Source organism: Leiobunum rupestre, chromosome 6 (genome assembly GCF_980474605.1).
Source record: "Leiobunum rupestre chromosome 6, qqLeiRupe1.1.hap1, whole genome shotgun sequence".
In the NCBI taxonomy this organism is placed as follows: Eukaryota; Metazoa; Arthropoda; class Arachnida; order Opiliones; family Sclerosomatidae; genus Leiobunum; species Leiobunum rupestre.
Window position 1 is genome coordinate 12271438 of NC_143389.1, and position 72089 is coordinate 12343526.

Genomic DNA, 72089 nt, shown 5'->3' on the forward strand with positions numbered 1-72089 from the left:
GCAAAAGCTGCTACGTAAGAATTTTGTTTCGTCCGTTTAATCCTATTTACATCTTCTTCATAGGAAATACTTCTTCTTCGAGACACAGAAATGCTGGGAGTACTCGTTGACTGAACAGTAAATCAAAAATGTCATTAACAAGGTTACGCGGTTGTGTAAAAACTTTCAAAAGATTACCTGGCAACTTTCATAAACTGATATATCATCAATGGAAACATCCTGTGTCGAAAGGTTATTTCCGGAATTGCTTTCCAAGTTAAAATCATTTTCGTTGTTCACATTTGAGTCTGGATTACGCAGCTCTTTGTTAAGGTCTCCGCGATCACTATATTGAACTATCTAGAAGGAAACCATTAATTTAGATGTGAAAATGTAAAAAAAAATAATAACATACAGCACTTACTTTTTCATTTGAGCTGTCATTTGAACTCAGAGTAAGCTTCACGCAGTCATTAGAAATTGTTGTCTAGAAATGAAAGCCAAAATAAAAATATAATGTAAGTGCACATTTTAAAATCGGAATATCATACTTGCCTTTTCATTAAATTGCTTTGGATTTAATTTCGACGGCCCTTTCTCGACAAAATGTGTTGAGCAAATGTAGCGGGGAGTTTTTAAATAAGAAAATTTTTCTGATGAAGCCAAGTCCCACCCACTAGCTTTTAACCATTGCTCAAATTTAATAGGTTGTTTTTGAGGGTTTGGTTACCGATAGAATTTAATTTCCAAAGAATTATTACCGTTGAGTTTTCTACTGTTATTTTTACAATCACTGTAATAGCACCTATTCAGTCCCATGATCAGAGCCGTCTTAAGGATTTTGTAGGCCCTGGGCACAACGGGAAAATGGGGCCCCTTTTTAGTAGGCAGAATAATATTATTTGGTCATATTATTTTTTTTAATTTTATTGCAATCGAAATACTACAAAATGTTAAAAATCAATTTACAAACATCTTTTTCATGTTTTGCTCTCCGCAAACTCGTTAATAAATTAAATTTTTTGGAGCACATCTGATTCAATCTGGACTGTTACATGCATGCGCGATATTCATTTTTTATAAACTTCAATTTAGAAAATGAGCGTTCAACTTCGAACAGATCCTTATAGTAGTTTGAGCAAAGATTTCTACATTTCTGCGAAATCTCTTCCGAATTCATTTCGTTGAGTTTCACAAAGAAGCCAAACCGGTAATTAATATCTTCGTATGCCATGCCACGTGTTGTTAATCCTTCTATTAATGAGTCAATTATAGGCAGGTATGTTTCTACTTTAAACTTATGACTTCCAACAAGAACTGTTACACGTGTATTGCTGTCACTGTATAGTCCACCTCGGAAGCTCTCGACCTTGTCAGCCTTTCATATTCCTCGAATTTTTCTCTTAGATCTTGAACATAAGACTTTAAAGACTTGATGAGATTTGCCACAACAGACAAGTTTATGTCTACTAAAGTTCTGTTCAGTTTTGCTTGTTTCATTAAATCGGTGAAGAATGTCGTGCCAAAGCATAGACAGAAATACGGTCTCTAATTTGTAAATTTTTTGGCTAAGTAATTGAGCATCGTGTCTGGTATCTTTTGATTGATTGTCGTCATGGGCCAAATCATCAAGAGCAGCTTGAATTTTTTCATACCCTTCACACAGTGCCCTGGTTGCATCAGCGTAAGCTGACCATCGTGTGTCACTAAATCGCTTAACGACCTTCTGCTTTGGTCCTAAAGAAGAAACCAATACGTTCAATCGATGGGTAGACAGCGCAAAGAACACGTACAAACGTTGTACAAAGTCAAAATGCGAGACGACTTACCAGTAGCACTAAACAGCTTTAACATCAACAAGATTCAAAGAATGTCCTGCACAAGGAACGTAGACAGAATTGGTGTAATCACAGACCTGATTTTGGCAGTTGAAAGACCTTAACTAATCCAGTGAGAACGCAACTCATTGTCAATGGGTCCCCAAAGAGCCGGATCCGTTGAAAAGAACGATGTTACGGTCAAAGATGTTGGTGGAATGGTATTTTCAGCTGGTATATTTAAAATATTTTCTCACTATCAGTCAGGACACCAGCTGCAACCAATTAAGTCGTGTTCATTTGAATTATTTCTTCTAAATTTGGCGTCGGGGAAGGCGGAGAAAAACAGCAAGATATCTCACCTGACGTTTTTGGAACGGATTCGTTAGACAATACAGTGAAAAAAAAACACACTTTCGGTAACTTCAAGTGTTTATTCTTATCTTTAGCTGCTTTCTTCCTCTTCTCGCGAAGGCACTTTTCATTTGATAATTTTTATTAATAGAAATAAATATATTACTTGAGAAACGTATTAATTTTAAATGAAAAATATGAACTCACTATAAAATTTTAAACTATTCTATCACTAGAGACTGACTATAAAGCTACGGTAGCGTGGTCCGCGGGGAAGGCTACTAGGCTATTATACTAAATAATTTAGGTTTTTTTATTTGGTCGTAAAACTAGCTACTCGAAGTAGCATTGTAACCCGGCCACCTGAATTAAAGGCTTTAAAAGTCGCTCGATGACTTAGGCCTAAGGTGGTGCCTTGGGTATTAGCCTAGCTGATTATTATTATATTCAAAATATACAATAAGACAATACTATTGTAGAAATGGTGAAAAGCTTAAAATTTCTTATTTGGAAAATCTTTAGGGGCCTCTGCGAGGCCCTCTTTGGGTCTGAGGCCCTGGGCACGTGCCCCTCATGCCCATACCTTAAGACGGCTCTGCCCATGATCAAAAAACAGTTGATAAAAACTATAAACCCAGGAACGTCGCGATAATATCCACCATTTTATTTTACCCAGATTTTGAACTCCAGTGAATGACGTGTGGTGACGTTTCAATCGAATAGCGCGAGAGTTAAAAGATAGATCTCCTATGGGAACTTAGCATAACATTGCCAGTCCTGTAGTTATTTGTCGATGGTTTTCCTCAGTTTCAATGAAAATAATTATTATATATGTGGGGATAGGATACATACAAGCAACCAGGACATAAGTAATTTTTTTTTATTATTTAGAGTTTATTATCATTTTTAAGGTTTTTTTTAATTTTTTTAATAAATATATTTTTTAACACTTTTCAGTTAAATATACTCAAAAATCCACAACAAATATAACATCTAACAACGATTACAAAACATACGTAATGTCTTTAAAAAAAGTGTCCCAGATGCCGTTATAATAGTGTCCCAGAGATTTATTTAGCGTGGTAGTTTTAACAATATGTTTCTTAATCTCAATGGCCCTCTAACTTCTCTTTTTATGCCATTGGAGGGTTGAGCTAATAAATTAACATTGTTCCAATCTATTTGGTGTTTAGACCCATAAACATGTTTAGAAATGGCCGAATTTTCACAGTTAGTGCTAGTTTTAGAGTTACGTTTATGATCGATAATTCTGATTTTTAAATTCCTCTTTGTTTGGCCGATATAACTATATTAGTATTTTTCACTGAAAAGTGTTAAAAAATATATATACTAAAAAAACCTAAAAATGTTAAATTACACTAAATAAAAAAGCAAAAAAACAAACAAAAAAATACTTATGTCCTGGTTGTTTGTATGTATCCTATCCCCACATTGATAATAATTATTTTAATTGTTCTGTATGTTTGTTAAACCTCGGGCCAAAACTTAATCATGTATTAGTTTTTTATTTTTTGAAACCTTTTAACTTTGTACAATTTTTTATAACCTATGGAATTTGAACTGTGTTTCTTTATTGATGATCGACCTTTCCTTTGATGTAACTTTGAGGCTCTTTCCATGAGCGCACCCAGATCGACCTTTCTGTGTCGACGCATCTGAACGGTCATGGAAACGGGTTAGTGCGATAAAAGTGGTCGAACTTCTTGGCACGACAAAAGAGGTGTTCCGGGGAGAAAATATCGCTCCTTTTTGTTTCTTGGAAACGGTCATCGCATCGTTCTCACTACATTTTGGGTGTTTCTCTCCTTATTCTTTCTATACTCGGTGTGCCTCTTAGCCAATTTCCGAATTAAAAACAACTGGTAAATCTAGTGCTTCTAATTTATATCTGAACATATCAACCCGTTATGTTTTTCTCACATGATCAGGTACAATCTGAATTATATATCCAAACTGCTTCACTAATTTCACCGTCAAATTTACATTTATATGAACGTATAAATTTGGGGCGTAAGCGTTAGTTAAATTAGTTTGGGTGAAAGTCGAGTTTGACTTAATCCACCGCATTGGACAAGAAAGAAGATATTAGGATAAATGCTTCAAAGTGCCAATTAGTAGCACTACAAATGGAGCGATCTACTCATCAGTGGGGATTCGATTCTACAATGGAAACAGGCGGCGATATCGCGTCGCGTAATTTTCATGACCGTTCAGACGTGTCGACACCGAAAGGTCGCTCTGGGTGCGCTCATGGAAAGAGCCTATTTGTTATGGTTTAAAGTTTCCTTGTCTCTGAAGGTGATCTGCAAAGCAGATTGAAACTGAGTAACACTAAGGTTTAGGTCTTTTTGATAAAATCAACCTCATATATGCAAATTTAACGAAGTTTTTATCCTTTTCTCTAAATTTTAATGTAATGAACACCTTGTTGTGCTGGTCACCGATGAAAGGGTATATAAAACATGCGAGCGGCAATATAAGGGCGGTCGGTATAAGCAGTAGCAAGGGTCAGATATTTGCTTGGTGGCTAAGGTATTGTTATTGCGATCACGGGGGTGACACTTTACTTCTCCTGACTTGCATGAGTAAATAACCGTTCATTTGGTTTAACTAAGCTACGTATCTTTGATTATTAAGCATAGGCCAACTGCAAGCGTGTTTCAATGAAAATAATATTCCAATTAATGATTTAAAAACAGTGGTTACCTCATACAAGCAGAAAACTTAACCAAATATATTACAATTATAACTTTAACTTCACTACTTTAAAAGGAAAACTGCGGTAAAAGACTCATTAGTGCCTTTCAATCAGAAGTTATCATATACAACACCATCAGACTATCAAAGCCCCCCTAAGTTTGAATTGGCCATGAGAGCCCATGTATTCAGCACTAGACAAGCGCCTAAGAAAGCCTACACTACCTGGCGGAGAAAAAAGCAAATCCTCTCTACCACCCATCACCGCTACCGCCTCTCTCTACGAAGCAATTTTCGGTAGCATGCATTGGGGGATTTGTGTTTAACTTTCAGTTTTTTAACTCCAGGTGGATTTGGGTATTCAGTTTGGACAGTCATTTGCCTAACGTTAAAATACACATCATTTCAAACTTAGGGGACCCTGGATAGTCTTATGACAAAACATATTACCCAAGTTTTATATAACGGCAACAAACTATTTCAAAGTTTGGTTTTATCGCCATTGTTATATTGCTCATCCTCTTTACGTGGAATAGAAAATTAGCCCTCTGGCGTATAGCCAATTTGGAAACTAACCCAAGTTAAAATCGCTTAACTTATATTTGAATTTTGACCTATCTGTAATATATAAAAAATCTAACGAAATTAGAATCTATCCAATAGAAATTTGTATAATTACTCAGATGCGCATTTAAACCAATTGTACCTAAAATTTATTGCAAAGCTCGTGATTACATATTGTACAATTTCTTTTGGGGTGGAAAAGATTTCTATATCTTACAAGAATTATGACTAACTTTAATAAGTTTGTTAAATCTGTGGACTTTTTCAATATTAACAAACTTTTATCTAGAATCATAAAAATGTATAACTATTCCTAGTATTTGAATTAGTAGGCGCAGAGACACTGTCAAAAAGAGTCTTGTACCTGTTGTGGGCAGAATAAAAAAACCTTCATTTTATTTCAGTTCAAGGATTTACAACATATGTTAATGCAAGTAGTTTTAAACGCCACCTGAAAAATAACTTAGTTCTTGAGAATGAACATTTTTTGCGTGCATAATACAATTAATAGATAATGGTAATATTTAAAAATTTGTGTTTATTGGTGACATTGTTGTTGCACCTTTAGTCAGAAGTAAAAGTAAAGTCGCTGTTATCTCAGTTGAAACTCCATTCATCCAGTTAGCCTTGACAGCACATATATAGAGAATCAATTACAGTGCCAGCCTAGCACTTTCACTCACGTGAGTCACGTCGTCAGTGGGGAGGAAGAGGTACTGTCAGTAGGATGGAAAGTTAAATTAGGGGTTCCATAATACTTTTTGTTTTTCTGCTATAATCTTGATTTGAAAGGAGCTGCTCTTTTTTGTATAGATACTTATAAATCATTATTTATTGCTAAATAAATTGTCTTTGATATTTCATTTCCTTCATTGTTTAGCAATTTTTAAGCAACTATTAGTTGAGCTACTTTCTGTCAATTTAGAAGCAACTATTGGTTGAGCTACTTTTGAGCAATTTATGAAAAACGTTCTGACAATTTTAAGCCTATTATTAAGCAACTACTTTATTTGATTTAATAACAATTTTTACACAACTTAAAGTGACTCAACCTTTGAGCTTTTATTGAAGAACAGTTGCTCAACCATTGTTCCATATTATCATTACTTTCTAGCCACCTCCACATACAACGTTTAAGCAATTTACTGCCCATTGCATAGAGCAATTTTCTGACAATTTTTAAGCCTTCGATTTTCAGTAAGGGGTTGCTGAAACGTAACTATACATATTTATTTATTAGTTTTCTAATTTACTGGCTTATAAACTCGAAGTTGCAAAAGTGCAAGGAATCCAGCCTTGCAGTAATGGTGGCCATTTCTTTTGGCTAGTAGATTATAATATAGAGCAGAAGAAGCCAAAGGTATTTTTGATTAACTGCTTTCATAAATTACCTTTAAAATTTTTATTCTAAGAATTTTTTTTTTTACTGAAGCCAGGAAAATAACATTCGTAGATGGAGAAAAAATAATTTTTTGTTGCACTTCTTGTGATAAATTGTTGTTCAGTTTATCGGATTCAATTCAAGAAACTTACCGAGGTAATCTCTCATTTTATAATCTAGCTTTGATTATAAGACCAATATAGTATAAGTGTACAAATACTAAAGTTTAAACACTATATTAAGAGTCCTACCAGAAATACATTATAAATAACTTATCGTAGATAAAAGTATCCTTTTGTTATTTGCTGGAAACTGTCTGCATTTTTGAGATTGCTTATGCTTTTTCAAAGTCACTTGATCATTTGGTTTTGGTAAAACAAAATGTGCAGGGGAAGAATAATAAAGGAAGGATAATAGAAGTGACTTTCTATAACTATTAATTAAGTCAGGAAAACATGATTTAAAAATGAAGATTTGAATAAATACCACTGGGAATGTTTATGTACTTCTTGCAAATCCTTGATCCTGATTACTAAAAAAATGCAAATCTTCCTCATTCATCTATTTGAAATTAATTGGGATTTTTCCAAAATTTGCAAATTGTTTAACAGAAATGAAATAACTCTGAAAGTTGCATTTGCTAATTTTTAAAAGGTACACCATAGTCTATAATTAGTTTGTCCTTAGTTAATATTATGACTTTCATGGAGTCATTTTATATAAGAATTTATGATAAAGTCTTAGGGCTTTTTAATAGTATAACGTGTTAATGTCTATCAAAAGTTAATATTATATTTTCACAATATAAACATGCTAAATGGATTTTAAATTAACATTATTGAAATAATTTGCGTCATGATGTTTTTTACTGTTAGACCGTTTTAATTTAGAAATTTAAATAGGATTATAATAATTAAAGGTCCACCAGCGAGTAGCTCCTCCGTTTCTGTAACTCATGATAGCAGATACAGTCAATATGTTGCGATTTTACACATCTATCTCTGGAGCTCATGCGTTAAAAGTAGTAAATTGAAACCTGTTGTTTTCTGTGTTTAAGTAAAAACGAATTATAGATATTTCCGCTCGCATTTACAAAGAATATAAGTTATGCATATCTAAAGGTTTCTCAAGTCATGGAGCAGCCACAGTAAGGTTTCTAGAAGACAAACACTTTGGTTATTGATTGCTAATTCAAGTACATTTTTAAATTAATTTTTATTATAAGGATTAAATAATTTACAGAGTTTATCGGGAAGTTTTCTATATGTATTCACTCACACTGTGCAAAGTTGTTCTTAGATTATTTTTTTACACAAAAAATTATGGAAGGTTGGCATTGTTTCAATTTAAAATGAGAACAAATTTGTGTTCATTAATTTCATTAGGTGTCAGTCAAAAAATGCACCTCTCGCATGAAGGTCATATATTAGTAAATATTCGGTAATTACAATGCAAATAAATTGTAAAGACAGAAAAGGGTCACTGATATAGTGAATAAATATTAAACCACCAATAGAAACTTGAAATATATGAGTTAATATTGAGTAAATAATTGAAAAGGGTCTTCATTACACCAAATAAATAATGAAAAACCTAAATTTACCAACTATAAGAAAGTAAATATTTGGCTAATTTTAAAAATCTAAATGGATCAGTTTCTTACAAAAAAGTACTAAAGGGATATTGTTATCCTACTGTATATTAACTTCCTTGAGTTACACACAAATGATCAAAATATTTGCATCAGTTACATTTTTTGTCCGAATTTAAGAACTTAATTGTTTCCTAAATGTTACCATTTGTGGTAAATAATGGTCAGTCATATTTACATATTTTATAGTGCTCAAACATCTTTGCCCACTAATGAACTAAAAGTCATCAAAATATTTATGTACAATAATGTGTAAATAGATTTTTGAAGATTAAATCATAATACAACCTAATTGGTCTGATGAATTTGGATTTGTTATGCATTAGCCAAACAATTGGAAGTAGCAGACAAAATTATAATTATTAATAGTTAGCTAGGCTAATACCCAGGACCACGTTTCCATCTAGGCAATATCGGCAATTGCATAGGGCCCGCACGTAACGAAGGCCCAAGTCAGTTTTCGACTTTTAAAGTCTCATTTACCAGTAACCGGGTTACAAGGCGTAGGGGGGTGGTAGCAAACCCTTCATACCACGTGAGTAAGCCGACAGCTCTATACACTAACTATTACCGTTAACCTCGGCAAGTTATTATGGAAAGGGATAACAATATATCGGGGGTAAAACCCTTTAACCAGTGTGGTGAGAACTTGCAAAGTGGTTTTGGATTTTCACCCAGTGCCAAAAGCTGGGATCGAACCCGGCTCCTCTAGCTACGAGGCAAAGCAGACTACAATTCAGAATTATTGGAAGGTACACCTTACTATTTACAAGCTGGGGTAAGAAGTGAAACAGAATGTCCCAAATGCACCTAAACTCTATGAGTAGTTTACCGTCTAGTGTAGTTAATGTAAAACGAGGAAACCAATAATTTTCAAAATTATAATTACACTTATTACCCTGGTGTAAGCGGATAAATTTCGCCAATTTTGATGCCTTTTAGGGCAATTGTGGGTAATTATTCTAAACACTGTGTGTTCTCTAGCAAAGTGAAAGTCAGTCGAAAACATTAAATATTGGTTGTAATATGCCATTATTTTAAGGTAAATAGCTATGGGGGAAAGAGGGATGACACGAGACTTCCACTACAGCGATGATGACGTCACGAGAGTAAACCATATAAGTTTAAGTAATATCATGAATCTATTTAACCCTTTAATATTGTACTTGAATATCCCGTAGAATTTGTGTACAATTTTCTGGTTTGGAGTTTGAAAGCAAAGAGCACTTAAATCGGATTTTTAATACACACACTTATATATCTTACTGAAATATACTGTTGTAAATAGTAAATGTTTACTCATTTAAAGTCTTTTCATATTTTATACAGAATTTATTCAAAGGGAATTAGAACCTATTTCTGTAAGTGTAGCAGTTATAAATTTTATGTACTAGTGTCCCTATTAAATTTGAAATCACTCTCACGCAAATTTAAAATTTACTATAAATATTAAAACTTGTAGCCATTGTTAAAGCAAAATTGGTTAAAAAACGCTACTTTTTGGCCATGAACTTTTATTTATAATCAAAGCTAATACTACTACACTAATACCATAAGTTTATAATTATGTTTCATAAGTGTGTCAGTTAGTCGAAATAATTACTGATAGTTGTGTGGAGTGACGTAGAATTGACGTCATACCTGAAAAGATAAGCGCCTCTAGCGAGCAAAAATACAGTGTTATTTTTTATAACCCTAAAATTGCGGACTGTCCTGTTTCTTCGACCCACGACAAAACATTGGTCCGTCGAACCGGATACTACGCCTGTCACGTATCTTGCTACCTGAACATCCTATTCTCGTGAGAAGCATCGAAGAACAGTTCAACGCCGTATCCTGAGTCAATCATTGAGTCAATCAACACCGCATCCTGAGTCAATCACTGAGACAGTCAACACTGTATTCTCAAAGCCATCATACTGTCCAGACAACAACTTTACCTCACCATGGCCGCATTGATGAATAAACGTGGATCTATTAAAGGCCGAATTACAAGAATCGAGGGCAACACACTCCAACAAACGATTCCACAAACGCTACTGCTTTTATCCGACACGGACATAACCTTGTATCTGAACAAGGTAGACCAGTTGACTACTGAAATAAATACACTGCAAGAGCTTATCAACAACAAATGTAAAGCGGAAGACTTCGAGACGCACAACACGTAATTCCTTAGCATTGGCTCGAGACTGGAAATCCTTGAACGCCTCCTACTCAATGCGAGATCTCACCGACACGCAGCCGCAGCAAGTCTTGTACCAGCCACGAAACCAACAGCAGACATTCGACTACCACCTATCGATCTTCCTAAATTCGGGGGCAACTATATAGAATGGTTTCCTTTTCATGACCTGTTCCTGGCAACCGTCCACAACAATTCGCTTTTATCTGGGGCACAGAAGCTTCACTCTCTTAAAAATTCCACTTATGGAGACGCAGCTCTACTCATTCATTCCCTACAACTTACCGATGGAAGCTATTCTGAAGCCTGGGATATTTTGAAAAATTGTTTTCATAACACCAGGGAGATCGTTGATGCCCATGTTAAACGACTGTTCGCGCAACAGTCCGTAAAAGAAGAATCATCTACGGAACTTCGTCGATTAATCGACACATCATCCGAATGCATTAGATCCCTTAAGGTATTACAAGAGCCAGTAGAACACTGGGACGCCGTACTCATTCATATTGTAAAAGAAAAACTAGATGCGGAATCACGTCGACAGTGGGAACTTTCACTTACCGGAACAAATCGCCCAAAGTATGAAGAACTTTCGACGTTTTTGGAACAACGAGCTAGAGCTATGGCAGCCTCTCAACCAGCTTCAAGTTCCTCAAGAGCAAAGGAGTCTTTTCAAGCAGGTAGATTCACGACGTCATATCATGGATCAGTCAAGGGAAAGTGCGTAGTATGCACTGAAGACCATCCAGTTTACCGATGTCCTACCTTCCTCAAGGCGACAGCAGAGGATAAATGGATCACTATCAGGAAAAACCCACTATGTTTCAATTGCCTTAGCTCAGAGCATCAGAGTAATGATTGCAAACGGGAACTATGTAAGGTATGTAACACCAAGCACCATACCTTACTTCACAGATCTTCTCAAGAATCAGGAAACGAAACGCTGATGTCATCGCCCACGTATCACGGGAGATACTGTCAACGCCAATGAAGAATCCTGAACAATCTCAAGTTCTATTACCTACAGCAAAAATCAAGGTCAAGGAAATCACTGGTCAATATCAGAACCTCAGAGCGCTACTGGATTCCGCGTCTCAGGCAACATTAATCACGGAGCAAGGTATGAAGAGGCTCAAACTTAAACGCTCCCGCTGCAATCTCTCCATTGGCGGGATCGGCACAACAGGCATTGGGACGGCACGTGGCAGTGTGCAACTGGACATAATGACTGAAGAAAACAACAATTTATCCGTCAAGGCTCTTATCCTGAACCAAGTTACGGAAAATTTACCAAGTTCATCGTTCAATCCTTGCCGTTGGTCTCATATTAAGGGGCTCAAGCTCGCTGACTCCACTTTCCACATTTCCGGACCGGTAGACTTATTACTGGGCGGTGACCTCTTCTTCCACGTCCTTCAAGAAGGCAAACGCCAGGGAAGACGGAAATTACCGGTAGCGTTTAAAACGATCTTCGGCTGGGCACTTGGCGGATCGTTATCCCATGAAGAAACTAACTCAACCATTCCTATCCAAGTACATGCTTGTACCTTAGACGAACAGCTAACGAAATTCTGGGAATTGGAAGAAGTAGCGACGAAGAAGCTATTTACGTCCGACGAAATGCAATGCGAATTGGAGTTTAAGGAAACGCAATCACGATCGAGAGCTGGAAGATACATTGTCCGATTGCCATTCAAGAGCGACCCGGAAGAACTTGGCGACTCCAGGAAATTGGCACTTAGGAGATTTCTCTACAATGAACGTCGACTCCAAGCCGACCCTGATAAACATCAACAATATTGTGACTTCATGGAAGACTACATCAAATTGAACCATATGGAACGTATCCACGAAAGCGTGAAATCAACAAGCGGATATTATCTACCACATCACGCTGCCATCAAAGAGGCTAGTACTACGACGAAACTACGTGTAGTATTCGACGCTTCGGCAAAGTCTGCAAAGGGCCAATCTCTCAATGACGTGCTTTTGGTAGGCCCAAAACTCCCAGATGACCTTATCAATCTTTTGATCAGATTCCGAAACTTCCCGATCGTGATGACAGCAGACATCGCGAAGATGTACCGTCAAATCCTCGTACACCCGAACGACACCAAATGGCAGAGAATCATCTCGTGAGAAGATCCGTCCAAACCACTCGAGGGATACAAACTCAATACAATCACCTACGGTATCTCAGCGGCGCCCTTCCTAGCAACAAGGGTTCTTCAGCAATTATCTGAAGATATTAAGGATCAGCTACCTCTGGCATCATCAGCACTAGCCAACGACTTTTATATGGATGATCTTATGACCGGCATGATGACTCGAGCGGAAGGTTTCCATCTCCAGAAAGAGAAAGCAACGACCGATGCTGGCTTTGAACTCAGAAAATGGACCTCCAACGATACCAAATTACTGGAGTCTCTACCACCAAGGCTAAGAGAGATCCAAGGCCCATTATGTATCGACAACGATGAAACTATCAAGACACTGGGACTTAATTGAACGCCAGCACCAGACCATTTCACCTTTGCGGTAACGTCACCTTCAGACCGATCGTCGATCACGAAGAGAACCATATTATCAGACACAGCGAAGGTATTCGACCCATTGGGCTTGCTTGCACCAGTTACAGTTGTGGCGAAACTCCTACTTCAAGACATGTGGCAAGTAAAAATTGGTTGGGACGAGCAATTACCACCCCAACTAATCAACAAATGGCGAACCTTCCGGGACGATTTACCACAGATCGAGAAGATGACAATAAGCCGTTACATGTCACAACCGGAGACGCTGGAACGTACCTTACGTGGATTCTGCGATGCATCAGAAAAAGCTGTCTCTGCAACCGTTTACCTACGAACGACGTCGACTACAGGCCAAATCAGCGTTCAACTCGTTGCAGCGAAAACGAAAGTCGCACCATTGAAAAAGACGACACTACCAAGGCTGGAACTGGTTGATAAAACTCATTTGAACATCAATTAACGAAGAATTCACAGATACCTATTGTTGGACAGATTCCACTCTCGTATTAGCCTGGATCCGGTCTCCACCACATCGCTGGAAGACGTTTGTGGCAAACAGAGTGTCTGAGGTTCAAGAAATGGTCCCGAAAGCTCATTGGAACCATGTTTCCGGCGAAACCAATCCAGCCGACTGCGCTTCGCGGGGAATTTCGCCAAGAGAGCTGCAAACTCACCCATTATGGTGGAAGGGCCCAGAATGGCTACAAACTTTCACGCCATCAAAAATCTTACCAATTACCGAAGAGGAAAAGGGCTGTTGTATCGAGGAGAAGATCGCTGTAACTCTAGTAGCGCATTGTCAAGTCGACAACTCCCTCCTAACAAAGTATTCATCACTACGAACCTTGATAAATGTAACGGCGTACATTCTTCGATATCGTCATAATTTACGAATATCCAAGGACCATAAGGAGTCAAGACAGACTGGGGTACTTACCACTGAAGAACGAGAGACAGCGCTTGTACACTGGGTCAAAAGAATCCAACAAAAACTCTTTCGTGAAGACTACGAACTTCTTCGTAAGAAGAAAAATCTTCCGACCAAAAGCAAGCTTGTACCATTGTGTCCGTTTCTAGATCAACGGGGAATTATTAGGGTTGGAGGTCGCCTGCATCACGCCAACCTGTCAACCGACAAGATCCACCCAATTTTGCTACCTCGAAGAATCAAGCTCACTGACCTGATAATAAATCATGAGCATATCAAGCATCTGCATTTAGGACCACAGCTATTGATAACTGTTCTCCAACGTAAGTTCTGGATTTTTGGTATACGGGTTGCCGTACGTTTCCATGTACGACGTTGCGTCCGATGCATCCGGCAGCAAGGGGCAACTGCGAAGCAACTCATGGGGAATCTCCAAGCAGTACGAGTATAAATCCAGGCCGAGCCTTCCTTAATTGTGGTGTGGATTACGCTGGTCCGTTCACACGTTCAAGGGATACGTAGCACTTTTTGCATGCTTCACGACCCGAGCCCTGCATTTGGAGTTGGTGAGTGACATGTCGACAGAAGCGTTCCTTGCCGCTCTTAAACGTTTTATCGCCCGACGAGGGAAATGCTCACACATATATAGCGACTGCGGCTCTAACTTCATAGGAGCAGCACCAGAATTAAAGGATTTCATGAAGTTCACATCTACAACGTCCAATAACGCTCCAATCAACACCTGGTCGGCCGAAGAAGGTATCCAGTGGCATGTAAACCCACCAGCAGCACCACATTTCGGAGGGCTCTGGGAAGCTGGAGTCAAGTCGTTAAAATTCCACCTGAAAAGGGTCATCGGTGCAACGGTATTAAACTTCGAGGAGTTTCAAACATTACTCGGCCAGATTGAAAGCTGTCTCAATTCACGACCTTTGACGTCTCTAAGCGCTGATCCGAGTGACCTGTCTGCCTTAACCCCTGGGCACTTTCTTATTGGTGGTCCATTGACCGCCGTTCCAGAACCAGACCTGACCTCTGAAAAACTGAACCGACTGTCGCGCTGGCAACTTGGGCAAAGACTACTGCAGAATTTCTGGCGGCGCTGGAGTCAAGAGTACTTGTCTCGACTACAGCAGCGACCAAAATGGGCATCTCCGACTCCAAACCTCAGGGTCGGTGATCTGGTATTACTCAAAGAGGAAAACATGCCAGCACAAAATGGAGAATGGGTCGAATCATCGAAGTACATTCCGGTTTAGACAACTGCACACGAGTCGTGACAGTAAAAACAGCGGAAAGCCAATTCAAACGACCAATTGTCAAGCTGTGTCCTCTACCTTTAGACTAGTGTTGAAAATTAAAATATACTTTTCAAGAGATGGGAGAATGTTAGGTTCCAAATATAAATAAAAAGATAGTCAAGTTTAAACCAATGTAAATATTATTGTTTTTAGAATTTGTATTTGTAACTGGGTTTTTTATGTATAACGTTGCTTAATTTAAATGAATTATGTGTTTTAATATTTGATATATAAGCTAATGTCAAAATAATTTATACATTGACTTTGTAAATCGACTTCAATATGATCCAGTTGTAATAAACATTTTTTATAACCCTAAAATTGCAGACTGTCCTGTTTCTTCGACCCACGACAAAACATACACAACTTAAAAAAGTTATATCGCGCCGGTTCTACGCTTAGCAAAGGCTCCCCTGCGCGTGCTCACCATGACTTCGACGCAAAAACCGCGCATTAGGCCTAAAACGTAGGTTTGAAGTCTAACAAAAATATATGGTCATTTTAGAAATGACTTAGTAAAAATTTAACACACGGAAGATAGGTAAGTGACACACTTATGTAAAGATTATTATAAACTTATGCTAATACTAATGGTGAATTTCTCATGTATCACCTTAATTTACCCTAACCTTCTTACCTTGACATGTCTTTATGCACAGTTTCATTTTGAAAAATAATGTTGCAATATGTGGAGAATAATTGTAATCAAAACTCCAACTTGCTTATTTAAATAAGTATTTTTATAGTGAAATAGTTTTAGTAGCACAAATGTTTTTTCCTCAATAAGCATTTCTACAAGTACTCTTTTCTCCTTGAACAATTTTTGAAATTATTTTAATAGAAAAAAAAATATTTTAAATTTCATTTTATCATCCTTCTCACAGTCCATAGGTGGTCTCTTCTAACTTAACTTATCGTATATACTATTCTCCACCACACTCCCCCCTTTTCGGCTTTCCGTCGATATAACAGTCGCCAGCCATATTTCCCGCACGGTACCGATGAGTTCCAAATAGAACGAAACCGGTCTACCGTTGGAATTTCTGGCTATTTTATTTAGTTTTTATGTAGTTTATTACTCGAAGATCTATTTGATCCGAGATTCGCTCGAAGACCTATCGGTACGAGTTATTAGTAAGTTTTTTAATTTCTTCAAATTTGTTTAGGATTTAGATATATTATCCCTTTTAATTATGGACTAATCTACTTTTTCGCGTATTTTATCATTTAACTTTTACAGTTTTTTAATCCTGTTTTAATTTTTCTTTTTAGCCTTACATTAGTTTTGTTGATTTGATCAAAGGGATATGCGTTTAGGGAGGTGAGTCGTATCGAATTTTAATTCCAAGCGAAACTAATCAGTCAGCAGAAGGTATTATGCTCATGTGTAGAACTTGCAAGTATAATACTAATGATTGTGCTCACGTTGGTGCAACAAGAGATTTAGGAAGAAGTTCTGAAGCTCAGGCAAACGGGATCTTACAAGAAATGAACTAATAAGGCATTTATCTGTTATAGGAGCCGATCGAGGTAGCGGTATGGAGTTACAAAAAGTCGCCTAAGTGTCCAACAAACAACTCGATTCGGCCCCACTTTACGCCCGTTTTTTTTGACGGCCTATCACAAACGACGTAAGTTGATGTTTTAATCGGTGTGAAAGTGTATAGCGCGCATCGATAATTTATCGGAGGTGATAAAAAACAACACTGCAGCCGATACGAAGTTATAAAGTGAAGAATAGCACTCAACGATCCACTCCGCAGGCAGAGCTCAGGCAAACCGGATTTTACAAGAAATGAACTAATAAGGCCTTTATCTGTTATAGGTTGGTACACTCTGTTAAATAAGTCTTCGGCCGTTGGGATTTTGGCCCTTATTTGCGATTATCTCAAAAACTATGAAAGATAGCAAGTTGAAACCAATTTTATTTTTAATATTTTACTAATATCTTTCATACCTTTGTCTTGATTCACGTGTAGCATTTCCATATCCGCCGGAAACGCCAAATATCGTTTTTGACAACATTTTTAAAAATGATGTTACGCCCCTGAAACCTGCATTTTTGGATTAACAAGGGTCGATTCATATTTAGAAAGTGTCATTGTTATCCGGCTACGTCGAACGGCTGCTAAGATATGGCCTATCGAACGTTCGGGTCTCATTCGGAAAATTCTAAAAAGCCTAATTAATCAATATTATTAATCCGGCATATAACCACACCGTTGCAACAACTCGTTAAATCAATATATATATGCTTATAGAGTATTGACACTACCCCTTAGCTCCGCCTCCGTTGCCATAGCAACGGAGCGGCGTCTGTTTCTAAACCCGAGATTTGAAATTTTGGAGGGCAAGCAGATTTTGGCAAACGTGAAATAGCATAAGAGTACCTATAAGTAACGTGTTTAAAGAGTTTATCTGTAATGTTTTAAAGAACCACTATCATGAGTGACTATTTTAAAGAATTGTTGAAGTCTAATAAAGACGCTGCCAATCGGTATAAAGAGAAAATTAAGATTATTAATGGCATCGATCCATATTTATTTAAGCCTAAGGAAAGTGTTGAGCTTAGGCTATGGCCAGAAATCTCGTATCCTGATGTATTTACTTATCTAATCCACAATATAAGTACCTACACTTTGGGCGAATTGAAGGCATATAAAAGCCTTGAGTCATATAAATTCTATATATCTGGTTTTGTTCGTCAACTAATTGTGAAAGAAGTTGACCAATATTTTGTATTCCTGGGAAAAGTAAGTGTTTCTTTTTTGCTAGAGCTTGAGTCTAAATTTAAATTGATGAAACAAACATTATTAGGTTAAGCATTCTCAATGTTTTGATGTTGCACCCACTCAACCGTGGATTATCTCAGACAGAATGGGCACTATTGTTTGTGGACATTGCACGTGTGTTGCAGGGCTAGGCGAAGTATGCTCGCATGTTGGAGCTATTTTGTTTTTCATTGAATATGCCATTAGACAACGTGAAGGGCCAATGACTTGCACTGAGCTGTTATGCCAGTGGAAAGCTCCAAGTGATCGCGAAGTAAAGTATGCCAGAGTTAGAGATATTGATCTTTCCTCTTCAAAGAGAAAATGCCAGGCTTTGGAAAATGGAGAAACTCCTAAAGAAGGAAAGAAGAGACGTAAGATACCTCTTCCATCTGAATCAGAGAAAGCAGATATCTACGCACTGTTAAATTCCTTAAATCCAAAACCAGTTGTGCTAGCCTCTACATCATCATACTCCAACCATTTTGTTCCAAAGCCTCTCCCGACTAATTGCCTCAAGGGTCTTTTCTCAGAAGATAATACTAAGCTAAATTATAATCAACTTGTTGAACTAAGTAACAATACAGCTCTCAGTATTACGGAAGAAGTTGCCTCTGAAATTGAAAAGAACACCAGAAATCAAGCAAAATCACAACTTTGGTTTGATTTCAGAGCTGGGAGGATAACTGCGTCCAAGTTTAAAGCAGCGTGCAATACAAAATCCGCTCTATCTAGTCCAAGCCTTATCAAGTCAATTTGCTATCCTGAAAAATGCAAATTTAAAAGTAAAGCTACTGAATGGGGGTGCAGCCACGAAAATGTAGCTTTAAAAGCATACAAGAAAAAAGTAAAGTGTGATCATGATTCTTGTGACCTTAAAATTTCACGGGCAGGTTTGGTAATCAACCCTAAATATCCGCATTTGGGGGCTTCCCCTGATGCATTAGTCAGTTGCAATTGTGATGGAGAAGGTTGCGTAGAGCTGAAATGCCCTTATTGCATCAAAGGAGAATCTGTGGCAGACCTAGCCATGAAAAAAAATTGCCTAGTCAAAAGTGGAGACGAGTTAGTACTAAATAAACAACACACATACTATTATCATTGCCAAGCTCAAATATTCATTTGCAGTAAACAATACTGTGATTTTGTTGTGTGGGCTGAAAACGGAGAAATATTTTTACAAAGAATTCATCCTGATCATGAGTTCTGGGAGAAAAATTTGGCCAAGGCAACTTGTTTCTTCAAGAATGCAGTCATGGTGGAATTATTGGCAAGGTATTTCACAAATGGCAATCACAAGAATACATCTTTGCCATCATCAGTAACTGAAGAGCCTGCAGCTAACAAAAACCCTTCACCCGCCGATGACCCAAATTCAAAAACTTGGTGCATTTGCCACGGTAAAGTTAGTAACGAAGAAAGAATGATTTTTTGCGAAGCTCCTGGCTGTGATATTATATGGTACCATACTAAATGCATTGGGCTAAAGAGAACACCAAAAGGATCCTGGGTCTGTAAAACCTGTCGCACAATATAAATGTTCCTATTTTCAACAAAAGCAATATTTTTAAGTACAAAATGTGGCGAGTTATTCCTATTTTCAAATAAAAATTTCTACGATTTTACAGTTTTAAAAGCGTTGAGTTTATTCATTAATAATTGATGGACACACATTAAATAATGCACAACAAACTTGGGCAATTTTGTCAATAGTAGCTAATTTTTCGTTATTATCAGAGACATCATTTAGCATTTCAATCGGGACAGGCCCTTCGAGAATAGTGTATTTTTGTCGTACACACCCAATTACCCTTTCCACATGAATTCTTACACTACATGTAGCTAATTTACGGGTGTCTTCATAAGGAGATAGCTGCTTTTTGTCTTTTTTAAATGCTGGTAGTTTGACTTCAGCACAATGAAATCCAACTGAATCAGCTACATTAAAGCCTCTATCAGCTAGTATCATGTCTCCGGGTAAAAGTTTATCTAATAATCCACAATTTTCTGTAATATGTTTATCCGATACTCTCCCACCCCAAGCCTCAGAAAGGAAAGAAACTGAACACTGCGGAGTTACACCGATTAAAAATTTCACTGTATGATGGTGTTTATATTGAGACCACAGCTGGCCTCTTGCTAATAGGTTAGAAGGTTTTTCAGTAAAAACCTCGAAGCAGTCGATAATCACAGTTACTTTCCTCCCAAAAACTTGTTCAAAAGATCTAGGCATAGTTTTATATAAATTGTCCCGAGAGGGCCACACAACTAAATGACCGAGTCTAGAAAAAAATACATCCAAGCATGAATAAAATACACGTGATGCTGTTCTGTTAGATACATTAAACCTGTAGCCTAAATCTAAAAATCTACATTAAGCCTTATTTTCATTAAAAACATTATCATTTGCTGAAACTTGGTGAGTGAAGAAAGCTGATTAACAACTAAAAAAGGTTTAACTATGTTAAATATAACCATTAATGATTCGAAAGAGTTTAAACCTGTGTAGTATTTTACTTTAGCATTATCTTCAAAGCTGTCCTCGCAAATGATACTAGATTTTAATTTATTCTGCATTTTTTTTAACTCTAAACGAGCTTGAACTAAATCACTTTCTAGTTCGCCTAATTTTTCACCCGTTAAATCAGTCTGGCACTCTTTTGTTTGAGTGCATACTGAAGTTTGAATACATTTGTGAGATGTAAAGGAGTAATTATAATGATTAAGAAGTGATCTTGCACGAGATAAGTCTTTTAACTCTTCATGACAGCGTATTGTTGAATTACTATTTTCAATTTCATTTCTACCTTCATTTAACTAATTTCCATCATCACTAATATTCGAATCAACTTCACCATCACTAATGTTTACATCGACTTCAGAATGTGAGGGAATCATCTTTAATGTAGGGAATTTGTTTTGAGCTCTTTTCAATGCACGTTCTTTTCTTTGAAGTGAAACTTTATCCTCTTTTAGCTTTTTCCCATAACCTAGGTTTAAACTAGGAACCCAATCTGGATTTCTATCATCTTTCAAAGAAGCTGGTTTTCCTGTAATAACATATACTTTAAAATCTACCCAAAAGCAATTACATATAATTATTATTAAAAGTTACTAATATCTCACCTGTAGTAAAATGTAAGGAGCATACTCTGGCATATTTAATCTTCTCCATCGTTAAATCTTTCCTATTTATTGCATTAATCCATTTTTTCCGCCTTAAATGTGCTAGGTTAACCAAGGCCCGGTTTTTACTATTTTCTTTCAGGCCAGGAAACCGATAAAATGATAAATTAGAACCGTCTCTGTTTGCCCGTTTTGAACATCCATAAACAGCACAAAAACTAACCATTTTGATTAAAAAACTTATTTAAAATCACTTAAAAAAGGTAGTGAAAATTACCAAACCCCTAGCCAAATTGCCTCCAAATTTTCTGTTTGCCCTCCAAAAACCGATTTTGAATTACGGATATGACGCGTTAAACGACGAAAGTGGTTTTTTTCCTCAACTATAAGATATTATTTCTCGGTCGCCTCGAGCATTTTAGAATTTTCCGAATGAGACCCGAATGTTCGATAGGCCATATCTAGCAGCCGTTCGACGTAGCCGGATAACAATGGCACTTTCTAAATATGAATCGACCCTTGTTAATCCAAAAATGCAGGTTTCATAGTTTTTCAGATAATCGCAAATAAGTGCCAAAATACCAACGGCCGAAGACTTATTTAACAGAGTGTACATTATCAATATTATTTTATGTTTCTTACTTGCCTCTGAGCTCTGTAAAAATGCCAAGCACGGATCTGGCTACAGTTCTTGATGTGATTACAAAAATAACATATAATGTTGTGCTTCGAGTTTGATGGCGTTCATAATTTTCCGTTCCCATTGGTAGATGGCTTGTTTGCTCATTCGAGAAAGAGGGTTGTGGCGGTATGTGGCGTCGTTTTTTCTGATACTCTCAAGTTGATTGAGGAGAGCAATGGGTGAACGTGAACAAGTACGGGAAATTTTGAGTGATACATGGAGTCGAATTAGCTGATGAGAGAGGAGTCGGAAAGTGGAGCGGAGGTTGAACAATTTTGAGCGGAGTCGGAATCGAGAAAATCAGTGAGGTCCGTATCAGAGACCACGCTGGAGTAGGAAGAAGCCGATTAATGGGAATGAGCTTTGGTTGAGGTTTCCGAGATGGTTTTCTTTTTGGGAGGTGAAGGATCTTGTGAGGCTGAGAATTGGTGTTTGGATTTTTGGAGAACTGTTAGGCCGGGAGGATGCTTCGAGATAGGAGTAGAATTTCGAGGCTTGGGAGGCTGGAACCAACTCACGCCGTCACTACAGTTGATAGTGATAGGGGTCATGTCCAAATTAAAGGGGTTTAAATCTGAGTCGGGTATTTCAGTTGGTGTCATTTCCACGTTGGTAAAAGTGGAAATCGTCTTCGGGATGGTGTTTACGGGTTCAGGAATTTCAACAACACTTTCAGGAATTTCAACAACACTTTCAGGAATTTCAACAACACTTTCAGGAATTTCAACAACACTTTCAGGAATTTCAACAACACTTTCAGGAATTTCAACATCAGGTTCATGATTTTCAATAACGGGTTCTTTTTTGTTTGGGCAGAAACCTCGGGTGTGGCCGGTGGTCGGTGGCGTGGCATTGGTGGCACTTGATGTCGGTTGAGACAAAGTTGTACGGAACGTCATCGAGTTTCACAATAATTCGCTCAGGCAGGCTCTCGTGAGCTAGGGTAGTTGGAAATTTTATCAAGACTTGTCGGTGGAAGCTTATTAAAGCTGGGAGATCGGGATCAGAAAAAGAGGATCGGATAGTCTTGATGGGACCGACGACGGTGCCGTAGGCTGACATCAGATCTCGCATATCAGAGTTTTCAAAATGAGACGGTACGTCTGAAACGACGACTCGGGTCGAGGGGGGGGGGCGATCGCGTGGAATTGTACCCAGGTAAGGTCTGGCATCGAGAGTCCGTCTGTCTTGAGTTGGGTAGCCCAGGATGTATTTTTAAAGAAAAGTTGGAAAGTAGACGGTCGGTTTTGTAGTTTTCGCCAAAAAGTAGATTATTCGGCTTTTTAGGCTTATCGTCTTTTGAAAGTTTTTATTTTCGCGCGCGCGCGGAAATATAGTTTCAATTCCCGCGGGATGACAGACCCGTCTCCTTATAAAACGGCTTTCTTCCGGAACCGTTTTGGTAATTCTGAATCGACCGTCTCAACCCGAGACAATTCTAATCCGATCCGACATCACCATACTCTATCGAGGAAAAATATTTTCCGATCCCAACTCGACGAAACCTCTTCCACTAACCCAACTTCCAAGATATAACAGCGTCTCACGGTATCCTGATTGACTCCACTATCTACTCCTATTCGAACAAATAACTTATAGACGCCATCAAAACCGCTACGAACAAACGGTCGTAAAACCGAAAATATCGGTTAGAACGGGGCAGAAAATACACCAATCGAGAACTGGGAAGTTCTAGAACCGTAAAAATATAATAATCAGGCCTGTACGGCACTTTAAACAGGAGAAAAACTCGAAATAACGGGAGCGTCTTATAGTGCGCACCACACTAAAGGAGCACGAGAGAGAGAGTATAAAAATTCTTTATTTAGCAGAATCAAATTAGATTAACAATTGTGAATTAATAAAAATGTACAATATATCGAATTTTGTATTTATACGTAAATGAAGAAAAACAGGTATCGAATCCAATTTAAAATTAAATTAAAACCTTAACCTAAAACAGTCAATTTTAAAAACAATGCGAGAAACAAATTACAAATATAAAAACGGTTACATTAAATCAATTAAAATAATTAATGACATGATTCAGATTCATTTTTCAAAGCTTGCATAATTTTGCGGTCCCATTGATAGATTGCTTGCTTCAATAGTCGATATAGTGGGCTTTTGCGGTAAGTAGCATCATGTTTTCGGATGTCTTCAAGTTGTTTTAGAAGAGTAACTGGTGAATTTGTGTGTTGTCGAATATGATCAAGGATGGGAATTTTAGAGCGAATCAAAAAGGCTTACAAGTGAAGAGGCAGAAAGAGGAGTGGTGCTTGAAGAATTTTGAGAAAAGTCCGAATCAAGAAAGTCAGCAAGGTCCGTGTCGGAGACCACGCTGGAGTACGAAGATGCCGATTTTTGCGAAAGAGCTTTGGGAGGGACTGGATGAGCGAATGATTGTTTCTTGTAAGGCATGGAATCTTGCGGAGCGGGAGATTGACGTTTTGCTTGGAGGCAGGAGTGGACGCCGGAGGCTTAAACCAACTAACGCCATCGGACTCGTTGCATTTGACTGTTATGAGAGTCATGTCAAGGTTTGGGTAGGGTATAGAAGCGTCTCATCATCAGTTAGTAGAATGCTTTGAAAATCTACGAGCTTTACCACGTTTTCGATTTCCTTGGGAATGGTGGAAGTATCACCTTCGTGGTTGTCATCAACGGAGTCTTTCTTCTTAGGACATAACTCACGGGTGTGGCCGATGTCATGGCCGAGATGGCATATGATGTCGGTTTAGACGAAACACGTGTAGGGCACATAGTCGAGTTCTACAACAATTGTTTCTGGAAGACTTTCGCGAGCTTTGGAGGTCGGGAATTTAATCATAACTTTTCGTCGAAGACTTTGCAATCCAGGGAGATCGGGATCCGTGGAGGATGCTCAGAGAGATTTGACGACGGAACCGTAGGACGCCATAATCTCCCGTAGGTCCGAGTTCTCAAAATGGGAGGGTACGTCAGATACAACCACCCGCGTTGGAGGAGTACCAATCGCATGGCATTGCAACAGAGTGAGGTCGGGCATCGGGAGACCATTGGTCTTGAGATCGCTCACCCCGGTCGGATTTTTGAAAAACAGTTGAAAGGTACCTTGAATACAGCCGAATGAATAGATTTGGAACGGGTTTGTAGAGGTCTTGATGGCGTCAATAAGATCTTTATTCTAAAATGTATAGATGGAAGAGTCGATCAGGATACCGTGAGCTGCGGTGATTTTCTTGTTGGACGACGAGTCATTGGGTCGGGATTGAAATATGATTTTCTTTGGTTGAATCGGGAGGTCTTGGTTCGGTTGAGTTTGGTTTTGGTTAGAGACGGTTGAGTTGGATTGGCCAAAGCCGTTTTGTATGGCGACGTGTCGTACATCCCGGTGTTAGGCATAGTAGCAATCGGTGCGAGATTTGAAATATTTATTTCAGCAAGTATCTTGTACCGATTCTTTTAATAGAATTAATTTTCGTAAGAGTACGGGAGGGTCAAAACAGCCCAAGCCACAGAAACAACCTAACGGAAGCAGCACCATAACCAAGTACTATCGTTGCAATTCAAAGGACCACAAAGCGGAGGACTGCAAATTCAAAAAGACTGAATGTTATTTTTGCAAGCAAACTGGTCACATCGCTGAAGCCTGCAAGAAAAAAGCGAGAAGTTTTCATTCGGACAAATCTTCGCAGTCCAGAACCAGCAATGTCCACAGTGTCGTTCCGGATCCAAGTTGCCAAGCGGAATACACGTTGTTCCATGTCAAGAGTGGAGAACGTGAAAGCACACAACCGATCTACGTTCATTGCACCATCAATGGAGAAGCAACAAGAATGGAACTAGATACTGGGTCGGCGTACTCGTTGATGCCAGTAACAACGTTCTCAAAGATCGGAAATGTCGACACTCTAAATTCATTCCAACAACGATTAACTTCGTTTTCGGGTCATGAAGTCAAGATATTAGGACAAGCGCAAGTAACCGTACAATTTAAAAATAATAAAGCTTAACCTCATGGAACAAGCTAATGATCGCTACACTTTGTCCATTGACCCGTTCCAACCGATAAATGAGTCACTGGAAGCCATCCTGGACAAGAATATGGAACTCTTCTCTTCGGGAATTGGATTACCGAAAAACGTCAAGGTCCACCTGGCTGTTAAGAAAGACGCCGTACCACGTTTTTGCAAAGCGAGACCTGTTCCATACTCATTTAAAAACAAGGTCAACCACGAACTAAAGCGACTGGAAGATGCTGGAATTATCACACGCATTCCATACTCTGATTACGCTGTACCCATCGTCACCGCCCTAAAACCAAATGGAGGTATAAGACTTTGTGGGGATTACTCAATCACGGCGAACTTGGCTATTGACGTTGAACAGTACCCTCTACCGAAAACAGAAGACATCTTCGCCAGCCTAGCAGGCTGCTGTTACTTTTCCAAAATTGATCTGAAGGAAGCATATGCGCAACTCGAGCTCGACGAAGAATCTAAAAAACTTGTAGTGATCAATACTCACAAGGGCCTTTACAAGCCGAACAGACTACCTTATGGAGTATCATCTGCATCCGCGATTTTCCAAAGGCACATCGAGATGGTCATACAGGGGATCGATTGCACAGCAGCGTTTCAGGACGATCTACTCATAGGAGGTAAAGATCAAATCGATCAAGCTGGACTGAATTTGGGTAAAGAAAAGTGTCAGTTCTTATACCGCCTAATGCAGAAGAAAACACCTTGGGAGTGGCAGGAAGAACAACGAAGGGCATTCCGTGAAGCCAAAATGTCATTAAAAAATTTGAACATGCTAGTTCACTATGATCAGAAAAAACCAGTGACCTTGGAGCGGTCCGGTCACATGAAAACAAGAACGGCAACGAGCAAACTATCTCATTCGTATCCAGAACTCTTACGAAGGCCGAGAAAAACTATCCACAGATAGAGCGCGAAGCCCTCGCCATCGTGTTTGGAGTCACCAAGTTCCGGAAGTATCTACTTGGGCGACAATTCATGCTGTTAACTGATCCCAAACCTTTAATAACACTGTTTTCAGAGAACAGATCCATTCCAGCCATGGCGGCTTCCAGAATTCAGAGATGGGCGTTAACACTATCATCTTACCAGTATAAAATCTGCTACAAGCAAGGCAAGCTTAATTGTAACGCCGACGCTCTAAGCAGGTTGCCTGTGAAAACTACAGAATTTATACCGCCAGAGCCTGAAGAACACGTCTTCAGTATCTCTTCGATGGAAACTTCGTTCAACGTCACTCTGCAAATGATCCAACAAGAAATTCAACTGGATTCTACTCTTTAGAAAGTCTTGACCTTTACAAAAGATGGATGGCCGACTACCGATGTTAAGAGATATTCCGCAAATACCATACCATACTTTAGACGAAAGCACGAAATTACCTCTTGCAAAGGAGTCTTGCTGTGGAACAATCGAATCATTGTTCCTGAGGAATTCCAAGAGCAGATCTTAAAGGAATTCCACAGCACACACCAAGGAATGAGTCAGATGAAGGCGTTGGCAAGATCGAAGGTCTGGTGGCCAAACCTGGACCCGCAGATGGAAGAGCTAGTTCGTCAATGCCAGATTTGCCAGACTACGTCACCCATGCCATGTAAAGTCTATTCTCCCTGGCCAGAATCTACCACTCCATGGTCCAGAATTCATTTGGACTTTGCCGGGCCTCTCTCATAGTTGTTGACTCTTATTCAAGGTGGCTGGAAGTCGAAATCAAGAATACTACCTCGTCAGCCGATGTTATTTCTTCACTCAGACAGATGTCCGCCAGATTCGGTCTACCACAGACTCTAGTCTCAGACAACGCAACGTGTTTCAGTAGCGAAGAATTTTGGACGTTCCCCAATAAAAATGGAGTCAAACACCTATTTTCACCGCTTTATCATCCTGAATCAAATGGTATTGCGGAGCGAAACGTTCGAACAGTCAAAAGCACTTTAAAGAAGATTTCTGGTGGAACATCGATGCTGACGACCATAGTTGACGCCGATCTAAAAGAATTAAAATCTGGATCCCTCGAGACCAGGATCTCAAGGTTTCTGATAAACCATCGACGCACTCCAGCATCAACTGGACAATCACCAGCAGAGCGAATGCTAGGAAGAATTATACGAACAAGACTCGACTTTTCCATCCAAAGCAACAAGTTCCAGAAACGGAAGTCACTCTCGACGAACGTAAGGAAAACTTATTTCAAGTTAATGACTTGGTTTTTGCTAGAAACTTTGGCAAAGGACCAAAGTGGTTGGAGAGTACGATCACCAAAAACATTGGGAAAGTCATGTATGTCATACAGACTACCAACGGTTCAACCGTAAAGCGACATAAAGACCAAATTCGTCAACGACAACGCTCCGCTGCAAACGAAATCGGACCATCTACATCTACCTTAAAATCACAGCTGTGGATGCCATGCAATAAGAAGCTAACAATGCAGGCATCAACGGCCACCGCAGTGCCACCCAGCACGATGCATCGCAATGGCACCGGCTCTACACCTTCTACCATTCAGACGGCTAGCATTCAGGATAAACCTGAGTTCACGAACAATCAAACGCAGAATTCGGCACCTCTAGCCATCACGTCAACCTCTACTGACCACCAACAATGTCTTTCCAAACCAAGCGAACCTGTGAGACGATCCTCAAGAATAGCTCAGAAATAAATTAATTCGTAGTCTTGTTCAAATGTTTATAAACGGAAAGTTATTGTTGTAGATGTAAATACGTAATCAAACATAATTCTAGTAGTGACCATTGTAAGATATTATTTATCTCTCTTCTATTTCGATATAAAAGGCAACGGCATAACTATAGGGGTGACTCGATCTCCCGGTTATCAACAAGTCATGTTTCTGTATAAAATTTCATTTGTAAATAAATCCTCATCCTATATATCATAGTAAACCAGTCTTTATTCTATTACCTACGAAGAACACTTTACAACAGATACAGAGGTTAGATATTAGTTACAAATGAACTTATTAAATTTACGAGCGCAAATCAATATATACATATTTCAAAATTTTAAAAGTGCTTTTGAAAATCAAGCTGGAAAAATAATGCGTACAATTAGAAATATCTTCGTACATATAAACATATACAGGTTAAAGTTGGTTACAATTGAATAAATTAATAATTACAAGTGCAAATCAGTATACAAATTTTAAAATTGCAATAAATTGTTTTGAACATCAAACTGGAATAATACGGTTATAAATATTTTTGTAATTCTTGCAAATTTACACACCAGGTAGCATTAAACTCAATTTATTTATCGTGTTGAAGAGCCCACGTAAAGGGTAATTTGATTCGAGAAATATAGCGGATGCGAAAACGATTGAAGGTACTTTTTGAAAATAATCTGGAGTAATTTTGTGGTTGCTGGCGTAACCATCTCGCAAGCCACAACGATAGAGGGTGTCTTTCAAAAGAACATAGGCCAGGTTACAAGCGCGGTGGTGGCGAAAATCAGAAATTAAGAACCAATAATGATACGAGTTATGGGAATGAATAACAGTTTCGAGATAAAATTTTTAACGTCAATCAGTATGGTCGTAACGATCGGGCAGTTGAAATACTTATGTAGGACGTCACCGACAGCGGGACCAAAAGTACAGTCTCGAAACGGGTAAGTATCTGGGTCACAGTGGTTTAAACGAGTTGGAACCGGGAGGACGTTATATAGTAAACGCCACTGTGTTGCATTTTCATGACGGGCAGAAAACGGGCTTATCGAATTAACGTGCCAAAATTTAAGAGTATTCGGAGGGGTGAGATCAGGTGGACGAATTGGGTTAGGAAAATTGAGAGAAGTACGAATGAGGTAAGAGTACACGATTCTAGAAAGGCCTACACCAGTAAGATGGAGTTTAGTATTAAGAGAGCCTGGGATATTTAAAACAATGATCGGGGAAAGTAAATCTCCAAAAACATGATTGTCACGAATTTTGTGTCTGTCAAAAATGTCGGGAAAGGCGTCAAGGACGCCTTTTTGTAAGGTTTTAAAAGATTGAACTGTCAAACGGGATGGAGACAGATTCTGGTGATGATATAAGATCTGGGACGCCACGATACCAGAGGGAGATGGGGTCTAAAAGATCCATGACGGTGGAAACACCGTCACGTGCAAATCTATTAAATAAAAACCCTAAAAAAAGGGAGTTTGATCAGTGTCAGTGATGGCGGGATTGTCGTAAAGAGTGAAACTGGATAAAACTTCAAAGTCAGAATTTTCTTGCGAAAGATTAAAATTAACAGTAGAAAAGACGGTAGATAACGAATAATTATACTTAGAAGGGCAGGTACGGGGACTTTTAGTTAAAAAGTGAATGGGAGACGCCGTGAACGGATGCTGAAGCGGTGATATCTAGGAGGATAAAAGTGTACTTCTGGAGTCGAAATTGCGGGGCATCATGACTGGCAACCTCAAACTTTTGGACATAGTTAAAAACTGACATCTGGCGTGGAAACTTTTCAACTTTTTCAAATCTTCGTCTGCTAATAAGTCTGCTTTGGTTCTTTTCACCAGCTTGGAATCTTGAATTATTTGATTCTATCGAATTAATATTTATTATTTTGAACATAGAGCTTGGTTTTATTTATGAAATATTAATGGAACAGTTATTAAAAGAGCACAACTATAGTTTTCTATCAAAGAATAGAAACGATGTTAACTATAAATGTTAAACCCAATCATTAAGATATAATTACTGATAGTTATTTCAAATTGTAAGACGAATGATCAAACACCCCAAAGGAAAGAAATCATCAGTTTTTACTCAATACTGGAGAGAATCACTACGGCAATTATCAAAGCAGCAGTATTTCCTCATTACTAATACCTATTACTAACTACAATTAAAACGCATTCTACTTAGACAAAACAAATTCAATATGATTTTTTAAATAGTTTATTTAAAAACCCTTACTGCACTAGTGACTTTTTTTTTACTGCCTGAAAAATTCTAAATTCCAAAGCAGACAAAATTACAAAAAAAGAGTTGCTCTGGTTGTTAGAGTGATGGCGCTAAAAATCGTATGTCCAAAGGTTTGAGTCGCCTTAGAGAGAACGGAGAGCCTGTATTGGGAGAATACAATTTTCTATTCTAGCTAGGTTGCGTAGTCTTCATCTTCCTAGATATGATTGGGTTGAGTCGGGGCAGAGGCTAGGAGACTAGCAACGTTGGCCACGCGAAAACTCCGGATTTTTTCCGCAATCGAAACCAGGCCAAGGCCTCCGACTTGCTTGGGGAGAAGACAATAGTTTCGCTTTACCCAGTGAATAGGACCCTAGCGGCCAACTGATTGGCAATGTTGACTCGGCCATACAAAGAACAGTGACGTTTTATGGGACTCCAACGCGCGAGAACACGAAGGAAATGCTCTTCGAGATCAGTCCAGTTTTTATTAATGACAGTTTGGCTGTTACCAAGATTGACCCCTAGTAATTTATAGCCATCGGATGACCAGTTGAAACCTAGGGGAGTCAACGCGACCGCGCCAAGTGCCACACTACAGGCCAACAGATTTCAGGTTATTAACCCGGGCTCCAGAGAAAGTGTCGAGGCAAGTTCTTAGAATAGGGAATTCCAAGTCGTCACGAACGAGGGCAGTGAGATCGTCCGCGTACGTCTCGTTGGAAAGACGTCGGTGAGGGACCACCTCATGAGGATGAGAAAGTTCCGCATCGAGAAGGCGAAGGAGGGGTTAATAGCGATAGAAAATAAAGCGCCGGAAAGAGGACAACCTTGGCGAATGCCGCGGTCAAAATTAACGGAAGGGTAGAGAGAATTGTTAATTTTAATATGAAAAGACGAATTTGTATAAAGCATAGCGAGAGGACCAGAAAATTCAGGGGGAAAGCCGAAAGCGCAAAAGACCTGAAATATAAAATCGTGGTAAAAAGAGTCAAAGGCTTTCTCAAAGTCTACGTTAACGAAAGCCAGTGGTTCATTTTTGGCGTCAGCGACATCTATGAGATCTCGTAGAACGCTTAAATTGTCAAGAATAGTACGAGAAGGGACCAACTAGGATTGAGATGGAGATATGATATCGGAGAGAACAGGATTAAGAAGAAGGGCGAGAACTTTTGCAAAAAATTTGTAATCAACGTTAGTGAAAGAAAGGGGGTGCCAGTTTCGAAGATCTCGAGGGTCACCTTTCTTTGGTAACAGACACATGACGGACTTTGAGAAGGCGGAGGAGAAAGGAGAATTATTCAAGTCGAGAAGTAACTCGCGGTAAACTTGGAAAAGAGCGTGACCTAAGTCATCCCAAAAGGTAATGTAGAATTCAACTGGAAGGCCATCCAGACCCGGGGAGGGTCCCCGAGACATGGATTTGAGCGCCGCGGTATATTCAGAAAAAAAAGTAAGGATTTTTAAGCTTGTTGGAGGAGTCTGTAGAAAAGGGGGCAAAGCGGAAGAAGTCGTTTCAGAATTTGGATTAGAATAAAGTTCCGAATAAAAGTTAATAACGGTATCGCGAACACGCATAGGGTCGGATATTAAGTCACCGTTAGAATCAAAAACGTTTTCCATTGGTTTCACGGCAGAAACGTGAGAATTCCAACGGAAAAATTCGGCGGTGGGACTATCAACATTCAACTACGTAAGCCTTACGAGACTTCAAAAGAGCATCCTTCGCGCGTTTATTTAGACTATCATTTAATTGGGATCGAAGTTCTTGAGCGTCAGGGCTTTCAGGGTCATTTAAAGCGTGAACTTCACGCTGTAAGTCACGGAGGCGACCACGTTCTAGGTTAGATTGATAGTTACAGAAGTCGCGGCAAATTTCACGGGCTTTAGATTTAAATATATTGAACCACCACCACGATCACGAGCGGTCGGTGAAGTTCAAGACTTGTTCACTGATTGATTCACCTATAAACTGTTTCACGTCGCTAACGATGTCAGGGTCGTCAAGAGCTTTGACGTCTAAATTACTATAAGCCGGTTTTGGGCGGACTTTCGCAAAGGGACTCGCGAGACGCAGAACGACCAGACAGTGATCCGAACAGGGACAAACCCCATGAGTACAGGCTTTGACTACAGTAGCGCTATCAACGTAAACACGGTCCAAGCGTTTCCGAAAGATACGACCACGCTGAGCGACGAAAGACCAAGTATAAGAACGGGTATAAGGTTGGAAAATTTGAAAGGCGTCTTGCAAATCCTGGAAATTGACTAGGGAACGGAGGGACTGCAAAACATTTCCACGACGATTAACGCAATCTCGACGATCGAGTGCTTCATCGAGGGTACAATTAAAATCGCCGTTCAAAATGAAGGATTCTATTAGATTTGATAAATGTTTTAAAACGTCCAACGCGGCTTGATCGTCATTAGGCGGTATATATACAGAAAATAAATGAGTAAAATTTGAGGGGTAAATTCAAATCGAATATAGACTAAATTACTCAAATAAATGTTGACGTCACGAACGTAAGAGCGATAATGAGGCTTAATACCGATGGAAACACCTGACCCAGATTTAGAAGCGAATGCGTGGTCGAAAGAATACGGCCAGTGTTTCCAGAGGTAAGACGCACCAAAACCTCTCGTAACGTTAGTTTCTTGGAAACAGACTATCGGGGGAAGAATTTTGAATGAAAAGGCGGGCGCGGGTATTGGTCTCAGGGGTGCCTATACCCCTCACATTTAAAGAAAAAATGGAAAACATTATAATAAAAATGAAAAATGAAAATAACAAATCGAGAACCGAAATTAAATTTAGAGAGGGCAAGGAACCAAAGATTTAACCAAAAAGACATTAAAAGTCCAATAAATTACTTTGACGATCCCGATTCGTTCTGGAGCTCCCTGAGAATTCGTATTTCCCACTGATAGACAGCATGTTTTGACATTCGGGACAGGGGACTTTTTCAAAAGGCTGCGTCATTCTTCCTGATGTCATTTAGTTGTTTTAGGAGAGCAACTGGAGAGTTGGTATGCTGTCTTACGTGTTCAAGAATTGGAATTTTTGATCGATACATGCTGTCAAACAGGCTGACGAGGGATAGTTTAGCAGAGTCTTGATTAAGCTGATTAGAGTCAGAGTCGAGGAAGTCTTCTAAGTCATTTTGGGAGACCACCCTGGAGTAAGACGACGCCGATTTTTGCGACATCGCTTTCGGGGGATCGCGCTGCACTACGGAAACTTTGTTTGGAGGACCGGACAATTCCGGTTGAGGCAATTGACGTTTATTCTTATTAAGCACGGTAAAGCCTGGAGGGTGTGCTTTAGCTGGAGAGCTGATGAGAGTTTTGAAGACGCTCATGTTATCTTCGTTATTTTCGGAGACCAGCATGATAGGAGTCATGTCGAGGTCAGGAAAGGGAGATTCCAAATCACTGGTCGCGTGTGTGACCAGGTTCCTGGCAGTTGTGGCATTTTATCTCGGTAGAAACAAAAAAGGTATAGGGAACGTCATCAAGATCCGTAAAAACTCTTTCGGGTAGATTTTCTCAGGCTTTAGAGGTTGGAAATTTCATCATAACCTGCCTGCGAAAACTTTGCAAATGCAAATCTGGATCAGCGAAATTGGCCCGGAGAGTTTTTATTGGGCCTACAACGGTACCATAAGCCGACATGAGGTCTCTGAGGTCAGCGTTCTCGAAATGAGAAGGAACGTCGGATACGACTACACGAGTCGGTGGAATTCCAATAAGATGGCACTGGACGAGTGTTTTGTCATGTATGGAAAGGCCATTGGTGACCAGATCAGTGGCCCAGGACGGGTTTCAGAAGAATAATTGAAAAGTACCTTGTACCCTTCCAATCGAATGGATTTGGGCCGGATAAGAAGCGATTTTTAAAGCATCCATGAATTCTTTGTTCGAGTACGAATATATCGACGAGTCAATAAGAATCCCGTGCGATGCGGTGATTTTCTTATTGAATTGGCCGGGTCTGGATCGTTAGTATTTCTTGGATTGGGTCTGGCGAGCGTGGTTCAAGTTGGGTTGAGAGAAAGAGAGAGAAAGAGAGTTTTATTTGTTTCAAAAATGGCCTTTATTGGCGTCGAAAGATTTAAAGTAAAAAACATATAGTTTGTTACTTTTACAAAATACATGAAAATGAACGTAATTAATACAAAACATAATGGCTGCAGGTGGCGAGCCGGAGCAAATGCAAAAAACTTGAACGATTAAAATAAAATATAATTTTTGAAAGACCCAACCGGAAGTTGAGGTTGCGGACGAGAGCAGCGAGGCGTCACACTTGAAGGTGACCCGAGGCGGGACAAAGCAACAAAACACAGGTCGAGGCTCGCTGCAACCGGGTACGGATCGCGCTGCTGTCGGGCCAAAACAGCAACTGTGCAGGAAGAGGCAAAGCTACAACCGCACCAACGGACCGCGCAGCTGACCAATCTCAGTGCAGCGTCAACGCAACCAAACCGAACTACATCCCAATGAGTTAGTGTAGTTCGAAAATTTCCTGTAGTAACGGATGTAGTCGTGAAGGTGACTTGAGTCTGGAAAACGTAGCAAAACGCAGGTTGAGGCTAGCAGCAACCAGGTACGGACCGCGCTGCTGTCTGCCCCAAACAACAGCTGTACAGGAAGAGGCAAGGCAGATATGCTTGAATGTGACTTGCGACGGGAAGACGCAGCAAAACACAGGTTGATGCTCGCTACAACCGCGCCACTGTCTGCCCATAACAGCGGCTGTGCAGGAAGAGGCAAAGCTACAACCGCACAAACGGACCGTGCTGCCGACCAATCGCAAGACAGCGTCAAGCGAACAAACTCTTTAATAATAATCAATAATAAATATTTAATTTAGTCTGAAAATGGCAGATATTTGAGACCCTCGCGAGTGCATCGACACCGAAAAATGGCACGGCTGCTGCAAGAGACTAGTCGGTCCAAAAAGATGGCGGAGTGAAGCTTGGAGCAAAGAATATAAAGCCCCAGGAATGGAAGGATTGATATTATTGGCCGCGTATTTTGGCTGCTTTAGAAACTTCCGGCAAAGCAACTAAGAGTTACTGGAAATGGTTAACGCAAGCCGGTCTCTCTTTAAAAACGAGAGGCGCAAAAGTTCTACTAGACGGAGCTACACCTTCCATTCCTGGGGCTTTATATTATTTGCTTGGAAAGAGAAGTATTCTGGAGTGGAAAAGTCGGGCGCCACCTGCGGCTTTGTAAAATTCCCATCATGCTCGTTTTGGTCGGACGTCGTCAAGCCAGAATGATGGCAGATAAAGCCGACGTCCGACCAAAACCGGTTTAACCGGGGTAGTCTGGGTAATTCTAACAGCAATAGGCGGGAAAGGACGTTCTTATTACCGCTATGGGATTTTCCACTCCAGAATACTTCCCTTCTCCAAGAGAGAGAAGCGGCAAACGATAACAACATCCCCGGCGAAGAGAGAGACGACGGCGCCAGTGAAAACACGCAATGGCGAGGCCCGCATTCCACAAAACAAACCCCAAACAGAAAATTTGTTCTTTCACCCTATTGTCTTTGCTACAAACTTAAGCTCCACCACTGCTACAGAATCGAGGGGCTAACCACTTTTGAAATCAGGGGTCAACATTATCTATTTCTTAAATAAAAACAACTTTGATTAGGTCGATTTGAAGAATATTTTTAAATGCCAATGAAAATTCAATAGTGGTCGGAATCGGATAGCCATTATTTCAAAATATTACCAAATATAGCAATAATTATTGGCCGTGTCTATTTTGGCCCATTTTTCGGTCTAAATTAGCTTACTTTCAAATTCTTAGCTATTTTAGTCCGAAAATAGTCTTCACCGCGCGGCCAACACTATTTTGGCCTGTTTCTCAAATCGTGCGAAAATCGTGTTTGGGTGGGTTACCACAATTTTGGCCTGTTCTTCGGGCTTCAATTTTTTACAGGCAAAATTATAAAATTCAATTAAAAAAAGCGGGGGAAATAGTCACGGCTGCGCGGCGCACACTATTATGGCCTGTTTTTCGCAGCAAGGAATTTGAAGGCTTATTTAGTCGTTATGGGGTGGAATCACTATTTTGGCCCCGGAAAAACGACGAAAATTAAAAACAGACTAAAATAGTGTTCACCGCGCAGTCGTGACTATTTCCCGCCGCTTTTTTTATTCAAAAGTGCTCTTCGCTGTGGGTTTTCTACTATAAACGTAATGAATTTATTCATTTCAACCATTAATATCGAACTGTATTAGGTAGTCTGGCTTCGGCCGATCAAATGGGCGTGGCTTTGTCGTTCACGTCACGCGATTTAGAAAGGTTTTGGTTGGCTTATTCGAAATTTTTATTTCGTACAATTTTAATATAAATAATAATTTTTGAACGAAAATATGTAAATATATAAATAGTAAATATACCTTTATTTATTATTAACCCCTGATTTGTAGTAATAAAGTATTTTTGAAAGAATTGTGAGTATTTGTCTTCACCGGTTAAAACGTATAATCCTGAAATATTTATAAATCGAGTTTGAAAACTTCCGCCTCCAGAATCAGGAGTCCTGATTGGCTCAAGTGATTAAATAAATGGCAGAAAAGCACCGCCCATCCTAGACCCAGATGGTAGAAAGGGTAAGGATATAGTTCGCTATTCATGGTTAAAATGAATACATTCATGATAAGGTCAAACATTTTGTCAAACACTCAATCCTATAGAGCGTGGGCGGTCCTGATACGGGCTGCTAAATCTCTGACCGGTTCGAAGAATTGATTCGTTGCAGAAGCGAGCATACACAGCATTGATTTTTGTTTTACTTGCGCCAAGAACATTTTTCAACGAACATACTATTAACCAACCGGTTATTTGTTGAAGTGCTTATCTTTTTTCTTACGTAATTTATCTCATTTTTGTAAGTAAGCCATTCGCGCTCAGTGGCGAATAAGGGGGAGGGGAGTGGCCAGAGATGTACCTTGGGGGGGGGGGGGATTGTGTTAATTTAACACCACTAGGACGGTTAATGAAGCTAAAAGGTATGAAGTGAGACTATTGTTGTGGTTCGAAAGTCGTAAAGTAGTGATGTCGTGGTCGTCCACAATTTGGAATATCCCCAATAAAAGTAGGTTGGGCTGGACCAACTTCCTTTCAAAGGTCTACTTTTTCTAATGCCTGTCGCCCTTCAAATTAATTTACCAAAACAAAATAACCAGGTGGTAGGCCAACGTGTACTGCGGTGGGCCTACTACTAGGGTATGTCGCGACTACTTATTACGAAATACCAAAAAATACTTTAAAACTTGAAATGATTTTATTACTATACATTTGTCGTTTTTTACAATTAAAATAATGAGGGTTAACTGAAGCTTGACGGGGCTACGATGATAACTGCCATTAACATAAGAGTCGGTCTTTTTATACCTAAAGATTCTACATGTATATACTTTTTAACTAAAACATTTAAGAGATAACGGCGTTTATCTATGTACAAGTTTATTTTCCATTTTTTAGTAGATAAAGTTTTTTACTTTGCAACTACTTCTGGCCCGATGACACCATCATCTTTGGATAACTCGAGGTTGTAGAGCATCTGGATCGCCCGCTTGAGAATCGATCCGCAGGGAAGACGAACGGTGCAGGATCTTATCTTGCATCACGACCACGATACGTCTCGATTATGCGCCCCATTTTCCATATGTGACGTGGTAGATACTGATCTTCTATAAGGACGATGTCGTCGACCCTAAATTCAGATTGACCTTGGACGGTGACATTTGAATGCGCTGAACGAAGCTCCATCAAATAGTTTGGTAAATCTGTTTACATCATGCAGATAATGTAATGTTGAAATTTTAAGATTTATCGGCGAAAATATATGGCAGTTATCACGGCATAAGGTTTACAAATATTTTGTATTATACCTAAAATTTCGACCTTTTTATTCAAATTAGCTCGAGTTCACCCAAAATGGTTTTTATTCCCCCCAATTTGTCCAAAGTAATCCAAAAATGTTAAATTTACAATTTTAAAAAAAATAATTTTATTTGGAATTATTCGAGATTTGCACATTTGTAATTTACATAGAATTTTTCTCATTTTATGTTGTCAAAAACATTTTTGGTTGCCATGGCAAAACGGAAGCCCAGCGTAACTTTTCCCTTTAACGGGTTTCATGTTACATCTAGGTCTAATAATCCCCCAACTTTGAACAAAATCAGTGAGAACCACCTCGGGTCGTCTCCTCGTAAGTTAGTGAGTGCAAGCCCGAGTTATAATGACTTATGAAGGTAGAAAACTAATTTAAATGGTATCGGCTAGTTGGGTAACGTACCGGTGTTAGAATTATAAGGAAAAATAAAAAGCTATTTTTAGCCAGATTAAAGATTAGTAAATAATGATGTATAGTGATTTATAAATTTTTGACTAAGGCGCAATATTTATGGGTGACTAAATCTTAAGTCGCCCACTAAGAGCAAAGAAATTTTGCGGCGGACTTTGTGGTTGTTATAATAAAAATTTCTTAATAGATAACGATAAAATAGTTAACAGGCCAGTTAAAATATTTATTTCCACCTTTTGTTTAGAGCGGGGTGCTCTTACAGAGTTTCAACAATGCCTTATTAGAATATGCTCGCTTATGGGGATGCGACTAGGTAACGTACAGAATATTAATGTGTAACTAGAGTGTAATTTTGTTAGAATTAAAATAAGTTAAGTTAAAAGAAACAAACTAGTTAAATGAATTAATTTTTCAATCCCGAGGAGCGTCATAATATGAGGGCCAGCGCCTAACACCACAGCACCGCAGAGTTATGGTTCTTCTTATTAACATGGAGGTGTGTACTTTGTCTAAAACGTGTATATAGATTTTTAATTTAATTTAAATTTTTAATTAATTTTAGCCTTGATTTTAATCTTTTATACAAATTTATTCATAAATTAGCGGTATACTCCTAAAGTCTGCTCAAGAGCCACCGAGGTGGCCAGTTGCTGCCAACGCTTACCCAATTTCAGGTTATCGCAGGTGACATCATTCTTTATGCACCATATACCTCGGGCAGAAACCACGAAAGCACAAACTTTAATACACCTATTCGGGTTGAGCTCCCTAATTTTCCCAATAAACTTTGTCCCGGAGGACTTCCTAACTTTCGCCTCATAGGCAGCATATTACAACATTGTCTTCGTCTACACACACAATGTCAGGCTTATAGAGACGACCATCGGCATCATGAATACGCGGTTCAATTAAAAATTTTGCTGAATTATTTCTGCGCGAATTGATCAGGAGTTCTATGTATTTATCATGCCTCTTAAGGATGGTCGCCGTCACTATCGGACATCCGTTACTTATGTGTGACATAGATTCGACTCTGTTAGGGCAATAGCGACATTGGCGGTCACCTCCCACACATGGCGCTCCCTTGCATGGCAGAAGGTTGAGACGAGTCTTGATTTTCTTTATAAATAGGTCTGTTTTAAGTTACGATCGAAGTTCGTTAAGAAAGAGTTCGATATCTTACAGTTTTTAGCCTGATCCAATCCAGCCCCATAAACTGTACTATGAAATTTATTTTACCAAAACGTATTCACACCATCTTTGGTCGGTTCCACAGGCCCCAATAAATTTTTATATTGGTTTATAAGTTTGGAGTAATACAGGGTAGTCATTACTTCCTGTACAGTTGGATCGGGTTTGGTACTCAAATTAATCAATCTCTCAAGAGCATAGAACGGGATATGCGACTAAAACGAAAGAAAACCAAGACCCCCATCCTTCGTAGCCGCGAAAAAGAAGCCTTCCGGGCTATAATTAGGGAAGAACAAAATTCGCCTTAGGACACCTTTGATCTTATTATCAAGCGCGACAAGATCTTGCTTAATTTTTTTTGATAAAGTCAATTCATGTAAATATTTCGGTATGACATACACCTTAAGCATGTGTAATTTTTGCGCCGGTTTGAGCGGCGATTTAACAAGTGTATCAATCGAGGTAAATATTTGCTTGAGGTTGGGACGACATTTACCTCGAGGTGAGTAGTTTACACCCAGGTATGTCAGTAAAGAGTCATAGGATATGTGATGGATGACTTCGCTATTAAGCTTGAATTGAACACTTGTGTCATTAATGTTTTTTTTCTCTTTGCCCAGATTTTTCATGCATAGGACACGGCACCTTACCGGATTGGCTGACAGGCCTCTTTTCCCGAGGAACACCTCGAGCAGCTGCAGTAACGTTTTCATGCCGAAGCGCGTTACCGACACCAGGATTATATCGTCCGCGAAACATAAGTTGTTGACGCGGAGGTGATGGATCTCGTAACCGATATACGATGGCATCGATCTCACCAATTCGTCAATGACACAATTAAACAAGAGTGGACTCAACGGGTCCCCTTGTTTAACACCATTGTTGACGTTAATTTCCTCCGTGTGAGTTTGACCACATGTAATTGACGTACTGCATCCCTTATAGGAATTAGTGATGTATTGTACGACTTCTTCTTCCAGTCCGGCCGCTCTTACTGCACGGGCGATCAACTCATGACTGACGCTATCAAACGCCTTGCTGACATCAATGCAAGTAATCACCAGGTCATTACGCCTACACTTGGCGTCGTTGATGACGTAGTCCAGGATAATGGTATTTCCGCTTAGGCCATCGAAGGACTGACAAGCTTGCTGGGACGTGTGCAAATCCACAGCTTTAAGGAAGCGACGAGCCAGAATCCCATGAAACATCCTGACCAGTTTTTGGCTGAGGATAAGTCGCCTTTCTTGGGCAGTAAGACAGTTCTGGAACGTTTTAGATCGTCCGGAAAGTCTTTACTGTACAGGAACACAGGCCCTAAATGGGTTAGAGTGTGCATTAACTGGTGGCTTTACCGGGGAGTCGGGCTCCGGCTCTAGTAACCCATAAGGGCGGTGGCGCACTGGGAGATGATAGCTCTGATCAAATGGTCCTATCTCCACCTCCGACTTCAGTTAGGTTTGGGCTGGATACTGAGCTTCGGTTCAGGCTAACGGAGAGGGTCCAGGCAAACTGGCCGCCTCTGCGGATTGAGTAGCCTGCTGTGAGGCGGCGGGCACGGCGGTCCTGTTTCCGGCCTTTTGGGGTCCACCGGGATCTCCGGTGCCAGCTGTGCCGGGTTACATGGTCTGCTGTGTTCCCCTTTAGGAGATCTCTCCAAAGGGTTTGACTCCTTACCTACGTAGGTAGGGTGTCGGCTGGAGTTGCTATAGCATCCACTCTTAATCCCACTGCTGTGTTCGAAGTGGGGATTGGTCCACCATTTCTGCACCTTCTGCTGGGTTGAGTGGCTTGTGTCTAAGGTGCGACCATTAGTAGTAGGGTTCTGCTACCCATGCTGGATTTGTCACCTGTCCGGGCTTGGGGACGCTGGCGTAGGGCACTATGATGATAGGCATCCGGTGGTATGGTCTTTGTTACTAGGTTCACCGGGCTATAAATTCTGACACATTGTACAGGAACACATTCATCAGTAGCGTTAAGAGTTCCATGTCCATCTTTTTAAGATCAGATAGCGTAACACCATCTGGGCCTGGAGTTGACGATTTGCATAGACGGAAAGCAAGTAGAGTCTCCTGAGCTGTAAGGGGGTAATACGTATCCCCTCTCCTCGGTCTACGAACGATTGGTTCCTCCTCCCTCTTTGAGTCACTAGAAAAGAGACTGCCGTAGACACGATTAATGTCCTCCAGTGAGGGATGAACAGGGATATCACCATCAGGGCTCAGAATTTCTTGAGCGAGCTTCTTTTTATTGAATTTAAAGAGTTCTTGAAAGCGTTTATATTTATCTCGATGTTTAAAGCGACGACAAGGACGTTCAGGCAGCATTTCTGGTAGGTTCCGACGATCTCTTGAGTTATCTCGCCTAGTCTTTGAGGACTTGGGAAGATACTGCGCAACAGAGTTTATTTGAAATCGCCTAGTCGAAAGGACTTGAGAGACAAGTTGCTTGATCGTGTCAGAGGTATCATCACCACCAAGAAGGCTACTAAAGTAGTTTCTGAACTTGTCGCAGCTAGATTCTTCGAGCACGCTATTTACCAAGCTTTCGCACAGATCTTGCTCAGGGTGCCCGGTAACGACCCCAGTGCCTTCAATAATGGTGTTGTCGTGCTCACTCTCACTTGAGGACAGGAAAAGTCTGTCGTGCAGCGAAACATCATTAGTTTGATTAAGATTATTATCTAAAGTATTAGTGACAACCTCTTAATTATTTCTGAAGAAGGCAAGTGCACCCTGGTAAGCTTGCGACTGCCTCTGCTTCTTGATCGCTTCAATAGTACGATCCGTAAACTCCGAAAGTTTCTCATTAATGTTATAAGACTTCCTATCTAGCTGTGCCTCCATTTCAGCCGGGTTGTACCTCTCCTCATCTGTCCAATGACGGCCAACAGGGATACGGAGCGTGGCGTTATACGCTGCAGTATGAACCCGTTGTTGGTGAACCCTCATGCCAGATAACGTGGTGAAAACTCGCCTACATCCATCAATTTTACAAGAATGCTCGATGTCCTCATCCTCATCACTGGAACAGACGAAATGTGGCGGTTTCTTCTTGGAAACTGGCTTCGTTGGAGCGGCAGTCTTTGCCTGCTTTTTGCGGCAATGAGCCGCGTGGGAAGACACAAGAGTTAAAAGAGTGAAAGTCTTCGCGTCCACAGTGTCTGCAGCAGTATATAATAGAGTGCAGGCCGTGAGACGCTAGGTGCTTCTTGTAGGTATGGTGATCAGAGAAATTTTGCTGGCCCCCACATTTCGGGCACATATTCCCCTCCACACCGCTAGGATAGCGGTACTGTGCAATAGACGCTGCTGCATTATCTGAATGACCAGCAATCGTGCCATTAAAAATATTGAACACTGCAGAAGGACTGTTCAATTGACGCCGGATATGGATCCCAAGGGATCTGGTTGCCTGCTGGTTCGTGTAGATACCCTAAATGACTTAAGGTTGCTTGCTAGAATTAGCCGCTGGTTATTAGGCAAACGTTTCCCGACTCTCGCTACGTGGAGGCTTCTAGATCAAGACTTAACAGAGTAAATAACGTAATAACGTTTTAGGAGTGTGCTTATGTTTTTTATTTTGCAAAAATATAATAAAAATTAGTTACAAATTAAATAAATGAAATTATATTTTGATGACACATAATAATCCAAAGTTAAGTATACTCGTATTTGAAATTTTAAATGAGCCGGCGTAAAACGAAACGATAACACCAACAAGGTCTTACTTTTAATTTTATTAATTTAAAAATTAGTCAGTATTCAATATGACCCAGTCTTTGATACATCGGGTCCAGCTGGTTTGAAAAAGCACCACCAAATGGAAATTCCAGGGTAATCGATGAGGTTAGCCATACCAATGGTAGGGCCTGTTATTCCAATAGGGAAAACTCTGCTAAATACCATGTTCAATCCAAGAACTGGAAACTTACCACTTGAAACAAGATACGAAACCGTAATATGGGCATTTTCGGGGTAATTATTAAAGTTCTAACTTGCCAAAAGAGTCCACGAAATCCAAGAAGTCAAATTTTACTTATTGTATAATCAGTTTCATCCAAGAGGTTGAAACTTAACAAAAGCATGGCGTTTCGGACATGATATCTTTGGCAGATATTCTAAATGTACGATTTACAAAAAAAATGTTGCTAAAAGTTATTATGTATAATTTTGTTTTACAATTATTTGTTATGAATAGTGGCATCTGCTCGATAAAACCACACCCAAAGATTACATGAAAATAAAAATTGTGATTTTATTAATTTTGTTTCTATATAAGTGAAACGTTGAAGCACTGAATGATAAACAGATATTTTTATGAAAATGAAAAATTATATATATTTAAATTATTAACTTGTTCTTTCTATTAAGAATATAAATCAAACCACTAAGAATATAAATCAAACCACTATTGTACAATAAAAACTTTTATAAACAAACCGCTACGGCCGTTTAGACGCTAAGACTAGCGCCGTCATCAGCAAAATTTACAAAAATGACACGATCGCGAGTCTGTTGAGGGCACAAGACGAATCCCTTCTTTATTGCCCAACCGTCACCGGTCCGGTGCCTAAAAATAAAATGCCATACCCAGGGTACCAAAAGACCAAGGTCAAATTCAAAGTCGTCTTGAACCCTTTTTAATTTAATTGTATTCATTTGACGCGGCCGCCACGGCGGCTATACTATTGAACCCCGTTTTATTCAAAAACTCGTAGGAAATCTCTAAGTGGTTCAGTCTGACGCCAGTGACACCCTAGTTACGGTGACTCTTGTATTAGTAGATGAGAAACCGACACTGGCGCTAGTAGTCTGCAATTTTGGCATTTTGTGTTGTATTGTATTTTGAAATAATTGGTTGTATTTTTGTGGGTTTCTAGTGTGCACGGTCAAAGGATAAAAATTGTTATACTGTCTAAGAAGTTTGTTTTTAGCGCGTAAGGCAGATATTTGCGGTTCTACAAATAACCATTTGAAGGTGTTTTTCGGAAGCAAATTTTGATGCTGCTTAAGGAAGTTTAAAAAAAACTGAATCTTGAACGTCTAATATTTGGCCATGTCAATTAAATTGCTCATGCAATATATTCTCCAAGCATTTAATTTTCCTTTTAATTTTAAATTGATTCATTTCTGTTCTTTAAGTTTCTATTCGAGTTGGGCTCTTGACAGAACTTTTTCTTTTTTGACAACAGTTTCGTTTATTTCGGATCTTGCCCCTAATTTAGAATTCCCTGGGAGAAGCCATTTTTTATTAAAATAATTTCAATAATAATAACCATTAAATTTTTGAAAAAAACTACCGCATCATCAATTTTTCTTACAACACCATCCGATCTGCATAGTTTTCCCAGTAAGGTACTTAATTTAATCAGTACACACTGGGATAGGTCATTTTAATACTATTTTGGTTGGGAATTTTCTCCATTATCCTTTAGGCCTAATGTCAATAGCTGAGACTACCAACTTCTAGATATATGAATCAATCAACGACAACGTTGCATCTTTTGTAGAATAAAAATGTGTTAAATTAAAACTTTATTGTATCGTATAAAAAAACATAATGCGAATAAATAGCAGACGACACTTCCCTGTTTAGGGTCATGTCATAAGTCAAACAAAATATATGGAACCATACACCACATATTACACGTGATAATACGTGAATCCTTTTCTTTTGTGCTTGTCATTTGACTATCACACTCCCTCTGTTTCACATATTATCACAAATCAGATTTCTTTGATATAGTCAGCTAACACGTTGAGCTTTTTTTTAGGTAATGCTTTTGTGAAAACATCTGCGCGATTAAATTTTAAATGAACAAACATAACATCAGAAAGTTTACTATCACCTTTTCCCGCAGGAACTTTACTCGTAAATCCATGTATTTTGTTCGTGAGTTGTCCTCTGTGTTCTTCATATATTGTATAGCTGCTTGATTGTATATCCTTAGTTGAATTTGATCAGGTAAGGATGAAGGTAATATAGGTGATCATTCTTTTAGGACGTGTTAGAGATACATAAGTTCTTTTGTCACTTCCACTGCGGAAATCAACTCCGCTTCCATTGTTGATAATGCTGTTAATGTTTGTTTCTTGGATTTCCAAGTGAAAGGTGCGTCACCACACATGATAAAATAACCTGAGGTAGTTTTATTTGGTCTCAGGGTCTGATGCCCATGATGCGTCACAGTATCGATTTCTGGCTGTTCTGTGTATTTCATGACTAAAACCTTGTGTTTGGTGGTGACCACGTAGTTCCATAGGTGAATCAAATGGTTCCAGATGTCGAGGTTGAAATCGTTGTTATATTTGGAAAGGACCTTAACGGTATATAATATGTCCGGGCGTGTATGTCTAGCGATGAATAACAGCCCACCAATCATGTTTATGTATGGTACCTTTAGGTCTTGATTATCTTGGTTTGGTTTTGTGATGTTTTTTCCAAACTTAAGGGGTTCATAAACTCGTTTCCAAGGTATCATGTCATATTGTTGACTCAATTGTTCAATATATCATCTTTGTGATAATACGATTCCACTTTGCGTTATTTCCACATCAATGCCAAGAAATGTTTTTATTTGTCCTAGATCTTTAATATAAAATTTTCTTCCGAGGAGGGTCATCACGTGGTTTATTACTGCAGCGTTCCGGGTTAAGACAAGGATGTAATCAACATAAATAAGCATAACACAGTCCCATTTGTACCGATAGACGCAGTGGCACGACAGAAAATCTTGAAATCCACTTTGTTTCAATTCGGCATGTAATTTATTGAACCAGCAACGTCCAGATTGGTGTAAACCATACAGGCTTTTGTTTCATTTCCACACTGCATTTGGATGCCTGTGATATCCCTTAAGTACTTCCATATAGGTGGTTTGGTCCAGGTTGCCATATAAGGAGGCGCATTTGATATCTATATGTTTACACATCCATTTCAAAATGCCCATGAGCACATAAAGGAAGAAACGAACTAACACGGGGTCTACGACTAGTGAATAACTCTCCTCGTAATCTTTTCCTTGTTGTTGGGCGTAACCTTGTGCAACCAATCTCGCACGATATGTCCTATTTCGTCCCTTTTTCGGACGTATACCCATCTATTCCCATGCACTTTTACTTTCTCTGGTCTGGGTGTTAACAAATGCTGGTGGTCTCTCTGGCTACAAAATAGATGAACTCACACATTTGATTTCGGGTCTTAAAATTTGCTTCATCGCCATAACGGAAACCTAATGGTTGTGAATCTCATCTCCATGGCGGCTCTGCTCATATGTACTTGAAACCTTTTGTGTTCGACCATTTGATCTAACTCTCCTTAACATTAATTCTCTAGAGATTTCTGATCTATATGGTATTGAAATAGTAACTGTTATAATTTTTACCCCCCAGATTCAGCCAATTTTAATTTGTATCTTATATCGTTCTAATAACCCTGCTTACAATAATCATTCTTTTGTAACTTTGTTATTAACTGCCCTCTGTACTCATTGTGAATCTAAACACCTAACTCTCCTCCTTGTTGGTGATTTTAATTATACAAATATTAATTGGTCTGACTACACGTCTGCAACCATAGCCTGCCCTCAATCGAGAAGCTTTTTAGATAATGTTACCGATCACTCCCTCGTTCAATTTGTAACCTACCCCACTATATCTGGTGGTCAGTTTAATCGTGACACACTACTTGATTTACTTATCTCGTCCGACCTGGACTTAATTACTGACATTAATATCTGTTCCCCCCTTGGTAAAAGTGACCATTCGGTCGTTAGATTTAACATTGCGTTAAGCTGTGACTCCCCAATTTTTCATCCTAAATACTTAAAGGTGATTATACATCACTTAATCATTTTCTGTCAACTATTGACTGGTCCCTTGTTTTGTCTACCAATTCGCTGCCCGACTCCAGGGACGCCTTTTTATCAATCCTGCACATTAGCCTTTCACTTTATATCCGCCTTACCACTCCTAAACGCCGGACCAAACTCTCCCCCCACTCTACTAAGAGCCGCGATGCCAAAATTCTCGCCTGGCACCGTTTTACCCAGTCCAAAAAGCGTCATCTTAACCCAATTATTATAAATAACCATCATGATGCTTACCGCAAGGTTCGGAATGGCCACTCTAACCATATGCGCAATTTAAAACGCAAACGTGAGGCTGAGCTTAATACTCTTATTTCCACCAACCCCAAGTCCTTCTATTCCCATATAAACAAATTTCGTAAAACTCGTTATAAGCTGTTTGAGATACAAAAACCTGATGGTTCTTTCACCTCTAGCCCTAAAGAAGAAGCTAATATTTTTCATTATTATTTTTCTCCTCAAGTATGTATTCCCTTCACCCCAGTTTTACCCCCTGATACCACAATCTCTAAATTTAATTGCGAACCCGCCGATATTGCCAATCTATTACATAAACTCAAAACTAACAAGCCTTCTGGTTCGGATGGTATTCATCCAGTTCTTTTCCGTAATTACAATTTCTCATGTTCCCCATATATTTTTTGATTTTCCTTCTCGTTCTCTAATTGTTTTTTACCTCAATCCTGGAAAGTAGGCAATATCACCCCACTTCATACAAAAGACTCCCGTGCTCGTGTGGAAAATTTCCGAAAAATGATCGGCGATATTTCATTTGGCTAGACAGATTTCTCCAATTAACAGTAAATACGTCCTCGACGCCTTTCATCAAGCAATTGCTAGAGACTTTGGGTATTTATGGGTGGATTTGAAACCAAATACGTCAGATGATCACAGACTACGAACCGGACTTATACCAGGAGAAGAAGCTGCTGTTTTTATTCCAGAATGAAGAGAATTCATAGTCATAAGGAGTTTTTAAAATATCTGTCTAAGTGTAATTCGTGCCAAAGAAAGCCGCCATCAAATATGCTAATAACGACGCGATTAAAGCTATTGTGGAATGTTGTATAAATGTTCTGCGTGGCAATGTGAAACTGTCAGATGATCATAAGAAGCGATTGAAGCGACATTGTCAAATTTGCGGAAGATATCAAAACCGAATACAATCGCAAATCGGAAAATGATTCTAATACAGAAGGGCGGGTTTTTACCGTTTTCTTACCTCTTCTTTCAATTGTGAGCAGTGCAGCTGGTGCGGCGATAAGTAGAGCTATTAAAAATGGCCAGAAAGATGATTCTAGTTCCCGTGGAAGTTTATCGACGGTTGAATTCTAAACCGAAACTCGACGAAAACGTGGATACCAAAACTGTTTTAAATAATCAGAATCTTAATCAGTCACAAAAAGTAAAGTTGCATAACCTCGTTTTGCAACGAAACAAAAGGACTAAGATGGCAAAAATCTCTGAAGAACCAAAAAGAAAGAAAGATCGGTATTCTGAAATAGCTATCGCAATACCAGATTATCATCTTAAACCCGTCATTGCTTTGTACAAGTGGATTGAAAGAAACAGTTAAATTGAATGGTCTTCTAGCGGCGAACTTATTTATAAATTATGTCCTATAGTTCAATCGAATATCAAGGACATTTTACCCGAATCTGTTAAAGGACATAGAACCAAACCAAAATACAATACTATTGGGATAGATGAGTTTTACGAATTGCTTAAAAATGAAAATGAACCCAAAACTCTTGTTAAAAATAATTTTACATTTTCCATCTCCATTGGTAATGTTGTCCCTACTGATACACTAAATAAATCGGATTCGGGAAGTGTTCCCCAAACTGAGAAACCGAATGACTCGGAACGCGAATACTATTTTGATTTACGGCAAAGTCCCGAGTCTATGGATGGAAACGAGTTATTGAATTGGATAGAATTGAAATAAAGAATATAAACTTATATTGCGTGTCATTTTCTTTCACTTACGTTTTCGACTTCAACATGTAAGGAAGCATCGACCCCACTCCCATTGGGTGGCCACCCCTTTATCTGAACTTTCTTATTTAAAATCACCTAAAGTTATAACGGCGTTTTTGCTATTATTTATTATTATCGTTTTCTGGTATCACGAACGGAAACTGAACTGTACGATGAATGGATAGGCTTGAAGAAATATACTTTAGTTGGTTATGGTGAAATACACGGTCTTTATCGGGCTACCAGAGCACAAGGTCTTAAAGTTTCCATAAATGACGTTCAGGAATTTCTAAAACGTCAGGATACGTATACTTTACACAAGCCGATAAAACATAAATTCAGAAGAAACAGACCATTCGTATATGGAATAGATGAACAATGGCAACTCGACCTGGCAGACCTGCAAGATATTAAACGACATAATAAAGATTTGCGATACCTATTATGTTGTATAGACGTATTTAGCAAATACGCTTTCGCTGTAGCTACCAAGCATAAGAAAGAAACGACCATACTTAAGGCTTTTAAATCAATCTTGGAATCAGGTCGAAAACCAAAGATTGTACAATCAGACCACGGGAACGAATTTCTTTGCAAGGAGGTACAACGGGAATTAAAACGTCGAGGTATCAAGTTTCTCGCTACCCATTCGGAGGTAAAAGTAGCATCGTAGAGCGGTTTAATCGCACCTTGAAAAGCCGTATGTACCGTTATTTCACGCGAAACAATACGCATAAATACGTTGACGTTTTACCGGATTTGTTGGACGCTCTTAAAAGCCTAGTATTTCTTCTGCCTGTTTTCCTTTAAATTTTCTTCCCGCCGCGCAAATATCCTGGTGGTAGGCCAATGTGTTCTGCGGTTGGTCTACCACCAGGATATTTGAGCGGCGGGAAGAAAACTTAAAGGAAAACAGGCAGAAGAAATACTAGGCCTTTAACAACTATCACAAATCTATTAAATGCAAACCAGTTGAAGTGACGAGTGAAAATTCAAAACAAGTGTGGCAAAATTTATACGGGAAAAATAATTCCCCCCCCCCGTTTCATCCCCCTTTGACGTTGGTGACTTGGTTCGAATTAGCAAAAAGAAAAAAACTTTTGAAAAGGGGTTCAAAGCGAACTTTACTGAAGAATTATTCAGTGCATAGCGAGAGACCCACCAGTATATAATCTCGAGGATTTGAAATCCGAACCCATTTCGGGTGTGTTCTACAAGGAGGAAATACAGAAAATCGGGAAAGACCTCGAAAACTGCTTATTTAAAATAGGAAAAGTTCTAAGGAAAAGAACAAAACCAGACGGAACTAAAGAACTACTAGTACGTTGGCGTAGTTACGGTCCAGATTTTGACTCTTGAGTGCAAGAAATCGACACATTATGAGTTTCTATATCACGTTACCGTCCGACTCTTCTATGCGCTATTTCAAAAACAATACTATAAGCAAGTTTAGAACGTATTTTCCGGAATGTATTAGGCTCGAGGGAGCTTACGAAATTGACCTTGCTGAAATCAGTTACCCAAGAACTTGGAATAACGTTCAAGAAGAGTGTATAGTTCGAATTTGGAAAACTATGTCTCTACCGGATTCTTTAGAAGAATCAAAGACTAAAACTCCTAAGACACTGAGAAAACGCACTGACATAGAAAATTTCAACGACGTATTGGATTTCGTTAATATAGTAATACCACCAGGATATTACGGAGTTGAAGATTTACTGAAAATCATGACTGCTGATGACCACGGGCGAAATATTAGCTCTATAGTCAAGTTATATTACAACAAACCAAACCGTCGTGTAATTGTTCAACTTTATGAAATTAACCAAATTTATTTCCCCCGTGAAATCGCCCTCATTTAAGGGTTCACTAGAATACTAAACAAAGATGTTACCGTGGTTACGTCAATGACAGCTCCTTTCAGTTGCGATATGGACGCTGGGTTACAATATCTGCTCATATACTCGGACATTATACAAAGTTGATCGGTTGGAGATTCAGATGTTCCCTTATAAAGTATTATAAGTACTCAAGGAAAAGACGGAGACACTGTTGAGAAGAAGTTTTCACAACCACATTATATGGCTATGGCGAATAACAATTTTCAAACCATTGAAATTAATATTATGAGTGAAATGGGTCAGCCTGTACATTTCGAACGAGTAAAAGTTCACGTCACTCTTATTTTAGACCCCAAAGAACATGGACTTCTCTATTAAATCAGGTGTAAAATCTTTCTTCTGCTCATTTGTGGTTAGCAAGTTAAAGGATAGACATGTCTCCACTTAATTTAGATCACGTTTCTGTAAACGACTATAATAACTATTACTAAAATCAAATCTGACACGGATCAATTATATTGGCCTCGGTATTTCGGTCTGCCATGCCTTTACTCAAAAAGGGAGCTACATTCCTTGGTCGAATTTTTTTAAATACCGGAGATAAAATAGCATCCGACGTCTCAAGTGGTGTGTCAATTAAAGACGCGTTAAAATCTCGGGGGAAAGAAGTGGGGGAAGAAACCTTAAAAAGAGCTGCCGAAGCAGTGACTAAGCTGACTGGAAATGGTTGGAAAAGCAAACGTAAAAAGTCTCTCATCATCAGTTCAGTTCGAGCCAGGAAGAAGAAAAGACATTATCTACTAGAATCTGATATATTATGGTAGTAATATCATTACACAATATCACCCCAGCTCGCAGAACAGCATTAGCTCGGAGTTTGATTTATTCCACGTACCTTATACTCAAACTGGCATAATAGGAAGTCAATGGGTTGAATTCAATCGAACATCGATTGTAAATGAAAACCAAGCAATTATCTTTAATATCGCCGGAAACTCAGAGACGTACATTGATCTGAAATCACCCTACTTCAAGTTCAAGTGAAAATTGTGAAAGCAGATGGAACTTTACCCAAACCCGATATTCATGACGCTGTATCTAAAAAACAACAACACCTGCGGACCAAGTTGGTCCAGAAAATTTGTTTTTTACACCGTCTCTTTGGCGAAGTTCACGTATCATTGGGTGACACATCAGTAACGTCATGCCCTCGACAGTATACTTGCAAGAGCATCATGATTCAAACGCTTTTGAAATTCGGCGGTCCAGCCAAGGAAATTTTCTTAACTGCGTCTCTATTCTATAAAGACAAAGCTGGAAAATTTGACGAGTTTTTCAGTAATGCAGGATTTAAGAAAAGTGCTAAATTTGCTCAAGAAAGTGTTATTGACATGATAGGATTTGTACGAGCTCAAACGAGTTTTGTTTACACACAGACGGTGAAAAATGCAAAGTCATTTTCACCGACGCATCAATGTTTGTCAGAAATCAGAAAAGTTAGATTGACGCCAGAGATTATTTTTCCCACGCTAAAACGTTGGAGTTGGCAACAATAAAATATCATTTTACCCGTACGGAATGTAATTCATTTACAATTTCCCAAGGGAACAAAATATGCGTCAAAGATAACTTATATAATGGTCAAATACCGAGTAAGGTGGTAATCGGATTTGTAGACCAGAATGCGTATTTGGGAGACTACAAAATGTCACCCTTTAACTTTAAATTTTTTCGTTAACTCAAATCGCCCTATACCTTGATGTAGCAGTGTCCCGGCAAAACCATTTAATCCAAATTTCAAAGAAAAGTTGTTCATGCGATCATACGATAATCTCTTACTTCGAACTGGTCAATGGAATATTGACGAAGGAAATTTTATCGACCGTGATGAATTCGCCAATGGAAATACCCTTTTCGTATTTGACTTGACTCCCGATCTCAACGGAAGTTGAACTGACTGTTTTAACCTGATAAAGAACGGTAGCGTTCGTCTCGAATTAAATTCGGATAATCGTTGCCGTCTACAATTAGCGTGAAATACTATTTCGAATATCAATCTTTGGTCGAGATCGACAAGAACAGAGCAGCTTTATACGATCAAAGTTCATAATAGACTCACAACAACTTGTAAAAATACTCAAGTATACCAATATTTGTTCAGAGGAGTTTTACCTCCCAATACACTTACCAAGAATGTGAAAACGTATCCTTCACTTTACATCGTGAACACTGATACGTCCAAAGAGGTAGGAGAACATTGGTGATTGATATATCTCTCAAGGTCGCTCAATTGTACATTCTTCGAGGGTTTCGGGAACAGCCCTGATTTGTTAAAATTGAACTATTTTATAGAGCGAAACAGCCTAACTGTGACGTATAATTCTGTTCAATTATAAGGAAATTCTAGTAAGACCGGCGGTGGTTATTGCGTTTATTTTGCTATTAACTTGTGTCGGGGAATAAAATTGTTTAGTATATTGGAAAGATTTTCTGAAAACAAAAATGTAAACGATCGTATTATATCTGAATTCATGTATAGGAAATAATCAATAAATTTGTTATCAAAATATTTTGTTTTGTTTCATTTCGTTAATGCCCATGGGCGAGCGTAAAAAATTTAACTATGTTTTAAATATGTTCTGGAGCACAGTTGTCACAATATGTTTATTACTGACAATCCTTTTCATGTCCGCGGCCGTTAGTTTACTAGAGACAACCGCGGTACTCCGTGTACCGGACCGGCTTCCGCACCACGCGCTTGTACGACTTTCTCTCGCCTTTGAATAAAAACAAATTTGAATATTCTAAACATTCATTCTCCAATTGAACAGTTAAAAGACTGATATTTTTATGTATCCACTCAGCATATAAAGTGCTTTTATAGTTATTGTCGATTTATTCTTCTTAACTGGAAACTTCTTCAAATTCTAATGATTATCCACTCTGGTCGCTCGACTGTATATACTTAATTATTGCGCCATTGTATTTTATTCACCACCGCATTGTAACTGGGGCAAATCCATGGATTTCGGTCCACCGCTGTAACATTCACCACCACTCATTCGCCACTTAAATAATACCGGGGAAATCTAATTGGTTTATTAAAATGATGTTTATTTATTAATTCGTAATTTACACGGTCTTCGTACGGTAGAACGTATACAATAGTATTGGAGAAACGTACGCGTTTCATTGGGGTGGAGAGTGGTAAAATTACTGCTTTTCGTTTTTCCAACTGCTTTTCTTATGTAACCAAAAATGGACTAAAATGGACCAAAATACCCTAAGAGCGACCAAAGTCACCATTACAGGCCCTATGTACCCTATTTCGGACCGAAAGTACCCTAAACTGGACCTATTAGCTTTATTGTGATGTTAAACTCCCATAGAGATTGCGGTCCAATTTTAGGTACAGGAGCCTTTGTACGTTCACCACCTCTATACGTTTGACTGTTCACCAACTAAGTATTGCGTCACCCTCGGCGGAGCAGGCCCGGCTGTTCACCGCCGGGTGGTGGCCTTCCACTGCACCTTTGCGCCAGCAATAGGCCAGGGTAGGCCTGGGCCTACTTGAAATTTTGGAAGGGCCTCCAAAAGTCGTCTTAAGGGGCCTCAAAATTTTAATATATGGGCCTCCCAATTATTTAATATAAAAAAATTATGTAATTTTTTTGCGAAATAAATATTTATTTATTAATTTTCCAATATTCAATGCAAATGATTGGCTTAACGACACTACTGTTTTTATTCCTTTCAAAGGTACGAGTAACTTTTCTTTGACAGTAGTTTATTTTTTAGTTTTAGCTACTATATCGAAATTGTATCTTTAATTTTATCTGTACAAATTAATGGTTCTTAAACTTACTTTACTTAGTGTAGCTACGTTCCTTCATTTTCGTAAAGTTGTAAGTTCTGATGTAATGGATGTATATGCGAAGTATCGAAGGAATGAATGTAAATTGATAGACTGGAATTCAGTGGTACAAATTAGTAAACAACCACTCATTTGATAAGTGTTATCGGTATACAAAAAATGATCCGCACACTCAGTTTTTTGTAATGTTTAAATTCATAATTAACTCTAATTTTTTCGTCGCGTACCCATTTTAACCAAATATTTCACCACTTGCTTCCAAAAAATTAAATAATGCCCGTGGACGTATTTGAAAAAAATTTGGTGGGTGGGCCTCCATGATTTTGGTGGGGCCTCCAAAGGTTTGCCTTCCTCCCCAAAAATCCTGGCGCCGCTATCGCAGGGGGAGTCTTCCACTGTACTCATGGGAGGAGCAGGTATAGGCCTTTTACTGTATAAGGCCTGGGACCGGCTCGATAACCCTACTCATGATCCGTAACTGTACCTATTCCACTTAGTCTCATCTCCTTCGTGTATTATTGTATTCCATTTGTTCTTTATTGTCTGCTATTTGTTATAACTATTGTATACAGTCAATATCTCTGATTTGGACGAAGCTCTTAAAGAAGCCCACCACTGGAGGCTTGTTAAGCATTTTTCTTTGATATAAATAAATAAATTAATAAATATATATTTGTCTCTTAATTTGGCGATCTCTTCATCCATGGCTTCATTCCATTTTGCAACATCTTTTGTTTGTATTGCTTCTTCGTACGTTTTCGGATCATCGATATTCATTAAACATACTTCAAGATTGGAGAAGGTGACAAACCGTGACATCTTCTTTTTCTTCCGTTTCCATTTCAGTGCTTGTTTGTAAGTTGCAAATTCCTGAATCTGTGTTCTTAGTCGAATAGTCGATTAACGCTGGGTAAAGTGGCGTAACTAGGAACTCCGCCCCCCCCCCCGCGAAACATGACTTGGGGCCCTTTTAAATAGCACTGATTTTATTCATATACGTTTGGGGGCCCCCTAGTTCCCGGAGCCCCCCGCGCCGCGGGGTCTGTGTGGGCGCGATTTACGCCACTGGCTGGGTCTTTTTTTTAGGTATTTCGCATTACAATATTCTAGTAACTCGTGTTTACATCTTAAAGCAGTAGGCATATCGCCATGTCGATAATAAATTACATATTTTCTGCTGTTATTCCTGTTTCTCTCTGAACAGTGGTACGCCTCCACACTTTTTGATCTAGCTCAGTATCTCTCCCTGAACTGGTCTCTTCACGACAAGCCTCTTGACGTGTTTCTCGTATCACCTGGCGTCTAGGAGAGGTAGGGGGTGTTATCGCCGGGATGACTTTTGTTTTGCCACTTGGCAAATCATGAACGCTGTTGTTCTTGGGCATTGTAATGATCGTTGATATGCCATGGTGTCCTAGCCGTTGATGCCACAAACGTAGTTTCGGATCGATCTTTGCAACTGCATTTAGTTCCATAGTCATGGTATTTGGTATTTCACCGTGATACGGTATTCCTTGCATGCGATATAAGCCATGTGTGCCTTTCAGTGACATAATCTTGTCTCCGGTCACGTTCTGTACTATTATTTCCATTTGACATCCCTTACAATGATGACCAGTTTTATCCATTTGAAAACCGCTAATTAAATTCCTTCGTCCATGAGGACTCTTGTTTTCCCATCAACTTTATGCTCAAATGGCCACTTCACGTGTTCCAACAACCGTAAATGTCCCATAATATGACTTCATTTCTATATGTGACGTTGGATTATAGTTTCTTAACCACCGCTTCTCATTGCATAGATGTATCCCAGCGCCAGAGTCCTATATCCATTCATTTTCCGATACCTGACTATCTTCAGCTGTTGATATTGTTGCTACATCATAGCATAGTCTGTCGTTAGAGGGTACGTTTTTCTTTAGGCCACGTCTGGCTTTCACCTTCTTTTGACTTCTACAATATTTCGCCAATTGGCCCCTTACCCCGCAGTAATAATACATTCTGGTTTCTCTTCTTCTATATTTCCCTTCTTTGTTCTTTTTCCCATCATTTTGCGTCGCCACGATATCCACCGTTGATTCCTGTTCTATATTTCTTATCCGTAGGCGATCAGCTTTTGCTGTTATGGCACTTTGCACCCTAGCGGATGTTAAGTCAGCATCGGACCAGTGATACACATTCAACATCACTCCTTTGTATTCCGGAGGTAATTCGCCAATCACTTGGAATTGTATTTCTCTATCTGGGACTGTGGCTCCGGCTTCGTCCAAAGCCGTTGATGATTCTTGTACTCTATTGAGAAAACATTAAACCCTCTCCCCAGGTTCTGGCTTACATGCGAGAAAGATAAACGGCGTATATCTCATGATAATGTTAAATATAGGAAACCCAAAGTTCTCGTTTTCTTCTCATTAAAGGCTTCTTATAAAGTTGGATCTGTTCGTACAATGGTTTTGTAATCGATATATTTCCCGGAGCCCTTTGCAGCTAAGGCCATCTTGACATCCGCTTTCTAATCCGCGTAGTTCGTTCCGTCCAGTTTAGGGAAACAAAATAACTCTTCATTCTTACTTGATGCCATTTCTTTTTGCTTATATTAATCTCGTATAAAGAGCAGAGACTCTTAATCTTTGTGGTGAATTTTCTCCATTATCCTTTAGGCTTAATATCAATAGCTGAGATTACCTACTTCTTCATATCTATATGAATCAATCAACGACAACGTTGCATCTTTTGTAGAATAACAATGTGTTAAATTAAAACTTTATTGTCTCGTATAAATAAACATCACGCGAATAAATAGCAGACGACCCTTCCCTGTTTAGGGACATGACATAAGTCAAACAAAATATATAGAACCATACACCACATATTACACGTGATAATAAGTGAAGCCTTTTCTTTAGAGCTTGTCATTTGACTATCAATTTCGTGGGATTGGAAACGGCTACCCGGGAAAAGTGGCCCTCTGATACCAGAAACAGACCTGCAAAATTTTTTAGAATCGGTCAATATCTTCTGTTCATTCTTTAATCGCCAATTATTGAAATTTTAGGTAAAAAGACTAAACTTGAGTCTCCTCCTAAAATGGAACTTCATCGGGGTATTCAGGGGTAAGTCCGAGCTCATTCATGTGTTAGGAACAAATTTATGAGGTCGCTTTATTTCTTTAGAAATCGAATTTGTCGTCAAAGTAACGAATATCGTTGGGCTTAGGCTTATTGCAATTATCCTTTTTATAACATTAAGAATACATAGACTTCTTTAAAACCATATTTAATTATTAAAATTGCGACGATTAAAGTAATATACTACTTTTAATCATTTATACGAAAATAAACAGATATAAAACTGGTTAATAACTAATTGTATTACATAAAAACATTTTTAAATGGCCTTGATATGACTGAACATCGTCTCCGGCCAGTGCTTCACCCCTAGTACAAGCCATTGTAGACCCGCGCTAGTAGAATTGTGGGAGATAGAGCCCAGACCGGTCCCTTTAAATATAATTAACTCTGTCATCGGCGTTAAAATGTAACACAGTTTTTAAACAAAATAAATTAATGCATAAATTGGCATTCTATAAAATATTTGCTATAAAACATTGTTTTAAAATGTAATATTGAGCCTATTTATATTTTGGTTGAGATTATAGAGTAGCATGTTTTGCATCCAAAAAAATACGATTTCGAATTTTGGTTTTAAATTATTAATTAAATTTTTATGATAAAAATGAAGTATATTTTCGCATTAATTGTTGAATGTTTTCGCCAGGTCCACCTAAAACTGAATCTTTGCATTGAATAGTAATATAATATATTATTATATATTCTACGTCATGTGCGATATAGTATATAGTAAATAATATATATTATTAGATTAAAATAAAAATAAGATTGTATTAGTTAGACGAAATGTGTTCCAACTTTTTTTTGAAAATATTTGTGATTCACATACTGAAAATTGTTTTTTAATCTTTTAATTCGTTGACGTAGCAAATGCATCTTTCAACCATTGAACCTCTATTATTTTTCTCGGAAATGCATTTCCCAGTGAATTCATTCCTCAGTGATATGCATCTGGTTTTACAGAGATTTTCGGCATTAATTTCAGGATCTCTATTTGAGCAAGTTTCGTTCGAACCTACGAAAAAACCTTCCATTTAAAAATTGGTTACGTATTCAATGTAGTATCGCTTGTTTCTGCCAAATGTTTTTCCTTGGTTAAAATATTAAACTAAGATAGGTTCTTTATTGACCGTATTTTCAGTTTAAACAACGAAAATATGCTAATATGTTTGTGTGTATAATCGGCACTTTGGTTAACAGGGGTCGATGTTGGATCAAACCAAAAAGATGATATAACACAAAGAAGTCAAGTTTCATTCAACTAGAATTAAAAATTACCTCGTTGTTTAAAATTCAATAAATTTTATAAAATCATTTGTATTAAAAAATACCAAACCTAAGGGTAGTTACAAACTATAAGGTTTAAAAATATAAGATAGCTTTGCTGGCTGAGCCATTTTATTCATTAAAATTTATCATTTTGAAACCAAATGATTTTTTTAACCAAAATTCGAAAAACATTTCCTTATTTATCAAAATGTTTTATTTAATCGTATTAAAAATATTTGAAGTTTCAAAATTGAATCTTATAACCTAAGGCATTTTCATAGTTAACCCTGTTACAGTTTCAATATCCATAGTACAGCATCTCATTTTAAAACGTAACTAACAAGAATAAGCAATAGGTTCATAACGACATGTAACCGCTAAAATAAATTTATTTATCTAATGATAATCTGAGTGGCAAGCATTTATTTTGCTATTACTATTACTAATTAATATTTTTGTTTGCTGGAAAAGGCCTAGCCTTTATTTTTACACATTTTTAAGGCTTCAAATTTAAGACGATTGAAGGCATTTATGCAAAAGAAAATTTGATCCCTGTGACCAAAATGAAATAGTTCTTTCTATAAATTCGGGGGGAAACAAGCAGGGAGGAAGAAAGCATGTTCCTAAAGCGTCACATACTATGTCATCAGTAACGTTTTACAGAATATTTTTACAGGGCTGGCAGATTCGACTAAATTCGTTACGAATTTAGTCAAATCTGCCAGTCCTGTGATTGGACTTTCGCCAGTCGACGTTTATTTTAATCGTTTATATTTAAAATTTCGGTTTTTAAGCAAACTCAAATTAAAAATATAAATAGTTATCTTTAATGATTCCTGGAATTTGTCCTACAAAGGTGTGTATTATTCTATTTTTTAATTTAATAGTTATAACCTTAGTAGCCTAGGCTTAGTAAATAACCTTGGATTAATTATAGAAGTGTTAGCTTCTATAATTAATCCAAGAAATAACCATAGACAAATAATAGAATCTTTTGGTTGTCTATGGAAAAACCATCAAACACATTGAATAAGCCTAGATACCTAGATTCAGAGATATTTTTTTAATCCTGAATTTACACTTGACTTAATCGTATAAGTTAAAATTTTTACACTTGACTTCTTTAGAAATATATTGCCTTATAATGGTGGGTCGACGCTGCTGCGTGCCAGGCTGTAAAAGCTCTTCTTTCCGAAATCCTGGTGTATCATTCAATACGTTTCCAAGAAATGAAGAACTACGAAGGCAATGGATAGAAGTGATAACTGAGAATACACAAGAAGTTAGTAAGGTCTCTGAGAAAAGGCCATGGTGTACACCCGTCTTGTGGAAACCTATTGGATTGAATCATCATACGGTTTGTGGATACCACTTCAATAGAAGCGGTCGTAAAGACTTTAGCGACAAAGTACCCAAATACTTTGGTAGTATTTCAATTATCACTGGGTTGATGTTTCTCATGAAGTGGAAATAACCCAAGAAAAAGAAGCTGAAGACGTGCCTTTTCAATCGATTAACTCTACATGTGAAAGCAACTACGCTGTTAAAAGATTTGATGGTAAGTTTTTTTAGTCTTAAAACAACATTTAGATATCTTGAGAAACTCAAATCTTAACGCTATAATTTTTGAATTTCCAGATCATAACTACAGTTCAACAATCACTTCCGAGTCTGTAACTGAAATTATCATATAACAACGAAATGAGATATACCAGCTTCGTACCGCATTAGAGCAGCATGAAGAGGTAAAAGCTCTCAATCAGGCATTGATTTTGCAAAATGAAGAATTGAAATCAAAACAAAAAATAGATTTTTTACAAGAAAATAAAAGCATGTAACTCGAGATTAAAGGTTTAAAAGATAGCCTTTCCTCACTCCAGCTTAAGTATTTAGAATACCAAAACAAAGTCCGCAATCTGGAGATGGAGCTGAAACAATCCCAAAGATTATCTTTGGAAAAGGTTTCACATTCTCCTTCCATGATTAAATTTTATACAGGTTGCCAAAACCTGGAAGGCTTTAATGACTTATTTCAATATATTCAACCTGATTTAAAAAATCTACAACTGTATAATGGGGCATCAGGTTACAAAAGAAAAAGCGATCGGTTAGAATCGGACAATGTCGGTCGTCCAATGGTTCTACCCTTCAGAGATCAACTTTTTATGGTGTTGTGTCGGTTGAAAGTGGGTCTTCTTGAAGAAGATTTGTCTTATCGTTTCCACGTTTCATTGTCAACAGTGTCCAATATATGTATTGCGTGGATCGACCTATTGTACCGAAGACTCTCGCAATTACAGATGTGGCCTTCTCGGGCCTTGGTAAATGAATATTTGCCTGAAAAATTCAAAGAGAAGTATTCTACTACTCGCGTCATTTTGGATGCTTCAGAGTTGTTTATTCAGAAACCGAATGACTTTCGAGCTCAAAGCGATACTTGGTCTTCGTACAAGACACATAGTACCGCAAAAGGATTAATTGGTATAACGCCTAATGGTTTCATAAGCTTCGTTTCAGATTTAGTGCCTGGGCGTATGTCAGATAAAGAGCTTACTGAACAAAGCGGAATAATCAATTTATTAGAGAGATGGGATAGTGTTATGAGTGATAGGGGCTTTCTAATCGAAGAGCTTTTAAAAGAAAAAGAAGTAGGACTGAACATGCCTCCATTTTTGAAAAACCAAGCTCAGTTTTCATTTGAAGAAGAAATGGAAACTAGAGAGATAGCTAGCGTACGGATCCTTGTTGAAAGGGTCATACGAATAATTAAAAAATACCAAATTTTAAGTACTATTTTTCCTAATACAATGCATAAGCAACTCAATAAGATCTGGAAAATTTGTGTTTACCTTGTTAATTTTTGTAACGAACCACTACTTGATGTTAAAAAGAAAATCGCGGATATTCCTGAAAAATAAGTTCAATAATAAATTTATGTGAAAAATCAAATATTCAACTCATTTATTTTTTAATTTGTTCATTAAAAAAATCAGGTACATTGTAAGTATTTAAAATGACTCATTTAAGTATAACAATTTAGCTTTTCAAAATATGATATGCCGCAATCTACATAAAATGACATAAGTTTAGGAACCATTGTACCATAAAAAAAGTTGAATTAAAAGGTATTCTCTCACAATGAGGCTTGTCATTGCCACAGTCAACCATTCGAGGTTTGTTAAACCTAGTTGGCCTTTAATCTGAAAATAATGATGATGGTTTCGATTTAAGATAATTTTTCCATTTTCATCAATTTTCAGAAAATTTACACTAGGTTCTTTAATTGCAAGTGCTTTCTCAATGCTTAGGCTTAATTCATGGCATTTAGATAAAGTTTTGATTTCTAGTAATCCATATCCTACATCTTCGTGATACACTAAGCAATCTGGAGAAGCACCGAGCGTAGGAAAGGACGGATTAACACATAAACCTACTGAAAATGTGGTCACATTGGGGTGAATGATTTCATATTTAATCGTTGCAGTTGTTTCATTTTTTAAACCAAATTGAACGTACATGTTCTTGGACAAATCTGTGCTACTGAAAACAGCTTTCAATAAGGCTTCATTTGCTTCTTTGCGTCTCTTGCATATTACTCCAAATTTAGAAGCAGTGATTCTTTCCTTTCGCTCAGATTTCCACAATAAACAGTTAGATTGTCCTCTAGTCTCAACTTCTAATGTTACATCATCTTTCAATGTAAGTTTCAATCTATCTGGAGTTGCTGCTAAAGTGCGTGCAATTAGAGAATTCAGCTTTTCATTCCCTGGTATCTCAAGCAGTCCCCTTGGCAAGGGGATTTGTCGCACTGTAGGATGCGTTAATGTAGAAATTGCTTCTTGAGGTAAATGAAGTACAGCTCCATCAGCAGGACGAAAACTGTTTTCCACTTGAATCCGAGATAGAAATGACTAATTATTCTGCGGTGTAAATCGTTCCGCAACTAAGCTTTCTATGCGCAAAGTCATATTATGTTTGTCATCATTCTGTTCATTTTGACCTAGTTGTTTAACACTGCAGTAATTTAGCTGATTTTTTGACCTTACTAATAGTGCAACACTGGACTTTCCTGGAGTATGTCTTACAAATTCAAGCTGATCAAATTTTTTCATTGAAACACTCCCTTGCGCTGTTGGTGCACTCCAAGTTCGTGCTTTTTGGGTGCAGGCCTGATTATCGGGAACGAATACCTTTCCATCTCTCTTACAGTCTAAAATGTACCAAAGTACGGCTCCTACATGTTTGCAGGCTCCTCCAGCCCCAGCTTTGCATCCGCACCAAGCGGTTTCTACTAAACCTGTTTGGGAGCTTAATTGAATAGTTACATTATATTTAGAATGGAGAGTGAAGGAGCCTTCTACTTTGCTTTTGATGTATATGCTAGAAGGGGAGGCTGAGGGAGAAGTGTTGCTTGAATTAGGCTGATAAATAGAACTGGAGCCAGAACTTAATAGTAGATCAGATACTTTACTAGCTTTGAACATTCTATATCCCAATGTCAAATGCTTTTTGGCCTTAGAATTCCTGTGATGTTTGATAATGGAAGTTTCTTTAAAAATCTTTGGTACTATTTTAAGTTGTTTCGTCCAGTTTCCAGTAGGTAATTTTATTTTGTTGTTAATGACTTTAATTTTATCAGATTTCATTTATTGTCTATTAAAAACAGTAATATTTTAAAACTATGTATATATTATATGTAATTATTTTAATAACAACTTACTTCGTAAATGTAGAATTTGTTGAGTCCGTTTTCAGCACTAGGCCTAGGCCTAGGCCTAACCTTTTAAAAAACCGAGACCTACTGACCTCTACTAGCAATTATTTCGGGTGGAAGTGACGTACTAGTGACGTTTCACTGACGTTAAACGACCCATGTTAAACAAGTTGGATAAGCGTAATTAATTTATAGAAAGAACTATTCCCGAAAGATATTTTATTTTCTCGAAAGGTTAAAAAAAAAAGTTTGCGATCTACGAGTTTACCGGTTACTGTGTAAGATCATCTGGTTTCTGGTGGTTACTATGAGTTAGCCAATTGCTGTAAGTATATACAAAACTTAACTACATAACTAGCAGTCTCGAATGGTAAGCCAAAAGGTGCGTATCTAGTTGCTATTGTGAGGAAAAATACTCGAAAACGCCCACCAATTTTGTGACCTTTTTGTCTCAAACTTCTTTGGCTGCAGACTGCCGATTGGGAGAGGCACTACAACGTGTAATTTTTAATCGGAAATTGAAGAAAAAACAAAGCAACCTGTCAACACGACGGAACAGATTTTCTGCTCTTCGATGGTGGGTCCATCCGGAATGAAGGACCTGCAAGCCAGTCCCCACACTTTATTTGTTTTGATCAATTTGAAAAAGGTCGGCTTCTTATCGCACGAAGTTTTATCAGTACATATTTCTAGAAAATAATTAAATTTGTTAATAAGGATACATATTAAATTTATCTTTATTTTCTAAATTAATCTAGAAAAACACAGGCAGATCGATCGTGTGCTTGATTTTAAATAAATTTCATATATTTAAACGTTCCTACTTTTAAAGTTTTAAAATCTTGGTATAGTCGATTTTCCTGGGAAAGAAATAATTATTTTCCAATATGGGTTTTTTATTTATCAATTTATATTTCATGGAAATTTAGTGGTTATCAAACCAATCAAGGAAAAGCTTTTTAAATAGGCTGTAGAAACGTCTCACTGAAACGTTTTTATACGACCTTCTTCAACAAATGAGTCACAAATCTTAAGAGGGTTTTCAGTTATTGTAAAATTTACTAGGATTTTCAGAAAACAAAGCCTTCTTAGATTAATATCTAATAACTTTGTAACGAAAATTCTAAAAAAGTTAAATCAGAAGCGTCAATAAGAAGATGCGGATACCACCTAGTGTCAACCTCATTAGAGTGGAGGGTATAATAATAAAATATTAATTTTTTCTTTTTCATTATATAATTTTTGGGTTATGGTCTTGGGAGTGAGCTCTTTGTTGCGCTTAAGAAATATTTTAGATTCTATAAAATATTATATTTCATTATTTATAGCACTTTTAAAAACAAAGTAACTGAAGTGTCCGTACTTATTTTGTGGTTGTGCGGATGGTCCCTTTCCTTAACTTCTCTGATATCGTGTATTCCAAAGTCACACCTCACGAACATTATTAAGGGAAGCACCCCAAGGCACAACCAAAATTGACCTTTAAATGGCATCCCTCGCAACTTATATTTATTAGTAATTCTATAATAACGAAACAAACGCCACTTTGAATGTATGAAGTCCTTTATAGTTTCATAAATGTTATAATTAAAATATATTAGTTATCAAAACAATCAAAACTAAGATGAATTATGAAGTTATTCATGGTTTTATAGATTTGATAATTGATGTGTTTCTGTATTTTCCATAGTTTAGTTTTTGTGACACAATCAGGCGGAAAAATAATTATATTTGATTTCGAAAAACGAGAAACGATTTGCTTAGAATTTTAGTTCCTAAACAAAATCCGAAATCAGTTATTTAATGCCAATAAGAAACAGAAAATTAACATTTTATAATTGTGACTTTTCGTAAAATTAATTTGTTTAAAAATGTTAAATCTAGTCCATCCAAAACTGCCAAAAACTTAAATTGCCGTTTTCACGACCTACATTGCTATTAAATATTTCAGGTGGAATCCTTTTTGAAAGTTACCGTTTGGAATTAATTTAACAAATAAAAGTAATACAGTGTAATGAAGTTCTTTATTCTGGTAGGAAGCATCAAAGTGAAATTGATAAATTCTCATAATTAACAATAAAATTTATGGACTTGCGTCGAACGTAAAAATGAACGTTGAGTAAATTACCTCTACATCACAAAACGACAACAACGTTCTTCATAAACATGTATTTGATTTGGATATTATAATAAATAGAACAGATCATACCTGTAATTGGCTTATGAATGTCTTTCAAGTGATGCAGAAAAATATGATTAAAGCAAGCAACGACTTTTACATAGCGATAAATTTAGTTGAAGAAGCGCTGTTTCAATTAAAATAAAATAACTAAACCATTTTAATTCGATATAGGCTGAACAAAGTAACGTCCACTATTTCGTCGAAAACACGTAACCGTACAGCTGGCGTCGGTTCCATGGAATTGTTCTGTTTGTTCACTGGAACTTTTATTTCTCATTATATAGAGATATTATTCACTCGTACTTGACTTTGCGTATGATATTTGTTTGACGCAAAATTATTTCGTGTTTTTTTACTTCTCTGAACAAATACGGAAATAAATTTACACTTTTCGTTCTATTATGATTATACAACCTCAAAATAATATTTCACTATGATAAGAAAGCTTAGAGGAGGATTTTGGAGCAAGGACATTTTTTTATATATAACAATCTGAAGAAAAAGTACATGGTTTTTATACTTATGAATCTTACTTTCTGGAGCTTCAAGTTTGTTGAACAAGGCAAAGTATCCAAATCCATTTAATTGTGTTTGGTAATTTAATCTAAAATATTTCCATTGGGCGTTAAGGTTACTTTTACAATCTGAGATAATTTGAGTTACCATGTTAGAAATAATTTGAAAGCTTTGGCTTAGATCAGTATAGTAAAAAATCACAAATAATACTCGTGGTTTATTTAAATATACAAAATGTTTTGTATTTTGCACACTGCAATGAAAAAAATGAATTTTTTTTATGCAGGTATACCATAGATATCATAGTTTATAGTAATGTGTGTCTAATCTGAAGTTAAATATTTTGGACAAAATATCATTTACACAATTTTAAATGTAATGAATCTAAAGAGAATTGCAGCTAACATTACGTCTAAGCGACCTAACGGAGGCCCTAACAGCAGTGGCGTAGTGAGGTTATTTGGCGCCGAGGGCCAAACTCCAAAATTTTCGCCCCTCCCCCTCCTACGCCGGTCCCAATTTCCGCCACAAAATTCCGTGTTTTTAAACGAAACTTAATCATTATCAACAACAAAATAAATATTAATTTAATTGATATATTAAAATTTTTCAAGTTTCCAATATCCGCTTTAATACTTTAGGTGCCTCTTTGGCGCCCCCCTGCCCCCCCTCAGTACGCCTTTGCCCTACAGTATTTGAAGAAAAACAATTTTATTTATCTCATTATTATATATTTTACTTTATTATATTACTATTATTTATAATGTCCTGTACTTAACAATAAGACGGTGAATGTGGTTTTGCACAATATTGGATCACCACATGTCAGCTGATTTATATTCCATCTCTATTTTTTCTTTGATGTAGATATGTCGAGGCAGAACGGTTTTCTAGCCAGCCGGATTTCTTGATTTAATATTAACCAATTCGCAGAAGCTCACCAAAACCGTACACGCTATTGTGATGTTTGATTTTAGTACCATTTATCCAAATATTTTATATCCAACCATAAAATAGTTTTTGGCATTGTTTTTATAATAGTTGAGCTCCTTTTTTATTGCTTAAAGGCCCAGTTTTTCTTCTGCCTGTCCGCCTTGAATTTTTCTTAGCTGCAACATTCCCCTTGCATTTATACTTCCCGCAACACATGATTTTGGCGAAGATTGAGCGTCGTGCCCGCTTCTGCGACCGGGACATTTTCTGCCTGCCTATTCTTTTCGACCTCTCCCTCTTCGCCGGACAGCCGACGATAGTAATACTACTACCTTGGGAAGTAGATTTTAATTCACTGTCCATGCTTGCTCACTTTTTTCTGAGGAATTTCGCTGGGCGCCGCCGTTTTGCGCCCCCCCCCCCTTCCCGCCATTACTACCTTTGCGTTATTGCAAAGTGCTATTGACTAATTTAAAAATATTTAATAGCCTAACTCGTGTCAATAGTCAGCAGGGACAGCCTGTTTTTTAACGTATTTGGATTTGAACGTAAGGGTTATCTTTTTTCAATTAAGGTTCCATTGTTTCGAATTCTGCTGTTTCTTCTTATGGAAGGTGTTTATTTTCAGAATCGCAATTTTCCCTTTCAATATTCAAATCTATCGATTTGTCAATGATTTCAGCCGAGGATTTTTTTGATTTTATTTTTGCTTTGTTCCATTTTTAACACTTCTATCCGAGAGTCTTTTCCGCACACAATTGGTACCAGCATTTGAAATACCACACAACGCCATATTTAAAAGCTCATGTTATAAGAATATCGAATTGTTTCAGCTGTAGACCTTTTCGAAGTTTTATTTCCAAACAATAAAACGACCTTGCTCTTCTCGCTTCCCGGGAAATTTATAAGGGGTCCCTAAAGTTGTAACGGGCCACCAAATAACTAGCCCACCTGTGAAAAAAACCTTAGCGCCGCTATATAGCGAAGGCGAGGGTAGTGAAGCTTTATCCCATTGCGACAGGAGGTACGAGTTCACTAACTCAAATTCTACGAATTCGGTGTTATACACTTGGCAGTAAGGCGAAGGTAGTAGTATTATAATCGCCAGCTGCGAAGACCGAGAGGTCGAAAAGAATAGACCAGCGAGCATCCCCGAGCAACCCCGTCCCAAACTCAGCGGGGTGCCAACAGGCAGGCTGAAAATGTCCCGGTCGCAGAAGGAGGCACCACGCTCAATCTTCGCCCAAATCATGTTTTGCGGGAAGTATAAATGCAAGGTGGATGTTGCAGCTAAGAAAAATTCAAGGCGGACAGGCAGAAGAAAAACTGGGCCTTAAACTTTAATACGGTAGGATAATGTCAATCTAGACCTTTATTTTTACCTCTGGGAGGTGACTATGTCCTCTAGGAGGGGTTTTACAATCACCGTGTCTGGGTGTCTGTGTGCTTGTACGTTATAGACTGTGGGGAACTTAGCCAACTTTTCTTACGTGTTATGGGTACTTAGAAAATTGTGGGGACTTACACACGTCCCGACAGAATAATTGCTAAATTTTTAAAAATATAATTTAATTACTAATGATTTAAACGCTTCGAAATGAAAGAACAATACTTCAGTTTCTGTGAAAAACTTATTTTATTTTCAGTAAACATTTTCCCCTAAAAAAAAAACATTATTATCGTCAGATCCTCACAAGCGAATAATTTTGCTAATGAAGTATCTACCCTTCTCAATAGATGGCGATAATGTTTAGGAAATATATTTTTAAACACACACCAAGTCAAATTTGAAGTTGCGGGGACTCAAGTAGTTCCTGTATTCTATAAAGAGGCGGAGTAAGTGCCGTCATTCGCTTTCATCAAAACAACTGAAAATGTGCATTTTGTTTCAAAAACTTTGAGCTTTCGTGCTGGAAAACCAATTTCGACTTTTCGTCACAAGAAGTAAATATTCAAATGAGTTTACTTTTTACTTTTTTAATTTTAAAATCGCGTTAAAACAGCGTAAGCCCTAGGCCAAAAAAATTGTGGTTATGCATTTTTTAGAAAATGAGTTTAAAAATGTTCAATAAAAATGATTTTTTTAAACATTTTTCTTATCCGAGTTTATTTTTCGTTTCTATTATAAATTAGTCACGCAAAATTTTTCAACGTTATTCTTTAGAGGATAATTTATTGAAGGCAAATATTTTTAATGTAAAACATTTAAAAAAAAATTATTTAGCACAAACTCATAATTCGTGAAAAGTGAGGTTTTACAAATATTTAAACTTTTTGTGACGTGGAAATGTTTTCATTTTATATATGAAACTAGCTGAAAGCTAGGCCTCTGGCCGTGCTTTCAGCTAGTTGCAGGGGCGGCTCCAGGGGGGGGGGGGCATGCCCCCCCAAATAGTTAATATTAACGATGAGTATCATTTTAATATACGTGTAAGAAATCAATACAGCTTACTGTTTACATGCCATCCAGGTCTTTTACATGCAAGAGATACTGCAATTACAGAAGAGCTACGTAACGTATACCTGCGGAGATAAATTTGCCAGAGCTTTAACAGCGGAACTTCGGTCGTTAACTATATGCTAAAGCTCTTGCAGCTGCAGGCCGAGTCACTGACTCACTTCTGGAAAATCGAGACCCGTATTCGGAGAAAAATTTCAAGGCCGCGGCAGCTGCAGCGCTTAACGGTAGGGGGGTGACGGCCGTTTCCATTCCTTCTTCTAGAGGAGGCAAGGGCGCGAGCCAGGCCAATGGAAAATGTACGATACATTGTGTTTTTTTTATTAAACTTCAGGAAATGTTATCAGAAATACATGAACCGAAATTATCAACGTCCTATTCCTCTAACAGATTCTAGGTGAAAATGTACAAAGGTATAATTGTATAAATTTTTGTTTCCTAGGAAACAATGTACATGGTAAAAATGTACATGTGTTTAAAGTTACACGGTAAAAATGACCATCGAGAAAAAAAATATTTTTTTAAGTATATAAAATGCTCTAGAATATTATTATTTTTTAAAACTAAGTATATAAAAGCTCTAGCATAATTATGCTTCGTTTTAGTTCTAAACTTATGGTCGTTCGATATGGAAGGAAAAATGTTAGTGAGTAACTAAGGTGCCGAAAAGTTTTGTCTTTCGGGGTTCATGTATACCAAAAAACATGTCGGGAAATTATTTATTACGTGGCATTGTTCTGAAAGCCGAAACAACTTCCGAAAAACCACAACTAATTTTTTCCAACGTACTTAAATCACTTTCTGACGAGTTTGCTGCTCTACTACCAAATGACGGGGTTTGCCGTAGGCATCTACGTTCTGTTCGTG

General features: G+C 38.2%; 5 protein-coding genes across 6 annotated transcripts; 4 read left to right on the forward strand and 1 right to left on the reverse strand.

Annotated features, from left to right (window-relative positions):
- Positions 1 to 11636: 11636 nt before the first annotated feature.
- LOC149939281 (uncharacterized) lies at positions 11637 to 14630 on the forward strand. The gene is made up of 6 exons (XM_090179094.1): positions 11637 to 12641; positions 12686 to 12746; positions 12793 to 13087; positions 13165 to 13610; positions 13673 to 14431; positions 14506 to 14630. Exons 1-6 carry the CDS (start codon positions 11637 to 11639, stop codon positions 14628 to 14630), a joined length of 2691 nt encoding a protein of 896 aa, XP_090035220.1.
- A 53-nt stretch (positions 14631 to 14683) lies between these two features.
- Positions 14684 to 15367, forward strand: LOC149939282 (uncharacterized). Its single transcript, XM_090179095.1, has one exon. The coding sequence runs from the start codon at positions 14684 to 14686 to the stop codon at positions 15365 to 15367; it is 684 nt and encodes a 227-aa protein (XP_090035221.1).
- Positions 15368 to 19825: 4458 nt separating this feature from the next.
- LOC149939283 (uncharacterized) lies at positions 19826 to 20413 on the reverse strand. The gene has a single exon (XM_090179096.1). The coding sequence runs from the start codon at positions 20411 to 20413 to the stop codon at positions 19826 to 19828; it is 588 nt and encodes a 195-aa protein (XP_090035222.1).
- An 8882-nt stretch (positions 20414 to 29295) lies between these two features.
- On the forward strand, positions 29296 to 41889 carry LOC149939284 (uncharacterized). 2 transcript variants are annotated; one of them, XM_090179012.1, is made up of 5 exons: positions 29296 to 29352; positions 38506 to 38730; positions 41072 to 41353; positions 41432 to 41515; positions 41579 to 41889. In XM_090179012.1, exons 3-5 carry the CDS (start codon positions 41231 to 41233, stop codon positions 41828 to 41830), a joined length of 459 nt encoding a protein of 152 aa, XP_090035138.1. In that variant the 5' UTR covers positions 29296 to 29352; positions 38506 to 38730; positions 41072 to 41230; the 3' UTR covers positions 41831 to 41889. The 2 variants fall into 2 exon arrangements, with proteins under 2 accessions (XP_090035138.1, XP_090035137.1); XM_090179011.1 differs by having other exon boundaries at positions 29304 to 29637; positions 38499 to 38730.
- Positions 41890 to 62341: 20452 nt separating this feature from the next.
- LOC149939285 (uncharacterized) lies at positions 62342 to 63337 on the forward strand. Its single transcript, XM_090179097.1, has one exon. The coding sequence runs from the start codon at positions 62342 to 62344 to the stop codon at positions 63335 to 63337; it is 996 nt and encodes a 331-aa protein (XP_090035223.1).
- The last annotated feature ends 8752 nt before the right edge of the window (positions 63338 to 72089 follow it).

Bases quoted from the DNA above. Each gene is read 5' to 3' on its own strand.
- LOC149939281 (XM_090179094.1), top strand. From the start codon at position 11,637: ATGAAGAATCCTGAACAATCTCAAGTTCTATTACCTACAGCAAAAATC. The intron at 12,642-12,685 runs GTAGGCCCAAAA...TCTTTTGATCAG, and splicing joins CTCTCAATGACGTGCTTTTG to ATTCCGAAACTTCCCGATCG. The intron at 13,088-13,164 runs GCTAAGAGAGAT...ATTGAACGCCAG, and splicing joins CTGGAGTCTCTACCACCAAG to CACCAGACCATTTCACCTTT.
- LOC149939282 (XM_090179095.1), top strand. From the start codon at position 14,684: ATGTCGACAGAAGCGTTCCTTGCCGCTCTTAAACGTTTTATCGCCCGA.
- LOC149939285 (XM_090179097.1), top strand. From the start codon at position 62,342: ATGGAGCTGAAACAATCCCAAAGATTATCTTTGGAAAAGGTTTCACAT.
- LOC149939284 (XM_090179012.1), top strand. From the start codon at position 41,231: ATGGATCTCGTAACCGATATACGATGGCATCGATCTCACCAATTCGTC. The intron at 41,354-41,431 runs GTGAGTTTGACC...TTCTTCTTCCAG, and splicing joins TTGACGTTAATTTCCTCCGT to TCCGGCCGCTCTTACTGCAC. The intron at 41,516-41,578 runs GTCATTACGCCT...ATTTCCGCTTAG, and splicing joins TCAATGCAAGTAATCACCAG to GCCATCGAAGGACTGACAAG.
- LOC149939283 (XM_090179096.1), bottom strand. From the start codon at position 20,413: ATGCCTAGATCTTTTGAACAAGTTTTTGGGAGGAAAGTAACTGTGATT.